The sequence below is a fragment of the Coregonus lavaretus genome (genome assembly GCF_964263955.1).
Source record: "Coregonus lavaretus genome assembly, chromosome: 3".
NCBI lineage: Eukaryota > Metazoa > Chordata > Actinopteri > Salmoniformes > Salmonidae > Coregonus > Coregonus lavaretus.
Window position 1 is genome coordinate 47,275,325 of NC_139990.1, and position 64,659 is coordinate 47,339,983.

A 64,659-nucleotide genomic window follows, 5' to 3' on the forward strand; every position below is an offset into this window, starting at 1 on the left:
GTTTCTACTAGACTAGTGTTCCTACTAGACAAGTGTTTCTACTAGACTAGTGTTTCTACTATAGTAGTGTTTCTACTAGACTCGTGTTTCTACTAGACTAGTGTTCCTACTATACTAGTGTTCCTACTAGACTAGTATTCCTACTAGACCAGTTTTTCTACTATAGTAGTGTTTCTACTATAGTAGTGTTCCTTCTAGACTATTGTTTCTACAATAGTAGTGTTCCTACTACGCTAGTGTTTGTACTATAGTGGTGTTTTTACTAGACTAGTGTATCTACTAGACTAGTGTTTCTACTATAGTAGTGTTTCTACTAGACTAGTGTTTCTACTATAGTAGTGTTTCTACTAGACTAGTGTTTTTACTATAGTAGTGTTTCTACTAGACTAGTGTTTCTACTAGACTCGTGTTTCTACTATAGTTGTGTTCCTACTCGACTAGTGTTTCTACTAGACTAGTGTTTCTACTAGACTAGTGTTTCTACTATAGTAGTGTTTCTACTATACTAGTGTTTCTACTATAGTAGTGTTTCTACTATAGTAGTGTTTCTACTAGACTAGTGTTTCTACTATAGTAGTGTTTCTACTATAGTAGTGTTTCTACTAGACTAGTGTTTCTACTAGACGAGTGTTTCTACTATAGTAGTGTTTCTACTATACTAGTGTTTATACTATAGTAGTGTTTCTCCTAGACTAGTGTTCCTACTATAGTAGTGTTTCTACTAGACTAGTGTTTCTACTATAGTAGTGTTTCTACTAGTCTAGTGTTTCTACTATAGTAGTGTTTCTACTAGTCTAGTGTTTCTACTAGACTAGTGTTTCTACTATTGTAGTTTCCTACTAGACTAGATTTTCTACTACAGTAGTGTTTCTACTAGACTAGTGTTCCTACTAGACAAGTGTTTCTACTAGACTAGTGTTTCTACTATAGTAGTGTTTCTACTAGACTCGTGTTTCTACTAGACTAGTGTTCCTACTAGACTAGTGTTCCTACTAGACTAGTATTCCTACTAGACCAGTTTTTCTACTATAGTAGTGATTCTACTATAGTAGTGTTCCTTCTAGACTAGTGTTTCTACTATAGTAGTGTTCCTACTAGGCTAGTGTTTCTACTATAGTAGTGTTTTTACTAGACTAGTGTATCTACTAGACTAGTGTTTCTACTATAGTAGTGTTTCTACTAGACTAGTGTTTCTACTATAGTAGTGTTTCTACTAGACTAGTTTTTTTCACTATAGTAGTTTTTCTACTAGACTAGTGTTTCTACTAAACTCGTTTTTCTACTATAGTTGTGTTCCTACTAGACTAGTGTTTCTACTAGACTAGTGTTTCTACTAGACTAGTGTTTCTACTATAGTAGTGTTTCTACTATACTAGTGTTTCTACTATAGTAGTGTTTCTACTATAGTAGTGTTTCTACTAGACTAGTGTTTCTACTATAGTAGTGTTTCTACTATAGTAGTGTTTCTACTAGACTAGTGTTTCTACTAGACGAGTGTTTCTACTATAGTAGTGTTTCTACTATACTAGTGTTTATACTATAGTAGTGTTTCTCCTAGACTAGTGTTCCTACTATAGTAGTGTTTCTACTAGACTAGTGTTTCTACTATAGTAGTGTTTCTACTAGTCTAGTGTTTCTACTATAGTAGTGTTTCTACTAGTCTAGTGTTTCTACTAGACTAGTGTTTCTACTATTGTAGTTTCCTACTAGACTAGATTTTCTACTACAGTAGTGTTTCTACTAGACTAGTGTTCCTACTAGACAAGTGTTTCTACTAGACTAGTGTTTCTACTATAGTAGTGTTTCTACTAGACTCGTGTTTCTACTAGACTAGTGTTCCTACTAGACTAGTGTTCCTACTAGACTAGTATTCCTACTAGACCAGTTTTTCTACTATAGTAGTGATTCTACTATAGTAGTGTTCCTTCTAGGCTAGTGTTTCTACTATAGTAGTGTTTTTACTAGACTAGTGTATCTACTAGACTAGTGTTTCTACTATAGTAGTGTTTCTACTAGACTAGTGTTTCTACTATAGTAGTGTTTCTACTAGACTAGTTTTTTTCACTATAGTAGTTTTTCTACTAGACTAGTGTTTCTACTAAACTCGTTTTCTACTATAGTTGTGTTCCTACTAGACTAGTGTTTCTACTAGACTAGTGTTTCTACTAGACTAGTGTTTCTACTATACTAGTGTTTCTACTATAGTAGTGTTTCTACTAGACTAGTCTTTCTAGTATAGTAGTGTTTCTACTAGACTAGTGTTTCTACTAGATTAGTGTTCCTACTATAGTAGTGTTTCTACTAGACTAGTATTCCTACTAGACTAGTGTTCCTTCAAGACTAGTGTTTCTACTAGACTAGTGTTTCTACTATAGTATTGTTTCTACTATACTAGTGTTTCTACTATACTAGTGTTTCTACTATATTAGTGTTTCTACTAGATTAGTGTTTCTACTATAGTAGTGTTTCTACTAGACTAGTGTTTCTACTATAGTAGTGTTTCTACTAGACTAGTGTTCCTACTAGACTAGTGTTTCTACTATAGTAATGTTTCTACTAGACTAGTGTTTCTACTATAGTAGTGTTTCTACTAGACTAGTGTTCCTACTATAGTAGTGTTTCTACTAGACTAGTGTTCTACTATAGTAGTGTTTCTACTAGACTAGTGTTTCTACTAGACTAGTGTTCCTACTATAGTAGTGTTTCTACTAGACTAGTGTTCCTACTAGACTAGTGTTTCTACTAGACTAGTGTTTCTACTAGACTAGTTTTTTTCACTATAGTAGTTTTTCTACTAGACTAGTGTTTCTACTAAACTCGTTTTTCTACTATAGTTGTGTTCCTACTAGACTAGTGTTTCTACTAGACTAGTGTTTCTACTAGACTAGTGTTTCTACTATAGTAGTGTTTCTACTATACTAGTGTTTCTACTATAGTAGTGTTTCTACTATAGTAGTGTTTCTACTAGACTAGTGTTTCTACTATAGTAGTGTTTCTACTATAGTAGTGTTTCTACTAGACTAGTGTTTCTACTAGACGAGTGTTTCTACTATAGTAGTGTTTCTACTATACTAGTGTTTATACTATAGTAGTGTTTCTCCTAGACTAGTGTTCCTACTATAGTAGTGTTTCTACTAGACTAGTGTTTCTACTATAGTAGTGTTTCTACTAGTCTAGTGTTTCTACTATAGTAGTGTTTCTACTAGTCTAGTGTTTCTACTAGACTAGTGTTTCTACTATTGTAGTTTCCTACTAGACTAGATTTTCTACTACAGTAGTGTTTCTACTAGACTAGTGTTCCTACTAGACAAGTGTTTCTACTAGACTAGTGTTTCTACTATAGTAGTGTTTCTACTAGACTCGTGTTTCTACTAGACTAGTGTTCCTACTAGACTAGTGTTCCTACTAGACTAGTATTCCTACTAGACCAGTTTTTCTACTATAGTAGTGATTCTACTATAGTAGTGTTCCTTCTAGGCTAGTGTTTCTACTATAGTAGTGTTTTTACTAGACTAGTGTATCTACTAGACTAGTGTTTCTACTATAGTAGTGTTTCTACTAGACTAGTGTTTCTACTATAGTAGTGTTTCTACTAGACTAGTTTTTTTCACTATAGTAGTTTTTCTACTAGACTAGTGTTTCTACTAAACTCGTTTTCTACTATAGTTGTGTTCCTACTAGACTAGTGTTTCTACTAGACTAGTGTTTCTACTAGACTAGTGTTTCTACTATACTAGTGTTTCTACTATAGTAGTGTTTCTACTAGACTAGTCTTTCTAGTATAGTAGTGTTTCTACTAGACTAGTGTTTCTACTAGATTAGTGTTCCTACTATAGTAGTGTTTCTACTAGACTAGTATTCCTACTAGACTAGTGTTCCTTCAAGACTAGTGTTTCTACTAGACTAGTGTTTCTACTATAGTATTGTTTCTACTATACTAGTGTTTCTACTATACTAGTGTTTCTACTATATTAGTGTTTCTACTAGATTAGTGTTTCTACTATAGTAGTGTTTCTACTAGACTAGTGTTTCTACTATAGTAGTGTTTCTACTAGACTAGTGTTCCTACTAGACTAGTGTTTCTACTATAGTAATGTTTCTACTAGACTAGTGTTTCTACTATAGTAGTGTTTCTACTAGACTAGTGTTCCTACTATAGTAGTGTTTCTACTAGACTAGTGTTCTACTATAGTAGTGTTTCTACTAGACTAGTGTTTCTACTAGACTAGTGTTCCTACTATAGTAGTGTTTCTACTAGACTAGTGTTCCTACTAGACTAGTGTTTCTACTAGACTAGTGTTTCTACTATAGTAGTTTTTCTACTAGACTAGTGTTCCTACTATAGTAGTGTTTCTACTAGACTAGTGTTTCTACTATAGTAGTGTTTTTGCTAGACTATTGTTTCTACTATAGTAGTGTTTCTACTAGACTAGTGTTCCTACTAGACTAGTGTTTCTACTATAGTAGTGTTTCTACTAGACTAGTGTTTCTACTATAGTAGTGTTTCTACTAGACTAGTGTTCCTACTATAGTAGTGTTTCTTCTAGACTAGTGTTCTACTATAGTAGTGTTTCTACTAGACTAGTGTTTCTACTAGACTAGTGTTCCTACTGTAGTAGTGTTTCTACTAGACTAGTGTTTCTACTCGACTAGTGTTTCTACTAGACTAGTGTTTCTACTAGACTAGTGTTTATACTATAGTAGTGTTCCTACTAGACTAGTGTTCCTACTATAGTAGTGTTTCTACAAGACTAGTGTTCCTACTATAGTAGTGTTCCTACTAGACTAGTGTTTCTACTATAGTAGTGTTCCTACTAGACTAGTGTTCCTACTATAGTAGTGTTTCTACAAGTCTAGCGTTTCTACTATAGTAGTGTTCCTACTAGACTAGTGTTTCTACTAGACTAGTGTTTCTACTATAGTAGTGTTTCTACTAGACTAGTTTTTCTGCTATAGTAGTGTTTCTACTAGAGTAGTGTTTCTACTAGAAAAGTGTTTCTACTATAGTAGTGTGCCTACTAGACCAGTGTTTCTACTAGACAAGTGTTTCTACTATAGTAGTGTTTCTACTATACTAGTGTTTCTACTATAGTAGTGTTTCTACTAGACTAATGTTCCTACTATAGTAGTGTTTCTACTAGACTAGTGTTTATACTAGACTAGTGTTTCTAATAGACTAGTGTTCCTACTAGGCTAGTGTTTCTACTATAGTAGTGTTTCTACTAAACTAGTGTTCCTACTAGACTCGTGTATCTACTAGAATAGTGTTTCTACTATAGTAGTGTTTCTACTAGACTAGTGTTTCTACTATAGTAGTGTTTCTATTAGACTAGTGTTCCTTCTAGGCTAGTGTTTCTACTATAGTAGTGTACCTACTAGGCTAGTGTTTCTACTAGACTAGTTATTCTACTAGACTAGTTTTTCTACTATAGTAGTGTTTCTACTATACTAGTGTTTCTACTAGACTAGTGTTTCTACTATAGTAGTGTTTCTACTAGACTAGTGTTTCTACTATAGTAGTGTTTCTACTATACTAGTGTTTCTACTATAGTAGTGTTTCTACTAGACTAGTGTTTCTACTATAGTAGTGTTTCTACTATACTAGTGTTTCTACTAGACTAGTGTTTCTACTATAGTAGTATTTCTACTAGACTAGTGTTTCTACTAGACTAGTGTTCCTACTAGACTAGTGATTCTACTATAGTAGTGTTTCTACTAGACTAGTGTTTCTACTAGACTAGTGTTTCTACTATAGTAGTGTTTCTACTATACTAGTGTTTCTACTATAGTAGTGTTTCTACTATAGTAGTGTTTCTACTAGACTAGTGTTTCTACTATAGTAGTGTTTTCACTATAGTAGTGTTTCTACTAGACTAGTGTTTCTACTAGACGAGTGTTTCTACTATAGTAGTGTTTCTACTATACTAGTGTTTATACTATAGTAGTGTTTCTCCTAGACTAGTGTTCCTACTATAGTAGTGTTTCTACTAGACTAGTGTTTCTACTATAGTAGTGTTTCTACTAGTCTAGTGTTTCTACTATAGTAGTGTTTCTACTAGTCTAGTGTTTCTACTAGACTAGTGTTTCTACTATTGTAGTTTCCTACTAGACTAGATTTTCTACTACAGTAGTGTTTCTACTAGACTAGTGTTCCTACTAGACAAGTGTTTCTACTAGACTAGTGTTTCTACTATAGTAGTGTTTCTACTAGACTCGTGTTTCTACTAGACTAGTGTTCCTACTAGACTAGTGTTCCTACTAGACTAGTGTTCCTTCTAGACTAGTGTTTCTACTATAGTAGTGTTCCTACTAGGCTAGTGTTTCTACTATAGTAGTGTTTTTACTAGACTAGTGTATCTACTAGACTAGTGTTTCTACTATAGTAGTGTTTCTACTAGACTAGTGTTTCTACTATAGTAGTGTTTTTACTAGACTAGTGTTTTTCACTATAGTAGTTTTTCTACTAGACTAGTGTTTCTACTAAACTCGTTTTTCTACTATAGTTGTGTTCCTACTAGACTAGTGTTTCTACTAGACTAGTGTTTCTACTAGACTAGTGTTTCTACTATAGTAGTGTTTCTACTATACTAGTGTTTCTACTATACTAGTGTTTCTACTATAGTAGTGTTTCTACTAGACTAGTCTTTCTAGTATAGTAGTGTTTCTACTAGACTAGTGTTTCTACTAGACTAGTGTTCCTACTATAGTAGTGTTTCTACTAGACTAGTATTCCTACTAGACTAGTGTTCCTTCAAGACTAGTGTTTCTACTAGACTAGTGTTTCTACTATAGTATTGTTTCTACTATACTAGTGTTTCTACTATACTAGTGTTTCTACTATATTAGTGTTTCTACTAGATTAGTGTTTCTACTATAGTAGTGTTTCTACTAGACTAGTGTTTCTACTATAGTAGTGTTTCTACTAGACTAGTGTTCCTACTAGACTATTGTTTCTACTATAGTAATGTTTCTACTAGACTAGTGTTTCTACTATAGTAGTGTTTCTACTAGACTAGTGTTCCTACTATAGTAGTGTTTCTACTAGACTAGTGTTCTACTATAGTAGTGTTTCTACTAGACTAGTGTTTCTACTAGACTAGTGTTCCTACTATAGTAGTGTTTCTACTAGACTAGTGTTCCTACTAGACTAGTGTTTCTACTAGACTAGTGTTTCTACTATAGTAGTTTTTCTACTAGACTAGTGTTCCTACTATAGTAGTGTTTCTACTAGACTAGTGTTTCTACTATAGTAGTGTTTCTGCTAGTCTATTGTTTCTACTATAGTAGTGTTTCTACTAGACTAGTGTTTCTACTAGACTAGTGTTCCTACTGTAGTAGTATTTCTACTAGACTAGTGTTTCTACTCGACTAGTGTTTCTACTAGACTAGTGTTTCTACTAGACTAGTGTTTCTACTATAGTAGTGTTTCATCTAGACTAGTGTTCCTACTATAGTAGTGTTTCTACTAGACTAGTGTTTATATTATAGTAGTGTTTCTTCTAGACTAGTGTTTATACTATAGTAGTGTTCCTACTAGACTAGTGTTCTTACTATAGTATTGTTTCTACAAGGCTAGCGTTTCTACTATAGTAGTGTTCCTACTCGAATAGTGTTTCTACTAGACTAGTGTTTCTACTAGACTAGTGTTTCTACTATAGTGGTGTTTCTACTAGACTAGTGTTCCTACTATAGTAGTGTTTCTACTAGACTAGTGTTCCTACTAGAGTAGTGTTTCTACAAGACTAGTGTTTCTACTATAGTAGTGTTCCTACTAGACTATTGTTCCTTCTAGACTAGTGTTTATACTATAGTAGTGTTTCTACTATAGTAGTGTTTCTACTAGACTAGTGTTTCTACTATAGTAGTGTTTTTACTAGACTATTGTTTCTACTATAGTAGTGTTTCTACTAGACTAGTGTTCCTACTAGACTAGTGTTTCTACTATAGTAGTGTTCTTACTAGACTAGTGTTTCTACTATTGTAGTGTTTCTACTAGACTAGTGTCCCTACTATAGTAGTGTTTCTACTAGACTAGTGCTCCTACAAGACTAGTGTTTCTTCTAGACTACTGTTCCTACTATAGTAGTGTTTCTATTAGACTACTGTTTCTACTATAGTAGTGTTTCTTCTAGACTAGTGTTTATACTATAGTAGTGTTCCTACTAGACTAGTGTTCCTACTATAGTAGTGTTTCTACAAGACTAGTGTTCCTACTATAGTAGTGTTCCTACTAGACTAGTGTTTCTACTATAGTAGTGTTCCTACTAGACTAGTGTTCCTACTATAGTAGTGTTTCTACAAGGCTAGCGTTTCTACTATAGTAGTGTTCCTACTAGACTAGTGTTTCTACTAGACTAGTGTTTCTACTATAGTAGTGTTTCTACTAGACTAGTTTTTCTGCTATAGTAGTGTTTCTACTAGAGTAGTGTTTCTACTAGAAAAGTGTTTCTATTATAGTAGTGTGCCTACTAGACCAGTGTTTCTACTAGACAAGTGTTTCTACTATAGTAGTGTTTCTACTATACTAGTGTTTCTACTATAGTAGTGTTTCTACTAGACTAATGTTCCTACTATAGTAGTGTTTCTACTAGACTAGTGTTTATACTAGACTAGTGTTCCTACTAGACTAGTGTTTCTAATAGACTAGTGTTCCTACTAGGCTAGTGTTTCTACTATAGTAGTGTTTCTACTAAACTAGTGTTCCTACTAGACTCGTGTATCTACTAGAATAGTGTTTCTACTATAGTAGTGTTTCTACTAGACTAGTGTTTCTACTATAGTAGTGTTTCTATTAGACTAGTGTTCCTTCTAGGCTAGTGTTTCTACTATAGTAGTGTACCTACTAGGCTAGTGTTTCTACTAGACTAGTTATTCTACTAGACTAGTGTTTCTACTATAGTAGTGTTTCTACTATACTAGTGTTTCTACTAGACTAGTGTTTCTACTATAGTAGTGTTTCTACTAGACTAGTGTTTCTACTATAGTAGTGTTTCTACTATACTAGTGTTTCTACTATAGTAGTGTTTCTACTAGACTAGTGTTTCTACTATAGTAGTGTTTCTACTATACTAGTGTTTCTACTAGACTAGTGTTTCTACTATTGTAGTATTTCTACTAGACTAGTGTTTCTACTAGACTAGTGTTCCTACTAGACTAGTGATTCTACTATAGTAGTGTTTCTACTAGACTAGTGTTTCTACTATACGAGTGTTTCTACTATAGTAGTGTTCCTTCTAGACTAGTGTTTCTACTAGACTAGTGTTTCTACTATAGTAGTGTTTCTACTATAGTAGTGTTTCTACTAGACTAGTGTTCCTACTATAGTAGTGTTTCTACTAGACTAGTGTTTCTACTATAGTAGTGTTTCTACTAGTCTAGTGTTTCTACTAGACTAGTGTTTCTACTATTGTAGTGTTCCTACTAGACTAGTTTCTACTACAGTAGTGTTTCTACTAGACTAGTGTTCCTACTAGACAAGTGTTTCTACTAGACTAGTGTGTCTACTATAGTAGTGTTCCTACTAGACTAGTGTTCCTACTAGACTAATATTCCTACTAGACCAGTTTTTCTACTATAGTAGTGTTTCTACTATAGTAGTGTTCCTTCTAGACTAGTGTTTCTACTATATTAGTGTTTCTACTAGACTAGTGTTTCTACTATAGTAGTGTTTCTACTAGACTAGTGTTTTTACTATAGTAGTGTTTCTACTAGACTAGTGTTTCTACTAGACTTGTGTTTCTACTATAGTTGTGTTCCTACTAGACTAGTCTTTCTACTAGACTAGTGTTTCTACTATAGTAGTTTTTCTACTATACTAGTGTTTCTACTATAGTAGTGTTTCTACTAGACTAGTGTTTCTACTATAGTTGTGTTTCTACTAGACTAGTGTTTCTACTAGACTAGTGTTCCTACTATAGTAGTGTTTCTACTAGACTAGTGTTCCTACTAGACTAGTGTTCCTACTAGACTAGTGTTTCTACTATACTAGTGTTTCTACTGTAGTAGTGTTTCTACTATACTAGTGTTCCTACTATAGTAGTGTTTATACTAGACTAGTGTTTCTACTGTAGTAGTGTTTCTACTGGACTAGTTTTCCTACTATAGTAGTGTTCCTACTAGACTTGTGTTTCTACTAGACTAGTGTTTCTACTATAGTAGTGTTCCTACTAGACTAGTGTATATTAGTGTTTCTACTAGACTAGTGTTCCTACTAGACTAGTATTCCTACTAGACCAATTTTTCTACTATAGTAGTGTTTCTACTATAGTAGTGTTCCTTCTAGACTAGTGTTTCTACTATATTAGTGTTTCTACTAGACTAGTGTTTTTACTATAGTAGTGTTTCTACTAGACTAGTGTTTTTACTATAGTAGTGTTTCTACTAGACTAGTGTTTCTACTAGACTCGTGTTTCTACTATAGTTGTGTTCCTACTAGACTAGTGTTTCTACTAGACTAGTGTTTCTACTATAGTAGTGTTTCTACTAGACTAGTGTTTCTACTATAGTAGTGTTTCTACTAGACTAGTGTTTCGACTATAGTTGTGTTTCTACTAGACTAGTGTTTCTACTAGACTAGTGTTCCTACTACAGTAGTGTTTCTACTAGACTAGTGTTCCTACTAGACTAGTGTTCCTACTAGACTAGTGTTTCTACTATACTAGTGTTTCTACTATAGTAGTGTTTCTACTATACTAGTGTTCCTACTATAGTAGTGTTTATACTAGACAAGTGTTTCTACTATAGTAGTGTTTCTTCTAGACTAGTGTTTCTACAATAGTATTGTAGTGTTCCTACTAGACTAGTGTTACTACTATAGTAGTATTTCTACAAGACTAGATTTTCTACTATAGTAGTGTTCCTACTAGACTAATGTTTCTACTAGACTAGTGTTCCTACTATAGTAGTGTTCCTACTAAACTAGTGTTTCTACTAGACTAGTGTTTCTACTATAGTAGTGTTTCTACTAGACTAGTGTTCCTACTATAGTAGTGTTCCTAATAGACTAGTGTTTCTACTAGACTAGTGTTTCTACTAGACTAGTGTTTCTACTATAGTAGTGTTTCTACTATACTAGTGTTTCTACTATAGTAGTGTTTCTACTAGACTAGTCTTTCTAGTATAGTAGTGTTTCTACTAGACTAGTCTTTCTAGTATAGTAGTGTTTCTACTAGACTAGTGTTTCTACTAGACTAGTGTTCCTACTATAGTAGTGTTTCTACTAGACTAGTATTCCTACTAGACTAGTGTTCCTTCAAGACTAGTGTTTCTACTAGACTAGTGTTTCTACTATAGTATTGTTTCTAATATACTAGTGTTTCTACTATACTAGTGTTTCTACTATATTAGTGTTTCTACTAGATTAGTGTTTCTACTATAGTAGTGTTTCTACTAGACTAGTGTTTCTACTATAGTAGTGTTTCTACTAGACTAGTGTTCCTACTAGACTAGTGTTCCTTCAAGACTAGTGTTTCTACTAGACTAGTGTTTCTACTATAGTATTGTTTCTAATATACTAGTGTTTCTACTATACTAGTGTTTCTACTATATTAGTGTTTCTACTAGATTAGTGTTTCTACTATAGTAGTGTTTCTACTAGACTAGTGTTTCTACTATAGTAGTTTTTCTACTAGACTAGTGTTCCTACTATAGTAGTGTTTCTACTAGACTAGTGTTTCTACTATAGTAGTGTTTCTGCTAGACTATTGTTTCTACTATAGTAGTGTTTCTACTAGACTAGTGTTCCTACTAGACTAGTGTTTCTACTATAGTAGTGTTTCTACTAGACTAGTGTTTCTACTATAGTAGTGTTTCTACTAGACTAGTGTTCCTACTATAGTAGTTTTTCTTCTAGACTAGTGTTCTACTATAGTAGTGTTTTTACTAGACTAGTGTTTCTACTAGACTAGTGTTCCTACTGTAGTAGTGTTTCTACTAGACTAGTGTTTCTACTCGACTAGTGTTTCTACTAGACTAGTGTTTCTACTAGACTAGTGTTTCTACTATAGTAGTGTTTCATCTAGACTAGTGTTCCTACTATAGTAGTGTTTCTACTAGACTAGTGTTTATATTATAGTAGTGTTTCTTCTAGACTAGTGTTTATACTATAGTAGTGTTCCTACTAGACTAGTGTTCTTACTATAGTAGTGTTTTTACAAGACTAGTGTTTCTACTATAGTAGTGTTCCTACTAGACTAGTGTTTCTACTATAGTAGTGTTCCTACTAGAATAGTGTTCCTACTATAGTAGTGTTTCTACAAGGCTAGCGTTTCTACTATAGTAGTGTTCCTACTCGAATAGTGTTTCTACTAGATTAGTGTTTCTACTAGACATGTGTTTCTACTATAGTGGTGTTTCTACTAGACTAGTGTTCCTACTATAGTAGTGTTTCTACTAGACTAGTGTTCCTACTAGAGTAGTGTTTCTACAAGACTAGTGTTTCTACTATAGTAGTGTTCCTACTAGACTAGTGTTCCTTCTAGACTAGTGTTTATACTATAGTAGTGTTTCTACTATAGTAGTGTTTCTACTAGACTAGTGTTTCTACTATAGTAGTGTTTCTACTAGACTATTGTTTCTACTATAGTAGTGTTTCTACTAGACTAGTGTTCCTACTAGACTAGTGTTTCTACTATAGTAGTGTTCTTACTAGACTAGTGTTTCTACTATTGTAGTGTTTCTACTAGACTAGTGTCCCTACTGTAGTAGTGTTTCTACTTGACTAGTGCTCCTACTAGACTAGTGTTTCTTCTAGACTACTGTTCCTACTATAGTAGTGTTTCTATTAGACTACTGTTTCTACTATAGTAGTGTTTCTTCTAGACTAGTGTTTATACTATAGTAGTGTTCCTACTAGACTAGTGTTCCTACTATAGTAGTGTTTCTACAAGACTAGTGTTCCTACTATAGTAGTGTTCCTACTAGACTAGTGTTTCTACTATAGTAGTGTTCCTACTAGACTAGTGTTCCTACTATAGTAGTGTTTCTACAAGGCTAGCGTTTCTACTATAGTAGTGTTCCTACTAGACTAGTGTTTCTACTAGACTAGTGTTTCTACTATAGTAGTGTTTCTACTAGACTAGTTTTTCTGCTATAGTAGTGTTTCTACTAGAGTAGTGTTTCTACTAGAAAAGTGTTTCTACTATAGTAGTGTGCCTACTAGACCAGTGTTTCTACTAGACAAGTGTTTCTACTATAGTAGTGTTTCTTCTATACTAGTGTTTCTACTATAGTAGTGTTTCTACTAGACTAATGTTCCTACTATAGTAGTGTTTCTACTAGACTAGTGTTTGTACTAGACTAGTGTTCCTACTAGACTAGTGTTTCTAATAGACTAGTGTTCCTAATAGGCTAGTGTTTCTACTATAGTAGTGTTTCTACTAGACTAGTGTTCCTACTAGACTTGTGTATCTACTAGAATAGTGTTTCTACTATAGTAGTGTTTCTACTAGACTAGTGTTTCTACTATAGTAGTGTTTCTATTAGACTAGTGTTCCTTCTAGGCTAGTGTTTCTACTATAGTAGTGTACCTACTAGGCTAGTGTTTCTACTAGACTAGTTATTCTACTAGACTAGTGTTTCTACTATAGTAGTGTTTCTACTATACTAGTGTTTCTACTAGACTAGTGTTTCTACTAAAGTAGTGTTTCTACTAGACTAGTGTTTCTACTATAGTAGTGTTTCTACTATACTAGTGTTTCTACTATAGTAGTGTTTCTATCTAGACTAGTGTTTCTACTATAGTAGTGTTTCTACTATACTAGTGTTTCTACTAGACTAGTGTTTCTACTAGACTAGTGTTCCTACTAGACTAGTGATTCTACTATAGTAGTGTTTCTACTAGACTAGTGTTTCTACTAGACGAGTGTTTCTACTATAGTAGTGTTCCTTCTAGACTAGTGTTTCTACTAGACTAGTGTTTCTACTATAGTAGTGTTTCTACTATAGTAGTGTTTCTACTATAGTAGTGTTTCTACTATAGTAGTGTTTCTACTAGACTAGTGTTCCTACTATAGTAGTGTTTCTACTAGAATAGTGTTTCTACTATAGTAGTGTTTCTACTAGTCTAGTGTTTCTACTAGACTAGTGTTTCTACTATAGTAGTGTTTCTACTGTCTAGTGTTTCTACTAGACTAGTGTTTCTACTATTGTAGTGTTCCTACTAGACTAGTTTCTACTACAGTAGTGTTTATACTAGACTAGTGTTCCTACTAGACAAGTGTTTCTACTAGACTAGTGTTTCTACTATAGTAGTGTTCCTACTAGGCTAGTGTTTCTACTATAGTAGTGTTTCTACTAGACTAGTGTTCCTACTAGACTCGTGTATCTACTAGAATAGTGTTTCTACTATAGTAGTGTTTCTACTAGACTAGTGTTTCTACTATAGTAGTGTTTCTATTAGACTAGTGTTCCTTCTAGGCTAGTGTTTCTACTATAGTAGTGTACCTACTAGGCTAGTGTTTCTACTAGACTAGTTATTCTACTAGACTAGTGTTTCTACTATAGTAGTGTTTCTACTATACTAGTGTTTCTACTAGACTAGTGTTTCTACTATAGTAGTGTTTCTACTAGACTAGTGTTTCTACTATAGTAGTGTTTCTACTATACTAGTGTTTCTACTATAGTAGTGTTTCTACTAGACTAGTGTTTCTACTATAGTAGTGTTTCTACTATACTAGTGTTTCTACTAGACTAGTGTTTTTACTATAGTAGTGTTTCTACTAGACTAGTGTTCCTACTATAGTAGTGTTCCTAATAGACTAGTGTTTCTACTAGACTAGTGTTTCTACTAGACTAGTGTTTCTACTATAGTAGTGTTTCTACTAGACTAGTGTTCCTACTAGACTAGTGATTCTACTATAGTAGTGTTTCTACTAGACTAGTGTTTCTACTAGACAAGTGTTTCTACTATAGTAGTGTTCCTTCTAGACTAGTGTTTCTACTAGACTAGTGTTTCTACTATAGTAGTGTTTCTACTATAGTAGTGTTTCTACTAGACTAGTGTTCCTACTATAGTAGTGTTTCTATTAGACTAGTGTTTCTACTATAGTAGTGTTTCTACTAGTCTAGTGTTTCTATTAGACTAGTGTTTCTACTATAGTAGTGTTTCTACTGTCTAGTGTTTCTACTAGACTAGTTTTTCTACTATTGTAGTGTTCCTACTAGACTAGTTTCTACTACAGTAGTGTTTCTACTAGACTAGTGTTCCTACTAGACAAGTGTTTCTACTAGACTAGTGTTTCTACTATAGTAGTGTTCCTACTAGACTAGTGTTCCTACTAGACTAGTATTCCTACTAGACCAGTTTTTCTACTATAGTAGTGTTTCTACTATAGTAGTGTTCCTTCTAGACTAGTGTTTCTACTATATTAGTGTTTCTACTAGACTAGTGTTTCTACTATAGTAGTGTTTCTACTAGACTAGTGTTTTTACTATAGTAGTGTTTCTACTAGACTAGTGTTTCTACTAGACTCGTGTTTCTACTATAGTTGTGTTCCTACTAGACTAGTCTTTCTACTAGACTAGTGTTTCTACTATAGTAGTGTTTCTACTATACTAGTGTTTCTACTATAGTAGTGTTTCTACTAGACTAGTGTTTCTACTATAGTTGTGTTTCTACTAGACTAGTGTTTCTACTAGACTAGTGTTCCTACTATAGTAGTGTTTCTACTAGACTAGTGTTCCTACTAGACTAGTGTTCCTACTAGACTAGTGTTTCTACTATACTAATGTTTCTACTATAGTAGTGTTTCTACTATACTAGTGTTCCTACTATAGTAGTGTTTATACTAGACTAGTGTTTCTACTGTAGTAGTGTTTCTACTGGACTAGTTTTCCTACTATAGTAGTGTTCCTACTAGACTTGTGTTTCTACTAGACTAGTGTTTCTACTAGACTAGTGTTTCTACTATAGTAGTGTTCCTACTAGACTAGTGTATAGTAGTGTTTCTACTAGACTAGTGTTCCTACTAGACTAGTATTCCTACTAGACCAGTTGTTCTACTATAGTAGTGTTTCTACTATAGTAGTGTTCCTTCTAGACTAGTGTTTCTACTATATTAGTGTTTCTACTAGACTAGTGTTTCTACTATAGTAGTGTTTCTACTAGACTAGTGTTTTTACTATAGTAGTGTTTCTACTAGACTAGTGTTTCTACTAGACTCGTGTTTCTACTATAGTTGTGTTCCTACTAGACTAGTGTTTCTACTAGACTAGTGTTTCTACTATAGTAGTGTTTCTACTAGACTAGTGTTTCTACTATAGTAGTGTTTCTACTATAGTAGTGTTTCTACTAGACTAGTGTTTCGACTATAGTTGTGTTTCTACTAGACTAGTGTTTCTACTAGACTAGTGTTTCTACTATAGTAGTGTTTCTACTAGACTAGTGTTCCTACTAGACTAGTGTTCCTTCAAGACTAGTGTTTCTACTAGACTAGTGTTTCTACTATAGTATTGTTTCTAATATACTAGTGTTTCTACTATACTAGTGTTTCTACTATATTAGTGTTTCTACTAGATTAGTGTTTCTACTATAGTAGTGTTTCTACTAGACTAGTGTTTCTACTATAGTAGTTTTTCTACTAGACTAGTGTTCCTACTATAGTAGTGTTTCTACTAGACTAGTGTTTCTACTATAGTAGTGTTTCTGCTAGACTATTGTTTCTACTATAGTAGTGTTTCTACTAGACTAGTGTTCCTACTAGACTAGTGTTTCTACTATAGTAGTGTTTCTACTAGACTAGTGTTTCTACTATAGTAGTGTTTCTACTAGACTAGTGTTCCTACTATAGTAGTTTTTCTTCTAGACTAGTGTTCTACTATAGTAGTGTTTTTACTAGACTAGTGTTTCTACTAGACTAGTGTTCCTACTGTAGTAGTGTTTCTACTAGACTAGTGTTTCTACTCGACTAGTGTTTCTACTAGACTAGTGTTTCTACTAGACTAGTGTTTCTACTATAGTAGTGTTTCATCTAGACTAGTGTTCCTACTATAGTAGTGTTTCTACTAGACTAGTGTTTATATTATAGTAGTGTTTCTTCTAGACTAGTGTTTATACTATAGTAGTGTTCCTACTAGACTAGTGTTCTTACTATAGTAGTGTTTTTACAAGACTAGTGTTTCTACTATAGTAGTGTTCCTACTAGACTAGTGTTTCTACTATAGTAGTGTTCCTACTAGAATAGTGTTCCTACTATAGTAGTGTTTCTACAAGGCTAGCGTTTCTACTATAGTAGTGTTCCTACTCGAATAGTGTTTCTACTAGATTAGTGTTTCTACTAGACATGTGTTTCTACTATAGTGGTGTTTCTACTAGACTAGTGTTCCTACTATAGTAGTGTTTCTACTAGACTAGTGTTCCTACTAGAGTAGTGTTTCTACAAGACTAGTGTTTCTACTATAGTAGTGTTCCTACTAGACTAGTGTTCCTTCTAGACTAGTGTTTATACTATAGTAGTGTTTCTACTATAGTAGTGTTTCTACTAGACTAGTGTTTCTACTATAGTAGTGTTTCTACTAGACTATTGTTTCTACTATAGTAGTGTTTCTACTAGACTAGTGTTCCTACTAGACTAGTGTTTCTACTATAGTAGTGTTCTTACTAGACTAGTGTTTCTACTATTGTAGTGTTTCTACTAGACTAGTGTCCCTACTGTAGTAGTGTTTCTACTAGACTAGTGCTCCTACTAGACTAGTGTTTCTTCTAGACTACTGTTCCTACTATAGTAGTGTTTCTATTAGACTACTGTTTCTACTATAGTAGTGTTTCTTCTAGACTAGTGTTTATACTATAGTAGTGTTCCTACTAGACTAGTGTTCCTACTATAGTAGTGTTTCTACAAGACTAGTGTTCCTACTATAGTAGTGTTCCTACTAGACTAGTGTTTCTACTATAGTAGTGTTCCTACTAGACTAGTGTTCCTACTATAGTAGTGTTTCTACAAGGCTAGCGTTTCTACTATAGTAGTGTTCCTACTAGACTAGTGTTTCTACTAGACTAGTGTTTCTACTATAGTAGTGTTTCTACTAGACTAGTTTTTCTGCTATAGTAGTGTTTCTACTAGAGTAGTGTTTCTACTAGAAAAGTGTTTCTACTATAGTAGTGTGCCTACTAGACCAGTGTTTCTACTAGACAAGTGTTTCTACTATAGTAGTGTTTCTTCTATACTAGTGTTTCTACTATAGTAGTGTTTCTACTAGACTAATGTTCCTACTATAGTAGTGTTTCTACTAGACTAGTGTTTATACTAGACTAGTGTTCCTACTAGACTAGTGTTTCTAATAGACTAGTGTTCCTAATAGGCTAGTGTTTCTACTATAGTAGTGTTTCTACTAGACTAGTGTTCCTACTAGACTTGTGTATCTACTAGAATAGTGTTTCTACTATAGTAGTGTTTCTACTAGACTAGTGTTTCTACTATAGTAGTGTTTCTATTAGACTAGTGTTCCTTCTAGGCTAGTGTTTCTACTATAGTAGTGTACCTACTAGGCTAGTGTTTCTACTAGACTAGTTATTCTACTAGACTAGTGTTTCTACTATAGTAGTGTTTCTACTATACTAGTGTTTCTACTAGACTAGTGTTTCTACTAAAGTAGTGTTTCTACTAGACTAGTGTTTCTACTATAGTAGTGTTTCTACTATACTAGTGTTTCTACTATAGTAGTGTTTCTATCTAGACTAGTGTTTCTACTATAGTAGTGTTTCTACTATACTAGTGTTTCTACTAGACTAGTGTTTCTACTAGACTAGTGTTCCTACTAGACTAGTGATTCTACTATAGTAGTGTTTCTACTAGACTAGTGTTTCTACTAGACGAGTGTTTCTACTATAGTAGTGTTCCTTCTAGACTAGTGTTTCTACTAGACTAGTGTTTCTACTATAGTAGTGTTTCTACTATAGTAGTGTTTCTACTATAGTAGTGTTTCTACTATAGTAGTGTTTCTACTAGACTAGTGTTCCTACTATAGTAGTGTTTCTACTAGAATAGTGTTTCTACTATAGTAGTGTTTCTACTAGTCTAGTGTTTCTACTAGACTAGTGTTTCTACTATAGTAGTGTTTCTACTGTCTAGTGTTTCTACTAGACTAGTGTTTCTACTATTGTAGTGTTCCTACTAGACTAGTTTCTACTACAGTAGTGTTTATACTAGACTAGTGTTCCTACTAGACAAGTGTTTCTACTAGACTAGTGTTTCTACTATAGTAGTGTTCCTACTAGGCTAGTGTTTCTACTATAGTAGTGTTTCTACTAGACTAGTGTTCCTACTAGACTCGTGTATCTACTAGAATAGTGTTTCTACTATAGTAGTGTTTCTACTAGACTAGTGTTTCTACTATAGTAGTGTTTCTATTAGACTAGTGTTCCTTCTAGGCTAGTGTTTCTACTATAGTAGTGTACCTACTAGGCTAGTGTTTCTACTAGACTAGTTATTCTACTAGACTAGTGTTTCTACTATAGTAGTGTTTCTACTATACTAGTGTTTCTACTAGACTAGTGTTTCTACTATAGTAGTGTTTCTACTAGACTAGTGTTTCTACTATAGTAGTGTTTCTACTATACTAGTGTTTCTACTATAGTAGTGTTTCTACTAGACTAGTGTTTCTACTATAGTAGTGTTTCTACTATACTAGTGTTTCTACTAGACTAGTGTTTTTACTATAGTAGTGTTTCTACTAGACTAGTGTTCCTACTATAGTAGTGTTCCTAATAGACTAGTGTTTCTACTAGACTAGTGTTTCTACTAGACTAGTGTTTCTACTATAGTAGTGTTTCTACTAGACTAGTGTTCCTACTAGACTAGTGATTCTACTATAGTAGTGTTTCTACTAGACTAGTGTTTCTACTAGACAAGTGTTTCTACTATAGTAGTGTTCCTTCTAGACTAGTGTTTCTACTAGACTAGTGTTTCTACTATAGTAGTGTTTCTACTATAGTAGTGTTTCTACTAGACTAGTGTTCCTACTATAGTAGTGTTTCTATTAGACTAGTGTTTCTACTATAGTAGTGTTTCTACTAGTCTAGTGTTTCTATTAGACTAGTGTTTCTACTATAGTAGTGTTTCTACTGTCTAGTGTTTCTACTAGACTAGTTTTTCTACTATTGTAGTGTTCCTACTAGACTAGTTTCTACTACAGTAGTGTTTCTACTAGACTAGTGTTCCTACTAGACAAGTGTTTCTACTAGACTAGTGTTTCTACTATAGTAGTGTTCCTACTAGACTAGTGTTCCTACTAGACTAGTATTCCTACTAGACCAGTTTTTCTACTATAGTAGTGTTTCTACTATAGTAGTGTTCCTTCTAGACTAGTGTTTCTACTATATTAGTGTTTCTACTAGACTAGTGTTTCTACTATAGTAGTGTTTCTACTAGACTAGTGTTTTTACTATAGTAGTGTTTCTACTAGACTAGTGTTTCTACTAGACTCGTGTTTCTACTATAGTTGTGTTCCTACTAGACTAGTCTTTCTACTAGACTAGTGTTTCTACTATAGTAGTGTTTCTACTATACTAGTGTTTCTACTATAGTAGTGTTTCTACTAGACTAGTGTTTCTACTATAGTTGTGTTTCTACTAGACTAGTGTTTCTACTAGACTAGTGTTCCTACTATAGTAGTGTTTCTACTAGACTAGTGTTCCTACTAGACTAGTGTTCCTACTAGACTAGTGTTTCTACTATACTAATGTTTCTACTATAGTAGTGTTTCTACTATACTAGTGTTCCTACTATAGTAGTGTTTATACTAGACTAGTGTTTCTACTGTAGTAGTGTTTCTACTGGACTAGTTTTCCTACTATAGTAGTGTTCCTACTAGACTTGTGTTTCTACTAGACTAGTGTTTCTACTAGACTAGTGTTTCTACTATAGTAGTGTTCCTACTAGACTAGTGTATAGTAGTGTTTCTACTAGACTAGTGTTCCTACTAGACTAGTATTCCTACTAGACCAGTTGTTCTACTATAGTAGTGTTTCTACTATAGTAGTGTTCCTTCTAGACTAGTGTTTCTACTATATTAGTGTTTCTACTAGACTAGTGTTTCTACTATAGTAGTGTTTCTACTAGACTAGTGTTTTTACTATAGTAGTGTTTCTACTAGACTAGTGTTTCTACTAGACTCGTGTTTCTACTATAGTTGTGTTCCTACTAGACTAGTGTTTCTACTAGACTAGTGTTTCTACTATAGTAGTGTTTCTACTAGACTAGTGTTTCTACTATAGTAGTGTTTCTACTATAGTAGTGTTTCTACTAGACTAGTGTTTCGACTATAGTTGTGTTTCTACTAGACTAGTGTTTCTACTAGACTAGTGTTCCTACTATAGTAGTGTTTCTACTAGACTAGTGTTCCTACTAGACTAGTGTTCCTACTAGACTAGTGTTTCTACTATAGTAGTGTTTCTACTATACTAGTGTTCCTACTATAGTAGTGTTTATACTAGACTAGTGTTTCTACTATAGTAGTGTTTCTTCTAGACTAGTGTTTCTACAATAGTATTGTAGTGTTCCTACTAGACTAGTGTTACTACTATAGTAGTATTTCTACAAGACTAGATTTTCTACTATAGTAGTATTCCTACTAGACTAATGTTTCTACTAGACTAGTGTTCCTACTATAGTAGTGTTCCTACTAAACTAGTGTTTCTACTAGACTAGTGTTTCTACTATAGTAGTGTTTCTACTAGACTAGTGTTCCTACTATAGTAGTGTTCCTAATAGACTAGTGTTTCTACTAGACTAGTGTTTCTACTAGACTAGTGTTTCTACTATAGTAGTGTTTCTACTAGACTAGTGTTCCTACTAGACTAGTGTTTCTACTAGACTAGTTTTTCTACTATAGTAGTGTTTCTACTAGACTAGTGTTTCTACTATAATAGTGTTTCTACTAGACAAGTATTTATACTATAGTAGTGTTTCTACTAGACTAGTGTTCCTACTATAGTAGTGTTCCTACTAGACTAGTGTTTCTTCTAGACTAGTGTTCCTACTATAGTTGTGTTCCTACTAGACTAGTGTTTCTTCTAGACTAGTGTTTTTAATATAGTAGTGTTTCTACTAGACTAGTGTTCCTACTAAAGTAGTGTTCCTACTAGACTAGTATTTCTACTAGACTAGTGTTTCTACTTGACTAGTGTTCCTACTATAGTAGTGTTTCTACTAGACTAGTGTTCCTACTAGACTAGTGATTCTACTAGACTAGTGTTTCTACTATAGTAGTGTTCCTACTATAGTAGTGTTTCTAATAGACTAGTGTTCCTACTGGACTAGTGTTCCTACTAGACTAGTGTTTCTACTAGACTAGTGTTCCTACTAGACTAGTGTTCCTACTAGACCAGTGTTTCTACTAGACTAGTGTTCCTACTAGACTAGTGTTCCTACTAGACTAGTGTTCCTATTATAGTAGTGTTTCTACTAGACTAGTGTTTCTACTATAGTAGTGTTCCTACTAGACTAGTGTTTCTACTAGACTAGTGTTTCTACTATTGTAGTGTTTCTACTAGACTAGTGTTTCTACTATAGTAGTGTTTCTACTAGACTAGTATTTCTACTATAGTAGTGTTTCTACTAGAATAGTGTTTCTGCTAGACTAGTATTTCTACTATAGTAGTGTTTCTACTAGACTAGTGTTCTTACTATAGTAGTGTTCCTACTAGACTATTGTTCCTACTAGACTAGTGTTTCTACTAGACTAGTGTTTCTACTATACTAGTGTTTCTACTATAGTAGTGTTCCTACTAGACTAGTGTTCCTACTATAGTAGTGTTTCTACTAGACTAGTGTTTCTACTATAGTAGTGTTTCTACTAGACTAGTGTTCCTACTATAGTAGTGTTTCTACTATAGTAGTGTTTCTACTAGACTAGTGTTTCGACTATAGTTGTGTTTCTACTAGACTAGTGTTTCTACTAGACTAGTGTTCCTACTATAGTAGTGTTTCTACTAGACTAGTGTTCCTACTAGACTAGTGTTTCTACTATAGTAGTGTTTCTACTATACTAGTGTTCCTACTATAGTAGTGTTTATACTAGACTAGTGTTTCTACTATAGTAGTGTTTCTTCTAGACTAGTGTTTCTACAATAGTATTGTAGTGTTCCTACTAGACTAGTGTTACTACTATAGTAGTATTTCTACAAGACTAGATTTTCTACTATAGTAGTATTCCTACTAGACTAATGTTTCTACTAGACTAGTGTTCCTACTATAGTAGTGTTCCTACTAAACTAGTGTTTCTACTAGACTACTGTTTCTACTATAGTGGTGTTTCTACTAGACTAGTGTTCCTACTATAGTAGTTTTCCTAATAGACTAGTGTTTCTACTAGACTAGTGTTTCTACTAGACTAGTGTTTCTACTATAGTAGTGTTTCTACTAGACTAGTGTTCCTACTAGACTAGTGTTTCTACTAGACTAGTTTTTCTACTATAGTAGTGTTTCTACTAGACTAGTGTTTCTACTATAATAGTGTTTCTACTAGACAAGTATTTATACTATAGTAGTGTTTCTACTAGACTAGTGTTCCTACTATAGTAGTGTTCCTACTAGACTAGTGTTTCTTCTAGACTAGTGTTCCTACTATAGTTGTGTTCCTACTAGACTAGTGTTTCTTCTAGACTAGTGTTTTTAATATAGTAGTGTTTCTACTAGACTAGTGTTCCTACTAAAGTAGTGTTCCTACTAGACTAGTATTTCTACTAGACTAGTGTTTCTACTTGACTAGTGTTCCTACTATAGTAGTGTTTCTACTAGACTAGTGTTCCTACTAGACTAGTGATTCTACTAGACTAGTGTTTCTACTATAGTAGTGTTCCTACTATAGTAGTGTTTCTAATAGACTAGTGTTCCTACTGGACTAGTGTTCCTACTAGACTAGTGTTTCTACTAGACTAGTGTTCCTACTAGACTAGTGTTCCTACTAGACCAGTGTTTCTACTAGACTAGTGTTCCTACTAGACTAGTGTTCCTACTAGACTAGTGTTCCTATTATAGTAGTGTTTCTACTAGACTAGTGTTTCTACTATAGTAGTGTTCCTACTAGACTAGTGTTTCTACTATAGTAGTGTTCCTACTAGACTAGTGTTTCTACTAGACTAGTGTTTCTACTATAGTAGTGTTTCTACTAGACTAGTGTTTCTACTATAGTAGTGTTTCTACTGGACTAGTATTTCTACTATAGTAGTGTTTCTACTAGACTAGTGTTCCTACTAGACTAGTGTTCCTACTAGACCAGTGTTTCTACTAGACTAGTGTTCCTACTAGACTAGTGTTCCTACTAGACTAGTGTTCCTATTATAGTAGTGTTTCTACTAGACTAGTGTTTCTACTATAGTAGTGTTCCTACTAGACTAGTGTTTCTACTATAGTAGTGTTCCTACTAGACTAGTGTTTCTACTAGACTAGTGTTTCTACTATAGTAGTGTTTCTACTAGACTGGTGTTTCTACTATAGTAGTGTTTCTACTAGACTAGTATTTCTACTATAGTAGTGTTTCTACTAGAATAGTGTTTCTGCTAGACTAGTATTTCTACTACAGTAGTGTTTCTACTAGACTAGTGTTCTTACTATAGTAGTGTTCCTACTAGACTATTGTTCCTACTAGACTAGTGTTTCTACTAGACTAGTGTTTCTACTATACTAGTGTTTCTACTATAGTAGTGTTCCTACTAGACTAGTGTTCCTAATATAGTAGTGTTTCTACTAGAGTAGTGTTTCTACTATAGTAGTGTTTCTACTAGACTAGTGTTCCTACTATAGTAGGGTTTCTACTAGACTATTGTTCCTACTAGACTAGTGTTTCTACTAGACTAGTGTTTCTACTAGACTAGTGTTTCTATTATAGTAGTTTTTCTATTAGACTAGTGTTTCTACTACAGTAGTGTTTCTACTGGACTAGTGTTTCTACTATAGTAGTGTTTCTACTAGACTAGTGTTCCTACTAGACAAGTGTTTCTACTATAGTAGTGTTCCTACTAGACTAGTTTTCCTACTAGACTAGTGTTTCTACTAGACTAGTGTTTCTTCTAGACTAGTGTTCCTATTAGACTAGTGTTCCTACTATAGTAGTGTTCCTCCTATAGTAGTGTTTCTACTAGACTAGTGTTCCTACTATAGTAGTGTTTCTACTAGACTAGTGTTTCTACTATAGTAGTGTTTCTACTAGACTAGTGTTCCTACTATAGTAGTGTTTCTACTAGACTATTGTTCCTACTAGACTAGTGTTTCTACTAGACTAGTGTTTCTACTAGTCTAGTGTTTCTATTATAATAGTTTTTCTACTAGACTAGTGTTTCTACTACAGTAGTGTTTCTACTGGACTAGTGTTTCTACTATAGTAGTGTTTCTACTAGACTAGTGTTCCTACTAGACAAGTGTTTCTACTATAGTAGTGTTCCTACTAGACTAGTTTTCCTACTAGACTAGTGTTTCTACTAGACTAGTGTTTCTTCTAGACTAGTGTTCCTATTAGACTAGTGTTCCTACTATAGTAGTGTTCCTCCTATAGTAGTGTTTCTACTAGACTAGTGTTCCTTCTATAGTAGTGTTTCTACTAGACTAGTGTTCCTACTAGACTAGTGTTCCTTCTAGACTAGTGTTTCTACTAGACTAGTGTTCCTACTATAGTAGTCTTTCTACTAGACTTGTGTTCTTACTATAGAAGTGTTTCTACTAGACTAGTGTTCCTACTATAGTAGTTTTTCTACTAGACTAGAGTTCCTACTATAGTAGTGTTTCTACTAGACTAGTGTTCCTACTATAGTAGTGTTTCTACTAGACTAGAGTTCCTACTATAGTAGTGTTTCTACTAGACTAGTGTTCCTACTATAGTAGTGTTCCTACTATAGAAGTGTTTCTACTAGACTAGTGTTCCTACTATAGTAGTCTTTCTACTAGACTTGTGTTCTTACTATAGAAGTGTTTCTACTAGACTAGTGTTCCTACTATAGTAGTGTTTCTACTAGACTAGAGTTCCTACTATAGTAGTGTTTCTACTAGACTAGTGTTCCTACTATAGTAGTGTTCCTACTATAGTAGTGTTCCTACTAGACTAGTGTTCCTACTATAGTAGTGTTTCTACTAGACTAGTGTTCCTACTATAGTAGTGTTTCTACTAGACTAGTGTTCCTACTAGACTAGTGTTTCTACCATAGTAGTGTTCCTACTAGACTAGTGTTCCTACCATTGAAGTGTTTCTACTAGACTAGTGTTCCTACTAGACTAGTGTTGATACTAGACTAGTGTTCCTAATAGACTAGTGTTCCTACTATAGTAGTGTTTCTACTAGACTAGTGTTCCTAATAGACTAGTGTTCCTACTATAGTAGTGTTTATACTAGACTAGTGTTCCTACTATAGTAGTGTTTCTACTAGACTAGTGTATCTACTATAGTAGTGTTCCTACTAGACTAGTGTTTCTACTAGACTAGTGTTTCTACAATAGTAGTGTTTCTACTAGACTAGTGTTCCTACTATAGTAGTGTTCCTAATATACTAGTGTTTCTACTAGACTAGTGTTTCTACTAGACTAGTGTTTCTACTAGACTAGTGTTCCTACTAGACTAGTGTTTCTACTAGACAGGTGTTTCTACTATAGTAGTGTTTCTTCTAGACTAGTGTTCCTACTATAGGAGTGTTTCTACTAGACTAGTGTTTCTACTATAGTAGTGTTTCTACTAGACTTGTGCTCCTACTATAGTGGAGTTTTACTAGACTAGTGTTCCTACTAGACTAGTGTTTCTACTAGACTAGTGTTCCTACTATAGTAATATTTCTACTAGACTAGTGTTTCTACTATAGTAGTGTTTCTACTAGACTTGTGTTCCTACTACAGTAGTGTTTCTACTAGACTAGTGTTCCTTTTAGACTAGTGTTTCTACTAGACTAGTGTTTCTACTATAGTAGTGTTTCTACTAGACTAGTGTTTCTACTATAGTAGTGTTTCTACTAGACTAGTATTTCTACTATAGTAGTGTTTCTACTAGACTAGTGTTCTTACTATAGTAGTGTTCCTACTAGACTATTGTTCCTACTAGACTAGTGTTTCTACTAGACTAGTGTTTCTACTATACTAGTGTTTCTACTATAGTAGTGTTCCTACTAGACTAGTGTTCCTACTATAGAAGTGTTTCTACTAGACTAGTGTTTCTACTATAGTAGTGTTTCTACTAGACTAGTGTTCCTACTATAGTAGTGTTTCTACTAGACTATTGTTCCTACTAGACTAGTGTTTCTACTAGACTAGTGTTTCTACTAGACTAGTGTTTCTATTATAGTAGTTTTTCTACTAGACTAGTGTTTCTACTACAGTAGTGTTTCTACTGGACTAGTGTTTCTACTATAGTAGTGTTTCTACTAGACTAGTGTTCCTACTAGACAAGTGTTTCTACTATAGTAGTGTTCCTACTAGACTAGTTTTCCTACTAGACTAGTGTTTCTACTAGACTAGTGTTTCTTCTAGACTAATGTTCCTATTAGACTAGTGTTCCTACTATAGTAGTGTTCCTCCTATAGTAGTGTTTCTACTAGACTAGTGTTCCTTCTATAGTAGTGTTTCTACTAGACTAGTGTTCCTACTAGACTAGTGTTCCTTCTAGACTAGTGTTTCTACTAGACTAGTGTTTCTACTATAATAGTTTTTCTACTAGACTAGTATTTCTACTATAGTAGTGTTTCTACTAGACTAGTGTTCCTACTATAGTAGTGTTCCTACTAGACTAGTGTTTCTTCTAGACTAGTGTTCCTACTATAGTAGTGTTCCTACTAGACTAGTTTTTCTTCTAGACTAGTGTTTTTACTATAGTAGTGTTTCTACTAGACTAGTGTTCCTACTAAAGTAGTGTTCCTACTAGACTACTATTTCTACTAGACTAGTGTTTCTACTTGACTAGTGTTCCTACTATAGTAGTGTTTCTACTAGACTAGTGTTCCTACTAGACTAGTGATTCTACTAGACTAGTGTTTCTACTATAGCAGTGTTCCTACTATAGTAGTGTTTCTAATAGACTAGTGTTCCTACTGGACTAGTGTTCCTACTAGACTAGTGTTTCTACTAGACTAGTGTTCCTACTAGACTAGTGTTCCTACTAGACCAGTGTTTCTACTAGACTAGTGTTCCTACTAGACTAGTGTTCCTACTAGACTAGTGTTCCTATTATAGTAGTGTTTCTACTAGACTAGTGTTTCTACTATAGTAGTGTTCCTACTAGACTAGTGTTTCTACTATAGTAGTGTTCCTACTAGACTAGTGTTTCTACTATACTAGTGTTTCTACTATAGTAGTGTTTCTACTAGACTAGTGTTTCTACTATAGTAGTGTTTCTACTGGACTAGTATTTCTACTATAGTAGTGTTTCTACTAGACTAGTGTTCCTACTAGACTAGTGTTCCTACTAGACCAGTGTTTCTACTAGACTAGTGTTCCTACTAGACTAGTGTTCCTACTAGACTAGTGTTCCTATTATAGTAGTGTTTCTACTAGACTAGTGTTTCTACTATAGTAGTGTTCCTACTAGACTAGTGTTTCTACTATAGTAGTTTTCCTACTAGACTAGTGTTTCTACTAGACTAGTGTTTCTGCTATAGTAGTGTTTCTACTAGACTAGTGTTTCTACTATAGTAGTGTTTCTACTAGACTAGTATTTCTACTATAGTAGTGTTTCTACTAGAATAGTGTTTCTGCTAGACTAGTATTTCTACTACAGTAGTGTTTCTACTAGACTAGTGTTCTTACTATAGTAGTGTTCCTACTAGACTATTGTTCCTACTAGACTAGTGTTTCTACTAGACTAGTGTTTCTACTATACTAGTGTTTCTACTATAGTAGTGTTCCTACTAGACTAGTGTTCCTAATATAGTAGTGTTTCTACTAGACTAGTGTTTCTACTATAGTAGTGTTTCTACTAGACTAGTGTTCCTACTATAGTAGTGTTTCTACTAGACTATTGTTCCTACTAGACTAGTGTTTCTACTAGACTAGTGTTTCTACTAGACTAGTGTTTCTATTATAGTAGTTTTTCTACTAGACTAGTGTTTCTACTACAGTAGTGTTTCTACTGGACTAGTGTTTCTACTATAGTAGTGTTTCTACTAGACTAGTGTTCCTACTAGACAAGTGTTTCTACTATAGTAGTGTTCCTACTAGACTAGTTTTCCTACTAGACTAGTGTTTCTACTAGACTAGTGTTTCTTCTAGACTAGTGTTCCTATTAGACTAGTGTTCCTACTATAGTAGTGTTCCTCCTATAGTAGTGTTTCTACTAGACTAGTGTTCCTTCTATAGTAGTGTTTCTACTAGACTAGTGTTCCTACTAGACTAGTGTTCCTTCTAGACTAGTGTTTCTACTAGACTAGTGTTCCTACTATAGTAGTCTTTCTACTAGACTTGTGTTCTTACTATAGAAGTGTTTCTACTAGACTAGTGTTCCTACTATAGTAGTGTTTCTACTAGACTAGAGTTCCTACTATAGTAGTGTTTCTACTAGACTAGTGTTCCTACTATAGTAGTGTTCCTACTAGACTATTGTTCCTACTAGACTAGTGTTCCTACTATAGTAGTGTTCCTACTAGACTAGTGTTCCTACTATAGTAGTGTTTCTACTAGACTAGTGTTCCTACTATAGTAGTGTTTCTACTAGACTAGTGTTCCTACTAGACTAGTGTTTCTACCATAGTAGTGTTCCTACTAGACTAGTGTTCCTACCATTGAAGTGTTTCTACTAGACTAGTGTTCCTACTAGACTAGTGTTCCTACTAGACTAGTGTTCCTAATAGACTAGTGTTCCTACTATAGTAGTGTTTCTACTAGACTAGTGTTCCTAATAGACTAGTGTTCCTACTATAGTAGTGTTTATACTAGACTAGTGTTCCTACTATAGTAGTGTTTCTACTAGACTAGTGTATCTACTATAGTAGTGTTCCTACTAGACTAGTGTTTCTACTAGACTAGTGTTTCTACAATAGTAGTGTTTCTACTAGACTAGTGTTCCTACTATAGTAGTGTTCCTAATATACTAGTGTTTCTACTAGACTAGTGTTTCTACTAGACTAGTGTTTCTACTATAGTAGTGTTTCTACTAGACTAGTGTTCCTACTAGACTAGTGTTTCTACTAGACAGGTGTTTCTACTATAGTAGTGTTTCTTCTAGACTAGTGTTCCTACTATAGGAGTGTTTCTACTAGACTAGTGTTTCTACTATAGTAGTGTTTCTACTAGACTTGTGCTCCTACTATAGTGGAGTTTTACTAGACTAGTGTTCCTACTAGACTAGTGTTTCTACTAGACTAGTGTTCCTACTACAGTAGTATTTCTACTAGACTAGTGTTTCTACTATAGTAGTGTTTCTACTAGACTTGTGTTCCTACTACAGTAGTGTTTCTACTAGACTAGTGTTCCTTTTAGACTAGTGTTTCTACTAGACTAGTGTTTCTACTATAGTAGTGTTTCTACTAGACTAGTGTTTCTACTATAGTAGTGTTTCTACTAGACTAGTATTTCTACTATAGTAGTGTTTCTACTAGACTAGTGTTCTTACTATAGTAGTGTTCCTACTAGACTATTGTTCCTACTAGACTAGTGTTTCTACTAGACTAGTGTTTCTACTATACTAGTGTTTCTACTATAGTAGTGTTCCTACTAGACTAGTGTTCCTACTATAGTAGTGTTTCTACTAGACTAGTGTTTCTACTATAGTAGTGTTTCTACTAGACTAGTGTTCCTACTATAGTAGTGTTTCTACTAGACTATTGTTCCTACTAGACTAGTGTTTCTACTAGACTAGTGTTTCTACTAGACTAGTGTTTCTATTATAGAAGTTTTTCTACTAGACTAGTGTTTCTACTACAGTAGTGTTTCTACTGGACTAGTGTTTCTACTATAGTAGTGTTTCTACTAGACTAGTGTTCCTACTAGACAAGTGTTTCTACTATAGTAGTGTTCCTACTAGACTAGTTTTCCTACTAGACTAGTGTTTCTACTAGACTAGTGTTTCTTCTAGACTAGTGTTCCTATTAGACTAGTGTTCCTACTATAGTAGTGTTCCTCCTATAGTAGTGTTTCTACTAGACTAGTGTTCCTTTTAGACTAGTGTTTCTACTAGACTAGTGTTTCTACTATAGTAGTGTTTCTACTAGACTAGTGTTTCTACTATAGTAGTGTTTCTACTAGACTAGTGTTCCTACTATAGTAGTGTTTCTACTAGACTAGTGTTCCTTTTAGACTAGTGTTTCTACTAGACTAGTGTTTCTACTATAGTAGTGTTTCTACTAGACTAGTGTTTCTACTATAGTAGTGTTTCTACTAGACTAGTATTTCTACTATAGTAGTGTTTCTACTAGACTAGTGTTTCTACTAGACTAGTGTTTCTACTATAGTAGTGTTTCTACTAGACTAGTGTTCTTACTTAGTAGTGTTCCTACTAGACTAGTGTTCCTACTAGACTAGTGTTTCTACTAGACTAGTGTTTCTACTACACTAGTTTTCCTACTATAGTAGTGTACCTACTAGACTAGTGTTTCTACTAGACTAGTGTTTCTACTAGACTAGTGTTTCTACTATAGTAGTGTTCCTACTAGACTAGTGTTCCTACTATAGTAGTGTTTCTACTAGACTAGTGTTTCTACTATAGTAGTGTTTCTACTAGACTAGTGTTCCTACTATAGTAGTGTTTCTACTAGACTAGTGTTTCTACTATAGTAGTGTTTCTACTAGACTATTGTTCCTACTAGACTAGTGTTCCTACTAAGTAGTTTTCCTACTAGACTAGTGTTCATACTAGACTAGTGTTTCTACTAGACTAGTGTTTCTACTAGACTAGTGTTTCTATTATAGTAGTTTTTCTACTAGACTAGTGTTCATACTATAGTAGCGTTTCTACTGGACTAGTGTTTCTACTATAGTAGTGTTACTACTAGACTAGGGTTCCTATTAGACAATTGTTTCTACTATAGTAGTGTTCCTACTAGACTAGTGTTCCTACTAGACTAGTGTTTCTACTACACTAGTGTTTCTTCTAGACTAGTGTTCCTATTAGACTAGTGTTCCTACTATAGTAGTGTTCCTCCTATAGTAGTGTTTCTACTAGACTAGTGTTTCTACTATAGTAGTGTTTCTACTAGACTAGTGTTCCTACTAGACTAGTGTTCCTACTAGACTAGTGTTTCTACTAGATTAGTGTTCCTACTATAGTAGTCTTTATACTAGACTTGTGTTCCTACTATAGAAGTGTTTCTACTAGACTAGTGTTCCTACTATAGTAGTGTTTCTACTAGACTAGTGTTCCTACTATAGTAGTGTTTCTACTAGACTAGTGTTCCTACTAGACTAGTGTTCCTACTAAGTAGTTTTCCTACTAGACTAGTGTTCCTACTAGACTAGTGTTTCTACTAGACTAGTGTTCCTACTATAGTAGTCTTTCTACTAGACTTGTGTTCTTACTATAGAAGTGTTTCTACTAGACTAGTGTTCCTACTATAGTAGTTTTTCTACTAGACTAGTGTTCCTACAATAGTAGTGTTCCTACTAGACTAGTGTTCCTACTAGACTAGTGTTCCTACTATAGTAGTGTTCCTACAATAGTAGTGTTCCTACTAGACTAGTGTTCCTACTATAGTAGTGTTTCTTCTAGACTAGTGTTCCTACTAGACTAGTGTTCCTCCTATAGTAGTGTTTCTACTAGACTAGTGTTTCTACTATAGTAGTGTTTCTACTAGTCTAGTGTTCCTACTAGACTAGTGTTCCTACTAGACTAGTGTTCCTACTATAGCAGTGTTTCTACTAGACTAGTGTTCCTACTATAGTAGTGTTTCTACTAGACTAGTGTTCCTACTAGACTAGTGTTCCTACTATAGTAGTGTTTCTACTAGACTAGTGTTCCTATTATAGTAGTGTTTCTACTAGACTAGTGTTTCTACTATAGTAGTGTTTCTACTAGACTAGTGTTCCTACTATATTTGTGTTTCTACTAGACTAGTGTTCATACTAGACTAGTTTCTACTAGACTAGTGTTCTTACTATAATAGTGTTTCTACTAGACTAGTGTTCCTACTAGACTATTATTTCTACTAGACTAGTGTTTCTACTATAGTAGTGTTCCTACTAGACTAGTGTTTCTACTATAGTAGTGTTTCTACTAGACTGGTGTTCCTACTAGACTAGTGTTTCTGCTAGACTATTGTTTCTACTATAGTAGTGTTTCTACTAGACTAGTGTTCCTACTATATTAGTGTTTCTACTAGACTAGTGTTCCTACTAGACTAGTTTCTACTAGACTAGTGTTCCTACTATAGTAGTGTTCCTACTATAGTAGTGTTCCTAGTAGACTAGTGTTTCTACTATAGTAGTGTTTCTACTATAGTAGTGTTCCTACTAGACTAGTGTTCCTACTATATTAGTGTTCCTACTATAGTAGTGTTCCTACTAGACTAGTGTTTCTACTATAGTAGTGTTCCTACGAGACTAGTGTTTCTACTATAGTAGTGTTCCTCCTATAGTAGTGTTTCTACTAGACTAGTGTTTCCACTATAGTAGTGTTTGTACTAGACTAGTGTTCCTACGAGACTAGTGTTTCTATTAGATTAGTTTTTCTACTATAGTAGTGTTTCTACTTTTACTCAAGTATAGGTACTTTTTCCACCACTGCCCTCTACCCCTGTGCAGGCCCAGCCCCATCCCTCTACCCCTGTGCAGGCCCAGTCCCATCCCTCTACCCCTGTGCAGGCCCAGCCCCATCCCTCTACTGCTGTGCATGCCCAGCCCAATCCCTCTACCCCTGTGCAGGCCCATCCCATCCCTCTACCCCTGTGCAGGCCCAGCCCTATCCCTCTACCCCTGTGTAGGCCCCATCCCAGAATGCATTAATACAGTCATCTCATCCTCACCACTTCTTGACTGTTGTTCAGAAAGAACAATACTGTCTCTGAGATCATGTCAGAATACAAAAGGAACTCAAATAAACAGATCATGGCTATAAAGCCTCCTTACACCTCATTGGGGATTTCTCTGTTTTATTGTTAACGTATAATTCTCTCAAATGCTTTTCTAGGGCAGGGAAGATAATTAGAACCCTATTACTAATACATGGGTTGTCGTATTTCACATCTGCAGATCTTTAAACCATAGTCCATAAACCATTGACCATAGAGAATAGAAAAAGCTACCATGGTTATAGAAAGAATATCGAACAGAAACAACAAATACTTGGAAAATATGTATTAAAAGATAAAAACTGCATGTATAATATACATATTTAGTTTGTATAAAGTCAAAACAAGATGGAATATGTGGTGTATACTTGCTTTGTGCTATTATTACTCTAAGGGACACATCTTACAACTTGAGACGTGCATACAACTCAAATATTCTTGTGGGAGATTTTTATTAATTTAAATTATGGGCTTATTTCACATGTTAGGATTCAGGATATACTATGAGTTTTTCCAACTATAGCATAGAAAGTCAGTGGTGGAGTATCTCATGCTGTGTCCATTTGATCCTTAGAAATGTCAAATTCCAGAATATTGGGTCAGTTTTCTGCTCAGTCCAGTTCCAGAATATTGGGTCACTCTGCTCAATTCAGGGTCCTGAGTATCTGTGAGAATTGAGAAACACATATTAGTGGAGAAAATAAACAAGAGGTGTATGACCCTATCTCCAAATCATTAAAAAAAGCTTTTTCACAGGAAATTGTCAGCAATTAACTTTGTTTATTTTCAAGACCCTTAAATTCTAGACGGGGTGAAAAATTATGGTTACTTAGGTGCCCTTCGGCGTTCGTCCAATTTGGGGCCTTCACATGAATGTCTTGAGAGAGATATCTTTATGGCTATGAGCCTGTGAATGATGGGAGTCGCCAATAAAGTGGTCAGGGTACTTGACCTTTGACCTGAAGGTCCTGGGTTAACTTCCTAGTGTGTACTTGTGTACCACTGTGTACTATCAATGCACGACACTTTTCCACGTTCGTTATGTCCTGCAACCTGCACAGTATTGAGGAGAAGAGAGAAAGGAAGACAAAGACATTTTAAAGAACGTTTAGATCAGAAAATAGATGTGTACCTGTGTATGTTCTGCAGTGCTCGGTCTCATTCACAGTAATCGATGGAGTTGGTGAGCAGCCAATCCAAGGAGGAGCGCTGGGCATGGGGAGCCAATCGTTAAAGCCTGATAGGGGTCAGTAAAAGGTCATTAGAACATGATAAGCTGCAGAATGGAAACCAAGTGTTATAAGAACATTCTTCACTGGGGTTAGTGTTTGCATGTTTCATCGCTGTCTTGGCAAGTTTGCTCCTCATGCAGAGACCTCTCTGTGAATGCTGGAACTATGTGACAGTTCAGCATTATTTACCTCTTGTGTTTACTGAAATACATTTTTCCTGCTCAAACGTGACAAATCTAAAATATTACAATGATCATGGTATTTTTTGTATTTTATTAGGATCCCCAGTAGCCGCAGCTACTCTTCCTGTGGTCCACACAGAACATGAAACGTGACATAATACAGAACATTAATAGACAAGAACAGCTCAAGGACAGAACTACACACATTTAAAAACAGCACACCAAGTCTACATATCAATACATACACACAAAATATCTAGGTCAAATAGGGGAGAGGCGTTGTGCCGTGAGGAGTTGCTTTATCTGTTTTTTGAAAAAAGATTTGCTGTTCATTTGAGCAATATGAGATGGAAGGGAGTTCCATGCAATAATGGCTCTATATAATACTATACGCTTTCTTGAATTTGTTCTGGATTTGGGGACTATGAAAATACCCCTGGTGGCATGTCTGATGGGATAAGTGTGTGTGTCAGAGCTGTGCGTAAGTTGACTATGCAAACAATTTGGAATTTTCAGCACATTAATGTTTCTTATAAAAACAAGAAGTGACGTAGTCAGTCTCTCCTCAACTCTTAGCCAAGAGAGACAGGCATGCATAGTATTAATATTAGCCCTCTGATTACAATGAAGAGCAAGACGTGCCGCTCTGTTCTGGGCCAGCTGCAGCTTAACTAGGTCTTTCTTTGCAGCGCTTGACCATATGACTGGACAATAATCAAGATAAGATAAAACTAGAGTCTACATGACTTGCTTTGTGGAGTGTGGTGTCACAAAAGCAGAACGACTCTTTATTACGGACAGACCTCTCCCCATCTTTACAATCATTGTTTTGACCATGACAGTTTACAATCTAAGGTAACACCAAGTCATTTAGTCTCCTCAACGTATTCAACAGCCACACCATTCATTAACAGATTTAGCTGATGTCTAGAGCTTAGGGAATGATTTGTAGAGATGTTCAGGACCAGTTTATTACTCGCCACCAATTCCAAAACTGACTGCAACTCTTTGTTTCAGTGACTTCATTATTTGTGGTTGCTGACACGTATATGGTTGAATCATCAACATACATGGACACACAGGCTTTGTTTAATGCCAGTGGCATGTCATTGGTAAAAATATAAAAAAGTACAGGGCCTAGAGAACTGCCCTGCGGTACACCACACCATACATGTTTGACATTAGAGAAGCTTCCGTTAAAGAAAACCCTCTGAGTTCTATTAGATAGATAGCTCTGAATACACGATATGGCAGAGGTTGAAAAGCCATAAAAAAGTTCTCAACAACAGGTTATGGTCAATAATATCAAAGGCTGCACTGAAATCTAACAGTACAGCTCCCACAATCTTCTTATTATCAATTTATTTCAACCAATCATCAGTAATTTGTGTCAGTGTAGTACATGTTGAGTGCCCTTCTCTATAAGCATGCTGAAAGTCTGTTGTCAATTTGTTTACAGAGAAATAGCATTGTATTTGGTAGAAAACGTTTTTTTTTCCAACAGTTTGCTTTGTGGTCATATCATGGAGGCATGGACATGACCCAAAACTGATCCAGGATGTGTATAGGATGTATAGGGTGTGATACAGGACGAGGGAGTCATAACGTGTACATTTGGTTATACATCATCACGTTTACAATACAGTAATACACCACTGTATGACATGGAGAAGCTGCCATATTAGATGAGAAGCATTAGGGACATTAAACAGAATCAGACATACTGACAAATGGAAACAAAATAGATTTGCTTTCAGTCTGCAGACCTTATCCAAAACAATGGGTTTTCCTTCATTTTATACATTGATGGGGATGTCAATTAGTTGTGTGTGCTGAGATAGGAAGCAGCCATAATGCCAAACATACTGTACCTTATTCTCAAGATCTTTCTCCTCCACATTCTTCTTTCCTCCTAGAATTACATACAAATTATAGTCCTCCTCATGGCCGGTGGTATTACCTTCAAAGATGACAGACATCAACGATGTTGGTGAGGATAATCACAAAGTGAGGCCACATTAACACATTTACATTTACATCATTTAGCAGATGCTCTTATCCAGAGCGACTTACAAATTGGTGCATTCAACTTATCATTTGAACTAGCATATCTGGTTAACTGGCTTACTGAATATTTCGTAATCAAAGGTGGCGTTGTAGTCGTAGTCTGGTGTTTGGGTAGAATAGTCGTAATTTTCCTCCTCAAAGTCCTCTTGGTTTGCTGTGGAAGAAGAGAGTGAAATGCTATTACCAAACACCTGGTCAGCCCTGAAACTAAAAGCCATCTATATCACACCTCATATCCCATCATGTCTTTCACTGAACTACATTCCATGTCATTGATCTCCTCAACATCTCCTATTACAAACATATCAGATACACCCAACATGTGGATTACGTGGTGTGTTATTTGCACGCAAACAAAAGCCCTTGTTCCGTTAAAGGTGGATTCTGAGTCTGGAGAGCCCCACCTCGTTTGTTTGGTGTGCCTCAGGGGAGAAATAAACTCTCAGGTGTTGCACCTCATCTTCCCTGCCCAGGACAAACAGAGACATCTCCTGTGAGTTATGGAGCAGAGACACAGCAGAGGAGAAGAATGAAACCGAATGGAGGCAGGAGGGAGGTCTGGCCCCCAGGGGGATACATCCTGGAGCTGGCAGCAGGACAATACACAGAGGATCTGGAACTCCATCCATCAGAGTCTATACCAGTAGAGGACAGCCAAGGGTAAACTGCAGAGCAGTGAACTACACTGTGACACCATGCAGAGCAGACTGGTGTGAAACAATGAGCATCAGGTTTCCCTGGTGGAATCTCCTCGGCTAGTGAAACGAGCCGTCGCATGTCTTGTGAAATCCTTGGTTGAGCAAGGCCACATGTGAATGGCCGTATGTCCAATTTGTAAGTCGCTCTGGATAAGAGCGTCTGCTAAATGATGTAAATGTAAATGTAATGAACGTTTGGATACGTTCTAGAGACAGCGATTTCCTGTCCTATGATTTAGGGCCACATATTGAGCTTGAGATATATCAAACAATTTCTCAATAATTGCAGAGGAATAAAATGCTCTTGGGGAGTTGGTTGACAAACATGCTCAAGAAATGAGAATTCGACCGCACTGTATGGCTTTACCACCATCTTATTCAACCACATGGCCTGTATGATAGACTAAACTTCATGAAAAAAGCTTAAATGAACGTAAAAGAGGAAATGTCTGCCCTTCAGAGCTAAAGATCTAATGGTGGGTCATGTGGGGATAGTCCTGATGGGGAATTGAAGGGGAGAAAGGGGGATCTGGCTGCTGCTACTGTACCAATGCCAGACACACACAAAATGGACGTAGCAAAGAGGGGGGTTTGGCTGAAAGTTAGGGATGGGAACTCTCACAAAGTCATATTTGAGGTGTGTGAGGGGGGAATATTCCTGACCTCTCTCTCTCTCTCTCTTGATCCCAGGTCTCAATCACAATGGCAGGAAGGAACCTTAGTGGGATAAAATAATCATCTTACATTAGACTTTCCAAGTGAGTAACATAAAGACAACCAGCTCTTTCCAGAAATCTGGAAGTCCCTACACAAATGGGAAGTTCCAGCACTTGCAATGCTATTGATGAGAGTTTCTACACCAGGTTTCCGGGAAAAGTCCCAAACATTCATTTACATTACATTTTAGTCATTTAGCAGACGCTCTTATCCAGAGCGACTTACATGAGCAATTAGGGTTAAGTGCCCAGATTTTTCACCTAGTCGGCTCGGGGATTAGAACCAGAGACCTTTCGGTTACTGGCACAACGCTCTTAACCACTAAGCTACCTCCCGCCCCCATTCCTCTGGTGTGCTGCAAGAATGCAAGTATGGATCCATGTCAGTGGAGGCTGCTGAGGGGAGGACAGCTCATAATAATGTCTGGAACGGAGCAAATGGAATGGCATTAAACACATGGAAACCATGGAAACCATGTGTTTGATACCATTCCACCTATTCCGCTCCAGTCCTCCCCAATTAAGGTGCCACCAACCTCCTTTGATCCATGTACTATTAAACAGTTTTTGCAATTTGAGCGTTGGACGTTACCCTGTATTGGAATTATTTTGTCGGGCGAAAGAGAACCCGTTCAGTAACAATACAAAAGAAAAGGAACCACAACCTGAACTGCCTCTGGTCTGTTAATATCATGCCTGACGCTGGTGTTCGGGTGCTTCGGACAAGCTGATCCGTTCACTAGTTTTGGTTTTACCAATATCTGAGTCGACCATTTTTCTTTGTAACTAAGGGTTAACTTGTGTTTGATCATGTTGACATTGCATCATTACTTACGGTATTTATAAATATGTGTTGTACATCAGCTTCCTTAAATATGGCATTGAGATCCTTTGTCCAAGGGTAATTGTGTGTTTTATCCCAATTGAAAACCTTTTTTGTTATTCAGTCTTCTGGCATATTGATAAGGTGGTTCCATAACCTAATCATTTCACCCTCAGTCTTATTTCACAGGGCTCCTATCCCATGTCTCCTTGAATAGCAAGGCTTGGGGCAGCACATTTATACTCCCAGAAAACATCTTATGGCTCTATTCTGAGTGCGGTGGACCTTTGAATGACCCCTGTCTATGTACAGTATCTCTCTCTCTCTGAGGACTTGCATCTCCTGCACTCAGGTTCACTTTGTTTAATTTCCTTTCATGCTCCATGAGCCGGTTTCTTAGATATGATACAGAATGGCGAGACTAGCAGGTGGACTTCCTCATGATAAATCATATCGCAGTAGAGATGTTTTCATTGACTTAAATTAAGTGTCATGTCTACAATGCTTTTTAATATCAAGCGATACAACTTGTAAGACCTTGACAGACTATAAAACATGCATCACTGCTAAAAGCTATGGTAAGCTATAGCTAGCAAATTGAATAATTTATCTGCGCTGTCGTCTGGTCTGTTTCTTACAGCAGTATGAATCACCCAACAGAACAGTTAACGACCAGCATGGAACGAAACTCTCACAGCGCTAGAAGCGTGCTTCTCGCAAACTCCACAAACCAATAAAGACAAATGTCTGCATCTGACCGACTCCCAGAGACAGCAGCCAAAACAAGACTAACAACAAGAAAGAGTAAGACTAAACAAAGAAAAGGTGGTTTGTTGGAGGCCTTCCCCAGCATTGTAAGTGTATACTCTGGCTGGATGGGAAAAAAAAGTACATCCAGAGTAAAAGCAGCCGGGTGGAGTCCATAGGGGATCCACAGAGCTCCTTGATTATTTTCTCTCTAGAAAAACTTATCCGCTGGTGCCTGAGAAAAGTCATCACTGCCCGCAGTAGGGTTACAACAACACTGTACGTGGCTATTTAAAACTGCTCCACAGTGCACTAGATATTGTTTCTAGGAATGCCCAGGGCATAATGCCTCCTCCAAACCATACCCTAACCCTCATCCTGACCCTGTCTAACAGTTCAGCCATCCTCACTTTGGGCACCGGCTTCAGATGATAGCAAACATTCCCTCTTGGTGTCCTGTTTAAACACACCTGCATGGGGTAAGTGGTGCCCTCTTTGATCCACTGTTGATAAATTACCCCGAGGTCCAGCAGTGCTCTAGCCAGTACAAAGGTCAGCGAATACTCACCCCAGCACAAGGGTAGCAGCAGCGCCCCGGTCACCCAGAGAGAGAGCAGTCGCCTGTGCATACTGGAAGGGAGACAGAGGCAGAGTGGGAAGGGAGAGCCGAACGCAGACACTGTGGTTTGTGAGTAGGGGTGTGTCTGATTGTGAGTGTGAGCACGCTGGTGTGGCAGGGAGGGCGGGCTAAAAGAAAGCCAAGAGGGAAGAACTCCATATAGGATACTTTCAGTCTTCATTTCTTCTTTTTATAGAGGTAAGAGGGAACTAACTAAGAAACTAAACTCCAGCCGACAGATCCTGACATGTGGCTGTTGTGTAATCTACAGTTTGATCTTGACAGGGGACAGTTGATTTGTGCTGTTTGTGTTCTCATCTTTATTAGGGGCCCTCATTGTCTGAAAGCAATGACAGGATTTTGTCAACTTGACTCACATATCATAAGACAAATTATTACAATTACTGTATTACTAAACTGAAAACTGGAAGTTGATTATCTTGTTTCTTGATTTGTTATGCTGTACGATCACTGTTACAGGCACAGTCAGAAGAGGACTGGCCCACCCTCAGAGCCTGGTTCCTCTCTAGGTGTCATCCTAGGTTCCTGCCTTTCTAGGGAGTTTTCCCTAGCCACTGTGCTTCTGCATCTGCATTGCTTGCTGTTTGGGGTTTTAGGCTGGGTTTCTGTATAGCACTTTGTGTCAACTGCTGATGTAAAAAGGGCTTTATAAATACATTTGATTGATTACAGAACAACGTAGCCAAGGGCGACATAAGAACTTTGTCTTACATTTTTGTCTAGAATCTATTCTCTACTGTGTGTGTGTGTTTGTTTGTCTGGCAGCCTTGCTTTGACGATCCCTTCTGTGCTGACGAATGGTCAGAGGAGATGGAGAGAACGGTAAAGAGAGATGAGAGGAGGAGATGGAGAGAACGGTAAAGAGAGACGAGAGGAGGAGATGGAGAGAACGGTAAAGAGAGACGAGAGGAGGAGATGGAGAGAACGGTAAAGAGAGATGAGAGGAGGAGATGGAGAGAACGGTAAAGAGAGATGAGAGGAGGAGATGGAGAGAACGGTAAAGAGAGATGAGAGGAGGAGATGGAGAGAACGGTAAAGAGAGATGAGAGGAGGAGATGGAGAGAACGATAAAGAGAGATGAGAGGAGGAGATGGAGAGAACGGTAAAGAGAGGAGGAGATGGAGAGAACAGTAAAGAAAAAAGCTTTAGGGGGTCGGATCACACTCCTCCCTCTTCCTCCCCCGCGCTACTCCCTCTTCCTCCCCCGTGCTACTCCCTCTTCCTGGGATTCTGAATAAACAAGGGCAGATATATGGGACAGTACTGTATCCCTAGCTCCCCTAACCTCCCTCTCTACGTCCTAACTAGTCCCAGCTGTTTGCTGGGGGTGTGAGAGCTGGACCGTGGGTGTGGGGAGATGGTCAGGGAGGATGTGCCGGACACATACACAAACACGCACACACTCACACGCACACACACGCACTCACACACACTCACACACAATCAGAATATCCCTCATACGTCATTCCAGGAGAGTCAATGTTCCTAGAAGGGTGAGTGTTTCTTCTCTTTTCTTCCCTTTACCTCAAAGCTATAAAAAGTCCATTATTTCACCTGCCTTTACAAGTGGAAACCTGCTTCTCATTATGCCGCCTGTCAATCATCATAACCATAGACTGTAAACCATGTACCTATATTTACCAGCTTAACAGATTCAATATGAAGGTATTATTCAATCAGGTGTTCATGTGTACCCAAGGGAAAACAGGACAAGGCTTCACATGAGCACATTAATCCCTACCTGATGCTGGTTCACTCTGTGGTCTTTAAGGGTGTGTGAGTGTCTACTGAAGCCTGTCTGGACATGTTCATATGCCTATTGCCTGCCAGTATTGCCTGGGCCAAAAGAGATGCCTTTGAGGAGTAAACTATACTTCATCCTCCTTGAATATTCATTTTTTTTGAAGGGCCCTAATGCATTTAGGTAGGTTATAATGCCTTTTCAAGCATTCATTTTTAAATGGTAATATCAGCTTCTGTCAATCATAGGTCATAATAAGATATGCAGTCACTGACACACCAACCTGCAATTACTGTTCATAATGTCATATGCCAAGTCCTGTAGGGCCCTGAAATGTTTCCTGGTGTTTTACTGTACAGACAGGCTGGAAGTACTTCCTACTTGGCCCTGTAAGCCCTCTGCTCTGACCCGAAGCAGGCATTGATCTTATGTGGCCCCCCTCTTCTCTCCCTGTCCTCACTGTCCCCATCTGCAGTTGGTCGCTCAGCAGGGACGCATTCCTGGCAAACTTCTCTATCTATCAAGGACTAACTCTCCACAGGGAGGTGGTGGTATGGTTTATCTCTCCACAGGGAGGTGACGGTATGGTTTATCTCTCCACAGGGAGGTGGCGGTATGGTTTATCACTTGATTTGAAAGAATATCTTATTTCCTCTCTCTGCCCTCTACAGCACAGGATGATGAATAAAATATATTTTTGTACCAATCTATGTTTTTATAACTGGTAAATCCAAGGCCCCAGGGAGACAATCCTTCTAATGCAGTTAGACCATGAACAGATAAGACCACCGGCCGACAACAGTACAAACCAAACAGTGGGGACCCTCATCATGGGAGAAAGATCATGTAGAATGGCATGGTATGACATGAGAGGCTGGTAACCTGAATCCTCACTGTGCCAGCCTAACAGCTAAACAGCAGGCTTAAACCACCAGCATCACCTGCAGCTCTAGCTGGCCATGCTCCAACTGGGCTGGCCATGCTCCAACTCTACGAGCCACGCTGAAATTTCATCCCCCCAGAAATCCCCACCTACCACTAAAATAATAAGCCACCGAGATGTCATCTCTGCTTATGGACAATTACCATGGGAAAGCTGCCTCACCCAAGACGCTGCCAGTCCTGATGTTTTCACCACACAGACACGTGGTGAAGAAGGCACAACAGCCACTCTTCAACCTCAGGAGGCTGAAGAAATGTGTCCTATCCCCAAGGGCCCTCACCGTGTTCTACAGGAGCACAATTAAGAGCGTACTGCCGGGCTGCATCACAGCCTGGTACGGCAACTCCATCGCCACTGACCGCAAGGCGCTACAGAGGGTGGTACGCTCAGCCGAACTCACCATTGGGTGCACACTGCCTGCCCTCCAGGACACCTACAACACCAGGTGTCGCAGGAAGGCCAAGAAGATCATCTGGGACCTCAGCCACCCTAGCCACGGCCTGTTCTTCCCGCTTCCATCACTCAGACGCGGGCAGTATAGGAGCATCATGGCAAAAACTGTCAGACTGGCCAATAGCTTCTACCCCCAGACCATCAGGCTGCTGAACAGCCATCACTAGGCAGCTACCTATTTACATTTTAGTCATTTAGCAGACGCTCTTATCCAGAGCGACTTACAGTTAGTGCATACATTATTTATTTTTCATACCCCCTGTGGGAATCGAACCCACAACCCTGGCGTTGCAAACGCCATGCTCTATCAACTGAGCTACATCCCTAAGACTACTAAATGTATCTAATCTAACATCTCTGTGTAGCTGCTGAGGGAAAAGCCTCATGGGTGCTATGTCTATCAGCACCGGTGACACTGCTGCCATCGTGGAAGGTATAAAGGGTAGTTGAGGAGATTTCGGTGACCAGGGGATGTCAAAACTGGGTTGCAAAACTGGGTTGCAAAACTGGGGCCAACCGTTTCCAGTAAGGAGTGATGACACCAGAGTTACTGTCTCAACATGTCTGTGTTTTTCTGCATTTTCTTGTTGTGTTTTTAACACAAGGCACATTGATAACAAAAAGAAAACTGTACAGAATGTATCCATTTGAAGCCCTGGGTTTAACTGAATATACTGTATATGGTTCTTATTATTTGCAACATTCATTCCACCCTCAAAATGTGCAGGTTGGCATTTATTGTCATGAATCTTGCCCTGGAGGCAGCTCTGCAGAGTGGTCCCTAGCTGGCACAGCCACAAAGTCATAAAGTACACTGCTCAAAAAAATAAAGGGAACACTTAAACAACACAATGTAACTCCAAGTCAATCACACTTCTGTGAAATCAAACTGTCCACTTAGGAAGCAACACTGACAATACATTTCACATGCTGTTGTGCAAATGGAATAGACAACAGGTGGAAATTATAGGCAATTAGCAAGACACCCCCAATAAAGGACTGGCTTTGCAGGTGGTGACCACAGACCACTTCTCAGTTCCTATGCTTCCTGGCTGATGTTTTGGTCACTTTTGAATGCTGGCGGTGCTTTCACTCTAGTGGTAGCATGAGACGGAGTCTACAACCCACACAAGTGGCTCAGGTAGTGCAGCTCATCCAGGATGGCACATCAATGCGAGCTGTGACAAGAAGGTTTGCTGTGTCTGTCAGCGTAGTGTCCAGAGCATGGAGGCGCTACCAGGAGACAGGCCAGTACATCAGGAGACGTGGAGGAGGCCGTAGGAGGGCAACAACCCAGCAGCAGGACTGCTACCTCCGCCTTTGTGCAAGGAGGAGCAGGAGGAGCACTGCCAGAGCCCTGCAAAATGACCTCCAGCAGGCCACAAATGTGCATGTGTCTGCTCAAACGGTCAGAAACAGACTCCATGGGGGTGGTATGAGGGCCCGACCTCCACTGGTGAGGGTTCTGCTTACAGCCCAACACCGTGCAGGACGTTTGGCATTTGCCAGAGAACACCAAGATTGGCAAATTCGCCACTGGCGCCCTGTGCTCTTCACAGATGAAAGCAGGTTCACACTGAGCACATGTGACAGACGTGACAGAGTCTGGAGACGCCGTGGAGAACGTTCTGCTGCCTGCAACATCCTCCAGCATGACCGGTTTGGCGGTGGGTCAGTCATGGTGTGGGGTGGCATTTCTTTGGGTGGCTGCACAGCCCTCCATGTGCTCGCCAGAGGTAGCCTGACTGCCATTAGGTACGGAGATGAGATCCTCAGACCCCTTGTGAGACCATATGCTGGTGCGGTTGGCCCTGGGTTCCTCCTAATGCAAGACAATGCTAGACCTCATGTGGCTGGAGTGTGTCAGCAGTTCCTGCAAGAGGAAGGCATTGATGCTATGGACTGGCCCGCCCGTTCCTATGACCTGAATCCAATTGAGCACATCTGGGACATCATGTCTCGCTCCATCCACCAACGCCACGTTGCACCACAGACTGTCCAGGAGTTGGCGGATGCTTTAGTCCAGGTCTGGGAGGAGATCCCTCAGGAGACCATCCGCCACCTCATCAGGAGCATGCCCAGGCGTTGTAGGGAGGTCATACAGGCACGTGGAGGCCACACACATTCATTTTGACTTGTTTTAAGGACATTACATCAAAGTTGGATCAGCCTGTAGTGTGGTTTTCCACTTTAATTTTGAGGGTGACTCCAAATCCAGACCTCCATGGGTTGATACATTTGATTTCCATTGATAATTTTTGTGTGATTTTGTTGTCAGCACATTCAACTATGTAAAGAAAAAAGTATTTAATAAGATTATTTCATTCATTCAGATCTAGGATGTGTTATTTTAGTGTTCCCTTTATTTTTTTTGAGCAGTGTATTTTTAACCTAACCTTAACCACACTTCTAACACTAACGCCTAACCCTAATCTTAAATTCATTTTTACAATATAGCCAATGTTTGACTTGGCAGCTGGCCCATCTATCGGAAATTGCTCAGTTCTGCCCCCAGGGCAAGATTAACCTGCTCAAAATGTATTCTTGCAGGCTGAGGCAAATTTGGTATGATCTCATTCAAATAATGTGGACAGTTGGTATTTCATGGGTTTGGTTATAAAGTCTCTAACCAAGTCATAACAGAGAGAAATACAGTATGACCAGATATGAGTCATTCACTTGCTGAGTGGAAAACTGCTCATCAAGCCAAAGTAACATTTAAAGGTTAATTTCTGAACTGTTCCCTCTTTCTCTTTCTCACACTCTCTTTCTTTTGTTATCTCCAAGACAACCTTACTATTGTGATGAAGATCTGTCACGAGATCGTTGAAGCAGGAACGGTGAACGATGGCATGAAGGGAAACTCCAGCCAGCCAAGCGATCATTGGGTAAACTACATCACAGGTAAGTTGAGGACACATCATCTCTCCTCTTTCTCTATGTCTCAAAAACAATTGATAGATATTGATACACAGAACACAAATGGGTACATTTAAAGACAAAACGACTTTCCTTTTGTTACACATGTGGACAGGGTCTGGATTATGTTATTACTTCAGTGCCCCTCCTGCCACTCCCGTCTCATTCCATGCCATGTTCTGTGTCACTGGATTATTGGTAGGCTTTTTGTGATAAGGGTCTTAACCGCTTGACCAGAGACATTCTTTGGTTGTTATCAGACCCATCACTGACTGTAGAGTTCTCTCTGGTTTATCATTGGATCTCTATTTGACAAGCCTCAGCCAAACAGGCAACATGGTTTTGTTCTTCAAACTGGGCTCTGTCTCGACAAGTCTTTGAAGTCACTATCTACAAAGAGGGCCAGTACTGGCATTACGGGGCTAGTTGTTGGGGAATATGAGTAATTGAAGGCAGATTAATCTATGCCAACACAGTGTTAGCTAGGCCTGCGGCTATGGTGAGGAATCGGTCATGCCATGCAATATGAAAGACCTTATTGACAAACTGATGGGGGGGGGGGACTGATATGGTAGACTAAATCATTTAGAATCTGTCATATGGAATTTTCCCAACTTGAGCCCGTTCATTGACAACCCTATGAAACAGTATTTCTGTAGTGCTTTCTGACTTGGCAGAGGGACAATAGTGCATTAATGATTATTTGTATATCCATACGGGACATCTCTTAGTGCAGTATAGAATCTAAAATATAACAGGAAGTACAAAACTGCTCCATCCCAAACCACCTTATGATGGAATTTTTTTATTTAACAAGGCAAGTCAGTTAAGAACAAATTCTTATTTACAATGACGGCCTACACCGGCCAAACCCGGACGACGCTGGGCCAATTGTGTGCCGCCCTATGGGACTCCCAATCACGGCCGGTTGTGATACAGCCTGGAATCGAACCAAGGGGTCTGTAGTGATGCCTCAAGCACTGAGATGCAGTGCCTCAGACCGCTGCGCCTCTCGGGAGCCCAATGTTGGTCTTCATATTTGTATGAACCTTTTCATATTTTTATTATGTTTGCTTCTTAAATTACTCATAGTATTGTATGTTTTTATGACGTATTTCATTTTTTATTTATTTATTTAACCTTTATTTAACTAGGCAAGTCAGTTAAGAACAAATTCTTATTTACAATGACGGCCAACCAAAAGGCCTCCTGCGGGGACTGGGGCTGGGATTAAAAATAAAAATATAGGACAAAACACACATCACGACAAGAGAGACCTAAGACAACAACACAACATGGCAGCAACACAACATGGCAGCAGCACAACATGGTAGCAGCACAAAACATGGTACAAACATTATTGGGCTCAGACAACAGCACAAAGGGCAAGAAGGTAAAGACAACAATACATCACGCACAATACATCACGTTGTATGTTTGAATGTTGTACATTTTATAAATTGTATTCATGCAGGGCTCCCTTGAAAAAGAGGCCTTGGTCTCGATAATATAAAGGTTAAATAAAATCTACAGCATTTTTACTACTTGGATTTGCACTTTTGAGAGAATTATGGACTTCCCCGTTTCAAACACCTGCGAGCCAACATACTCCCACATTACCGCTAATATCCAACCCCCTAAATCCCCACCCTACTAAACACACACATCCCTGGACAAGGAGTGCCCTAAATGCTTGAATCAAAGAGAGCTAACCTGGCAGCAGAAACATTCACACCAGTCCCCCAATGAGACATCTATTAGTATGATTTACTTGAGGCAGACTTGTTCCACAGTCCTGGAAATCTTTCTGTCCCAGGGCCTTTGCTTTTCATCTCTCTCTCTCTCTCTGTCTCGCTCTCTCTCTCGCTCTCTCTCTCGCTCTCTGTCTCTTGCTCGCTCTCGCTCTCTCTCTCTCTCTTCACTGTCTCTGTTCAGCATCAAGCAAATGAATAATGATAATGCAGCCTAATGAATAATGATAATGCCGCCTAATGGGAACAGGGGAAGCATTACTGAGGTCAAAGAACATACAGTATGTTGCTATGGACACCATTAGAGTTCCAATCTCCTGGCATGTAAGTGGCTTACATATGCTCCTACTTACTCACATATACCGTACCAAACACTGTCCAGAATATTGCTCAAATGAAAATGACAAGTGCATACAGTATGATGAAGGAGCGAGATGATCAACCCAGAAGGTGTATTATTACTGGCTCCATGTTGATAAATGAACACACATCACACTAAAATACACAGCATTAACTACCACATCCCATAGCTTTATTATCTCAATCACAGTGGAGGCTGCTGAGGGGAGGACGGCTCATAACAATGGCTGGAACGGAGCAAATGGAATGGTATCAAACATGGTTCATGTGTTTGATACCATTCCATTCACTCCCTTCTACTCCATTCCAGCCATTATTATGAGCCGTCCTCCCCTCAGCAGCCTCCACTGGTATTGGATGATATCGCTAGGGTCAGTTGCCGTCTTCAGCAGCTCCTGTGGACAGCTCTATGATTAGGGGGCTCTTGACAATATACACTGAGTGTACAAAACATTAGGAACATGTTGACTCCAATGCTTCCCACAGATGTGTCAAGTTGGCTGTATGTCCTTTGGGTGGTGGACCATTCTTGATACACAAGGGAAACTATTGAGCGTGAAAAACCCTGCAGCGTTGCAGTTCTTGACACACTCAAACCGGTGCGCCTGGCACCTACTACCGTACCCCGTTCAAAAACTTGTTTTGTACACAGTGTAGATAGTCTTATTCCCTTAGCCTCAGCCCTTGCTTGAAGCATGGCTGGGTTTTGTTACCTTCACTCCCTAATAGACCAGTTGATGTGGGAAATGTTGACCCATCTGGTCCGGCGTCTGAGCCCTGAGTATGCCTCCCCTCAGATGCATGTCTATATTCATGCACAGTGACGTGAGTATTTATTTTCCCATTAACTGCAGTTCCAAAGACACGTGCCTTTGAAAATGTAGCTCTTTCTATGTAATATTTTTATACTGTGGACTCTGAGCCCAAGATTTGGGGTAAAACACTCAAAGCCACGCAAGGCTTTGTAGGTTTCAGAATCTGCCGTCTATAGCAAGTATGCACACAAATGGTGCTCAAACATGCACTGTGTGTTCAATGTTTATCTTGGGCTCAGAGTCCACAGTACAAAAATAATAATATTATCTGCGATCACATAGGAGGAGTTCAATTTTCAAAGGCATTTGTCTTTGGAATTGCAGTGCAATGTCTCTCCTTCTGTTGTCTTTCTGTTGACAAAGCTGTTTGTTCCGCCAGTAAACCATGAGCAGTGTGTTCAGCACCCTCTAAACGAGACGGTCCATGAAAGCCCCTGCAGACACTGTAATACACATCTGGAAGGAGTCACACTGATGGAAATTAGCTGGGGGTCAAAGGGCAGGGGTCATGGCATAAATGACTGACACCCAGGTGCTGGGAAACAGTCTCTATTGGAGGAGTAAAACAAGCCATCAATTGAGTAGGAAAATGTGTGTGTGTGCGTGTGCTTATTGCATTACTCTGATGGGGTTAACAAACATTTCCTAATGGCTGCTATGTGTTACAAAGGAAGGGTGATAAAGTATATTCCAGAAGTGATCTGGATACAGCACTTTATTCACTGTGGCATTAACCAGGGCTCTGGCACTCTAATCTCTCTGTGTGATACAAGACAGAGCAATTTATGGACAGATTCATTATCTTCAGGAAAAAAAGTGTTGAAAAAGCTCTACGCTGTAAAATAACCCCCAACCCCCTCCCTTGCTTGGTATTAACAGGCAAAGCCAGGTCATGAGAAGCTCGCTTCATGTGCCTGACATGTTTCAAGACTGGCTTGGCTTGGTGCTGTCTAAAATGTTACATACAGTGCCTCCCACTCCAGCCCAAAGACAGTGAGATTCCCCTTTCTAATGTGATTCAACGGCCTATCATTACATCGTCAGGCGACGCCATAGGAAGTGAGGTTCCCATGACCTGTCGTTGACCCTTTGTGGAGAATTATGACTAAGGCAGAGTCATAAATGGGAGATGGTGTCCCAGTCTGTCAGCTATTTTAAAGTGCTGTGAACACAAGGCCGTAAATGTATATAGAAATAGTTCAAAACGCAAAGCATGTCAAAAGTGAGACGTCTGAAAAAAAAACGAAAAAACCTGCACACTGCTCTTGCTAGTATCACTGCTCTTTATTAAGCTTTACGTATCAGAGCTCTGACGAAGGCCTTGAGGCCGATATGTAAAGCTTAATAAAGAGCAGTGATACTAGTAAGAGCAGTGTGAGGGATTCTTCTTTTTTCTCATCTTATTCAACTGTTACCATGCACCTGCCACAAAGATAGCTCAGATGTGCGAGTGCCTTTTTGAATTTTGAAAAGTGAGACATCTAAACTCACCAACAGCTGTAGCCCCAAACCGATTTTTGGGAGATGAATCAAATGTTAGGCCGTCTGAGCTTCCATCTGATTCATCCGATTAATATAACCTTTTCAGCAAGTTCGTCTGAGTGGAAAAAAGAGTAAGCAGAGGCCTCTAGAGGCAAGCCGTTGAGCTCAAGGTCGGCAGACCGTGACCCTCCGGCAGTTTAGTCCATCAGCCCATTACATTTTGTTGCCTGACATCTAGTGAGCATCACTGGTACTACAACACAAACACAGTACAACACATCATCAAATAGAGATTAATGGAGTAAAATGGAGTAAAATGGAATTCATATTATCTTCACACAAAGTATACGGTAGCAGTATTGATATAATGAAGAGATGACATACCTCATCTAGTAAATTGTGTAGCTATAATCTATATGCATAGGTTCCTACTGGGAACTAGGCTAGTGTTGAAATGGGGCGGAGGCGTCACAGAGAACTATGAAGGAAGATAGTGAAGCACAATAGACACTTTTGCCACACTGGTGGGAAATCAGATCTTCAGCATAATAAGCCTAGTTTTAGCCTGGGTTCCTGTCTGTTTGTGCCAACATGCCACACCTTTCAGTTGCCACTCGTTGTCATACATGACAGAATGGAGTAGGCAATAGCCCACACAGATCTGGGACCAGGCTGCTAAATGACTAAAATGTAAAAGTATATGTTTGGTTCCGGGAATCGAACCACCATGCTCTACCAACTGAGCCACAGAGGACCACATTTTTTAAAAATGAAATACTTGAAAATACTTGTCTATTCTTACTAGCACTGACTTTGCTGATAGCTGCTTTATCAAGAAAAGTTTTACTTGCAATGACTTTGATGTGTGGTTGTCTTACCTGCCTTGACCTGACTGTAAAGTTGCTCTGGATAAGAGTGTCTGCTAACTTAACAAAATGCAAATGTATTTTATATTGAACATTACATAGTGTCAGAATGTGGATTATACATTACATTTATTATAGTATATAACCAATTGGGAAGGTGCTATTTACCACATACGACTGGGAAAAATCTATACTGAACAAAAATATGGTTCATGAGCTGAAATAAAAGATCCCAGAATTTTCCCTTACGCACAAAAAGCTTATTTCTCTCAAATTTGTGCACAAATTTGTTTACATCCCTGTTAGTGAACATTTCTCCTTTGCCAAGATAATCAATCCACCTGACAGGTGTGGCATATCAAGAAGTTGATTAAACAGCATGATCATTACACAGGTCTAAAATGTGCAGTTTTGTCACACAACACAATGCCACAGATGTCTCAAGTTTTGAGGGAGCGTGCAATCGGCATGCTGACTGCAGGAATGTCCACCAGATCTGTTGCCAGATAATTTAATGTTCAATTCTCTAAAAAACATATTCCCCATTGTCTGGGCCTGGCTCCCCAGTGGGTGGGCCCATGTCCTCCCAGGCCCACCCATGGCTGCACCCCTGCCCAGTCATGTGAAGTCCATAGATTAGTGCCTAATTTATTTATTTAAATTGACTGATTTCCTTATATGAACTGTAACTCAGTAAAATCGTTGAAATTATTGCATGTTGTGTTTATATTTTCGTTCAGTATACTTGAACACCCCTCCAACTGGTAATTAGTGAAAACTCCTATATCATCCATGAGAGCCAACTTCTCCCACATGCTGACCTTTGACATCACCAGCATTTTCGGCAGTTTAATGCAACATCAAAAAATATTATTTATAAAAAGCAATCTATTAATATGGTTTTTGAACACAATCATTTGTTTGCGAGCATGATAGCTGTACTTTTAGTTTATGGTTGACGCAGCTTGTTTGCTATTAGCCAATCGGCGTTTCTCAACAAGTTAATATCACATTAATGCATCCAACTAGTATTTACTACTTCTCAACTAGAAATACCACCTTCCTCACTTGGTTATGAACACAGCATTATATCAACTGTCGATCCTTGATAATGGCGCCAATGAGAACAAAGAGGGGGAGTATCCTAAGTTTAAAAGTGGGGTATTAATCATCTCATTGGTTGACCTGTATTTAATGACCACGCAATCCTGACCAATTACAACTACCACCAAGCCATATTATGTAAATTGAGGTTGTCCCTGTTGAATGGCGTAATAGCTGGCCAATAGTATGATTAAAAACAGAGAGACTTAATATTTATGTTGAAGAAGGCGTATCTTAGAAAGGGGGTTGGGTGCGAAGTAACATGGTGGTTTAGTTATCGCCTATCAGCCATAGACAGAACAAGGTTGGAGTGACTGAGAGCTTGAGTGTTCGGCTTTTTATTTTCAGTTTTCCTTTGTTTTTGAGCTTTCGTTTGTCTTCAAAATGGAGATGGAGAAGAGGATCAGTTTGGAGTTGAGGAATAAGACCCCAGCCGAGGTATAGTATTATGTATTTATTTATTTATTTCCGAATGCATTTTGTGAAGGATGACGACTCAACCATGGATGCGAAATGACGATGCTCGATACTCTTTAGCTAGCTACGTTATAGTATATAACTGGCGTGCCAACAAAATATCTGATAATAAATCACATATGGGTGGTTACTACGAATAGGATGCGGTAGAAATCGATTCGGACTAAAATGGGATCAGAACATTGATGGTGGCGCGACTTGTTCTGGCTGAGTTAGCGATACCAAGGGCATCAGCTAGCTAGCTACATGTAGCTAGCGCCAATGCTGGCTAGCTAGACTCCTAACCAGTAGTTAGTTAATGGAGTTCATTTTTTCCCAACCCAAATAATGGCGATGTTAAGAATGAGCGAACACTATTGGTAGCCAACATGGACTGTAGTAGCCTAGCTAGTTAGCCAGCAATAACCTATCATAAATTATCCCGGACCCTGGACTTGCTAGCGTAGAGCCGACCAGCTCCACGATTTGTTTTGAAGAACACAATGGAGTTGTTTGCGCATACTGAATCAAATTGGCTTGTGTGAAAGTAGTGTTTACTTGGTATTTTGAACAGCGAACTAACTGAATGTGCCTTCTCCGCAAATACAAGGTTATAAATCACATAGCTAATTAAAATATGTACATATCTCTGGAATGCATTTCATGCAACCTATGCGCCCGCGTGGCGTTTTGCAAGATAAAGTTGTGCCGAATGCCGCCCATCGTTGTGCGGATAATAACTTTATAGCCTGGTGTTATTCAACACTTATTCGTGAATCAAATGTTGCATCGGTCGATATGAAGTGCTATGAACGTGTTGGCCAATTGCTGTACGCTGAGCCGTTGACTTTGTAAGGGATATGAATAGCACATGATACATTTAAACCTCACCAAGAAATGTTACTTTATGGCTAGCCAACTAGGTCCGCTAGTAGTTAGTGTTACTTTGTAGTTAGATATCGTTGCTTGCCATAGTTCGCGCTACAGTAACAGTTAATGACTCTTCTCTGACTGGGGATAGTGACCTCGCGCACTCTATGATCATGAGCTAACTTTAGTATAATGAGGTGGAGTTGCAGGCAGGAAGGATGTTGACATTCTCAAGCGTAATTGAAAACGAATACTAGTATGCTACGTTCTAAACGGGCATTTATTCATATATCTATTTCTTGCACAATATAGCAACAAGTTCATAAAAACAAACTCAATGATTCTGTATCATTTACAAGTAATTCAAATTGTTCCACAGGTGGCTGAGCTGGTGGTGGACAACTGTAGGTCCAGTGATGGAGAGGTGGAAGGGCTGTCAGATGACTACAAGGAGCTGGAGTTTCTCAGCATGGTCAATGTGGGGCTCACCTCCCTGGCTAAGCTGCCCTCGCTGCCCAAACTGCTCAAGGTGAGCAACATCTTCGGTCCATGGCCATATTTTGCCACGGGTCATGGAGAGGTTCAAATGGTTCACCCACAGTTTTGAATATTTAATACAAGTAAAATGTATTAATCAGTGTGTAGCTACATACTATAGTAGTCAGTTGGAGAACGTGTAAGATTTTAAGCCACATTTATTTGTTGACTATATACTTGTGAAAATAGTATTTTTTTAGATGAATCACTGTCTGTCCTCTTCAGCTGGAGATCAGTGATAACATGATCGTTGGAGGTCTGGACCAGCTGTCTGAGAAGTGTCCCAACCTGACCTACCTCAACCTGAGTGGGAACAAGATTAAGGAGCTCAGCACTGTGAAGCCTCTGGTAAGGGAACCCCCATAAACACCTGGTAGACCCAACAAAGTACTGTCCCCTTAATGGATTCCAACCATAATCATTATTACAGCATCACGTTGTGATTGCAGCAAAACCTGAAGAACCTGAAGAGTCTGGACCTGTACAGCTGTGAGATCACCACTCTGGAGGACTACAGGGAGAGTGTCTTTGAGCTGCTGCCACAGGTCACCTTCCTGGACGGGTACGACCACGAAGACAACGAGGTGCCAGACTCAGAGGCTGACGATGGTGAGCAACGACAGGGCTGGGAGGGGACGGACTGGGGGCTGGGAGGGGACGGACTGGGGAAAGGCTGAGGGCTGGGTGGTAAGACTTGAGACGTGTTCCCTTATCCTAGAGCATTACAAAGAATTAACCCATTGTTGTCCTCCCCACAGATGACAACGAGGGTCTAGACTCAGAGGCTGACGATGGTGAGCAACACAGGGCTGGGAGGGGCCGGACTGAGGAAAGACTTAAGACGTGTGCCCTCGTCCTAGAGCATTACAAAGAATGAACCCAATGTTGTCCTCCCCACAGATGATGATGACGACCACACAGCCGGCCCCACCAGAGATGGGGAAGATGATGAGGATGAGGATGATGAGTGTTCAGAGGGTGAAGAGGTGGGACTGTCCTACCTGATGAAGGATGGCATTCAGGTAATCATTCATCCAAACCCATGTGCAGCTAACAATCCCAGTCTCTTAGATAATACACACCAGACAGTGTATAGTCCCTTAGAGGATACACACCGGACAGTCCCTTAGAGGATGCACACCGGACAGTCCCTTAGAGGATGCACACCGGACAGTCCCTTAGAGGATGCACACCGGACAGTCCCTTAGAGGATGCACACCAGATGTCAATTTACATTTATTTCCTGATTCTACACGTTGAAAAGGCGCAGTTCGTTGAAGTTCAGTAAGTGATTACCACCCTTGGCGGTGTTGACAGAAAGCGGATGTTTCAGATTTTCAGGGATAGAGTATTTAACCTAACTTCCCCTTAAAAGGAAGTAGGGACTCCGCTTAGGTGTCTTTCTACACCTGCTACATTAGGTTAGGGGATTACCGCAGCCAACCGCTGCTTTCTAGCCATTGGCATGTTGGGTCTAAAAGGCCTACAGGAAAATAACTCCTAATCATGTTGATTGAAATGTTCTCTGGCCCTTAGGATGAGGAAGATGATGATGACTATGTTGAAGAGGAGGAGGAAGAGGATGGAGTAGGAGACCAGGGAGAGAAACGGAAGAGGGACACAGAGGACGAGGGAGACGACAGCGATGGTGATGCCGACTAGCCCCTCCCCCCTTCTGCCACAGCGCATGGGATCAGAACTAAGCTAGAAGAACAGGAAATCGTTTTTTGGATTCTTTATTTTTTATTTTTGTATACCATAGATATTACTGTAGAAGCTAAGTGTTTCATTTATTTTATTTTTTATTTTATACATGTTCCATACAAAAAGGAAAGCGGTTTTGAATTCCATACAAAAAGTGCTTTTGTAACATCACAAATGTGGATGTGGGGTGGGCTATAGCGTCCAGACAAGGTGATTTTTAACTCTTGGCGAAATTTTCTGGTTGCATGTAGCGGCACGTTTGGCCCATTTCAAGTCAGTCTGGTTGTGATTGTCTGCTATGCTATGTTCACCCGTTAAAATCCCCTATTGTAAAGTCTTGCACCCGTCCCATTAGGGGAAAGCGTAGACCCTGTCTAGATTCTTGCCAACCTCGTTATTCTCCCAATACTTTAGTTGTCAAGTGAAAAGCTCAATGTGCTGTCTGGTTGACTCGTAGTAGGGTTTATATAAGAGGAGGCTGGTGGGAGGAGCTATAGGGAGACATGCTCTTTGGAATGGAATCAATGGAACGGTATCAGCCACATCAAACATATTGAAACCACACGTTTGACTCCGTTCCATTCTAGCCATTACAATGAGCCTGTCCTCCCACCAGCCTCCACTGGTTTATATGTAGATGTGTGGCCAACGAGTAATGTTTAACAGTGACCTGGGCAGAATGGAACCATAGTGCGTCGTTAGCCCTTCCTATTTGTTCACCTACACCACCCACAACCCCATATGTAACTTACCCGTGCTGTATTGTAGGGATTGCTGACTGTTTCCTCAGTACTTTGTTTAGGACCTGGGATTTGATACCTTAATAGTTTGTCAGATCATGTTGTCATCAATTCACTTTTTATTCCACAGTCAAACAGCCGATTTGTAAGGGTATTTTTAAAAATGTATTGTGTTAGGGCTTCAGATGACTCTGGGTGATGTAGTTTTCAGGTCTCTCTGGGTAATGTAGTTTTCAGGTCTCTTACTATAGTGCTGATCTTCATCAAGGAAGCACAAGAGGTGGGTTTAAAGAGCTCATTCATAATCAGGCTACACTGAGTTAATTTTGGACCAGTTTAGTGATATTCTAAAGCTCAGGTGGACCCAATCTCAGAAAGACGATAAACGGGAACGCAGTTAATCATCTCAAATCTGTCCAGAATCCAACTTGGTACCCTAAACTTCTGTCATCCCAATGAAAACCCCTTTTTTTCTGTTGTCTCCTTTTTGTTTGTTTGGAGTTTAATGGTTTTACTGAGCAAGAATTGTAAACTTGTTTGTATGACGATATGTAAATAGACCTTTGTTTTATCGTACTTTTCTGTGTAGTATTTGCTTATTTTTTTTAAACATGCAATATCTCTGTCCTTGTTAAGCGCAGGTCAGGGTGTAAAGCTTCAGACCCCGACGCTCAACATGGTTTATTTTTTGGCCTCCGCTTTTGACAAAGTCATGGTTTGGAATTTATGTTAATTAATCTTCTGAAGTGTTTTTAAATAAAATTAATTCTGTTAATTCTTACAATATTATTCAACTTTTTTCCTTCGTTATTTAGCAGGTTTAGTATTAAAACATTACCCTCCAGATTAATAACACTGTTTCTGGTCATGGGTCAGTTTTATTCTTATGTCTAATGGATTTGTAACCCATCCGTAGGTCTGAACTCTGAAGAGAGGCCAGTTGAAGACCTTAACCAGATGGTGGTGCTATAGACCATAGTTTAACAAAGAAAGCCCAGTAAACCTCAATCCCATGGCAACATTCAGCTCTCCTACAGTTCATTATGTATTGTGCTGGATTTGGTAGCTGAAAACTGAAAAGCCCCAGAAAAAACTGACACTAGCCCTAATATTAATCAGGTCATTATAAATGTTTTTGAACTGTCTAAATTTTAGAATTAAAGCGGCAATCAGCATATGAAACTAACAAAGCATTTTCCCGCCCCTGTTTTGTTAAAAAGCTGATTGATAGGGCTGGAGAAATGTCACCACTAAAATTCATAGCGCTATGGATGCAAGGACCATCCATAATATCTAAATTATAGTTCAGGCTATATAGTATATATTTACTTTGTTTATAAACATTGTAAAACTAGCTATTTTGGGTTCTGCTGTGGTACCACAGTTGATCTAAGCTCATGAGGCTTTTATAAGTTATATTCTTCAAGAATCAATGGGTACATATACATTTATTTAACAAATATGTATCAGCTACAGATTGCCCCTTTTTAAATAAAAAATGACCTGAAATTAATATACGTTATGACTTAGAACATTAAGAAACGTTTTATTTGAGATGATAATTGGGCTCTTATTGGTTTGATATTCCAGACATCTCACTCTTCTGCTCTGTACATTCCAGAATAGGGTGTTTCATCTTTTTACCACACCTCAGGAAGATTGTTCAATTGTTTTCATGTGGCACAGCAAAGACATGTTTTTGTTTTGATAAAACCCGATTTTGTGTTGTTTTAGACAATCATGGGGGGTCAAACGGCAGGAGGGCCAGCGCGGAACTGCTGAAACTGGATTTTAAAGTACTGATTCGAGATTCCAAAAAGCAGCCGATTATTTCAGGCCCTGAGCCATCGCTGGGCTGCGGCAGCGAAAGATTCAGCAGGCTACTGGCATTACACATCTGGATAAAAGACTACTGTAGATCTGTTGGCATAACTTTTATAGATAACTTCAACAACTTTGGAAACAGAAGTTCTATAGGAATGACGGAGTCCATCCAATTCATCTTGGTGCCTGGGCCCTATCCTTGCATTTCAAGGCTGTGTTGAGACAATGATTTATCAGTGACCCAAGCCCTGCTCAGATAATCCCTACCATTGTGTTGCTGAGCTGTCGTAGTGCTGCTGCGAATACATTTTCCCAGGGGTGTTGACAATCACAGTCTAAGTAACCTAATTTATGTTACTCTAAATGCCTCTGTCAATCCGACAGCAATTGTCAGCAGAAGTCATGTGCCTATGAACCTGAGTTATGCTGTTAGCACTGAGACGTTTTGCCCTAGTAGGAAGCCAACTGTGAGCAGTTCACCCGGCACTATCAGATCTAATATAAATATTGCTGTCATGTCTACCTCTGATAAGCCTCCCTGTAAAGCAATAAAAACAATCAAGAATCCCAGAAAATCGCAAAAAATAGCCCACATTAACATATGTATCCTAAGAAACAAGGTTAATGAAATCGATAACTTGCTAGCAACAGAAAGCATTCATATACTGGCTATATCTGAAACTCACTTAGATAATTCATTTGATGACACAGCGGTAGCAATATATGGTTATATCATCTATAGAAGAGACAGGAATGCCAATGGAGGAGGTATTGCTATTTATATTCAGAGTCATATTCATGTAAAGCTTAGAGAGGATCTCATGTCAAATGCTGTTGAAGTAATATGGCTACAGGTTCACCTGCCTCACCTAAAGCCTATTGTTGTGGGAAGTTGCTATAGACCACCAAGCACTAACAGTCAGTATCTGGATAATATGTGTGAAATGCTTGATAATGTATAGTGAGGGAAAAAAGTATTTGATCCCCTGCTGATTTTGCACGTTTGCCCACTGACAAAGAAATGATCAGTCTATAATTTTAATGGTAGGTTTATTTGAACAGTGAGAGACAGAATAACAACAAAGAAATCCAGAAAAACGCATGTAAAATTTTTTATAAATTGATTTGCATTTTAATGAGGGAAATAAGTATTTGACCCCCACTCAATCAGAAAGATTTCTGGCTCCCAGGTGTCTTTTATACAGGTAACGAGCTGAGATTAGGAGCACACTCTTAAAGTGAGTGCTCCTAATCTCATCTTGTTACCTGTAGAAAAGACACCTGTTCACAGAAGCAATCAATCAATCACATTCCAAACTCTCCACCATGGCCAAGACCAAAGAGCTCTCCAAGGATGTCAGGGACAAGATTGTAGACCTACACAAGGCTGGAATGGGCTACAAGACCATCGCCAAGCAGCTTGGTGAGAAGGTGACAACAGTTGGTGCGATTATTCGCAAATGGAAGAAACACAAAATAACTGTCAATCTCCCTCGGTCTGGGGCTCCATGCAAGATCTCACCTCGTGGAGTTGTAATGATCATGAGAACGGTGAGGAATCAGCCCAGAACTACACGGGAGGATCTTGTCAATGATCTCAAGGCAGCTGGGACCATAGTCACCAAGAAAACAATTGGTAACACACTACGCCGTGAAGGACTGAAATCCTGCAGCGCCTGCAAGGTCCCCCTGCTCAAGAAAGCACATATACAGGGCCGTCTGAAGTTTGCCAATGAACATCTGAATGATTCAGAGGAGAACTGGGTGAAAGTGTTGTGGTCAGATGAGACCAAAATCGAGATCTTTGGCATCAACTCAACTCGCCGTGTTTGGAGGAGGAGGAATGCTGCCTATGACCCCAAGAACACCATCCCCACTGTCAAACATGGAGGTGGAAACATTATGCTTTGGGGGTGTTTTTCTGCTAAGGGGACAGGATAACTTCACCGCATCAAAGGGATGATGGACGGGGCCATGTACCGTCAAATCTTGGGTGAGAACCTCCTTCCCTCAGCCAGGGCATTGAAAATGGGTCGTGGATGGGTATTCCAGCATGACAATGACCCAAAACACACGGCCAAGAAGAAGCACATTAAGGTCCTGGAGTGGCCTAGCCAGTCTCCAGACCTTAATCCCATAGAAAATCTGTGGAGGGAGCTGAAGGTTCGAGTTGCCAAACGTCAGCCTCGAAACCTTAATGACTTGGAGAAGATCTGCAAAGAGGAGTGGAACAAAATCGCTCCTGAGATGTGTGCAAACCTGGTGGCTAACTACAAGAAACGTCTGACCTCTGTGATTGCCAAAAAGGGTTTTACCACCAGGTACTAAGTCATGTTTTGCAGAGGGGTCTAATACTTATTTCCCTCATTAAAATGCAAATCAATTTATAACATTTTTCACATGCGTTTTTCTGGATTTTTTGTTGTTATTCTGTCTCTCACTGTTCAAATAAACCTACCATTAAAATTATAGACTGATCATGTCTTTGTCAGTGGGCAAACGTACAAAATCAGCAGGGGATCAAATACTTTTTTCCCTCACTGTATGTGATATCAACAGAGAGGTATATTTTCTGGGTGACCTAGATATTGACTGGCTTTCATCAAGCTGTCCGTTCAAGAAAAAGCTTCAAACTGTAACCAGTGCTTGCAACCTGGTTCAGGTTATCAGTCAATCTACCAGGGTATTTACAAACGGAACAGGAACTAAATCATTCACTTGTATTGATATATATACATATATAATATCATATAGTCGCCAGGACAGCGGAGTCACTCACCACCTTCCGGAGACATTTGAAACCCCACCTCTTTAAGGAACACCTGGGATAGGATAAAGTAATCCTTCTACCCCCCCCCAAAAAAAAAAAAAAAAGTATAATTGTAAAGTGGTTATCCCACTGGCTATAGGGTGAATGCACCAATTTGTAGTCGCTCTGGATAAGAGCGTCTGCTAAATGACGTAAATGTGCCCTTGAGCAAGGCACTTAACCCTAATTGCTCCTGTAAGTCGCTCTGGATAAGAGCGTCTGCTAAATGACTAAAATGTAAATGTAATGGTCTGAGTGTACAAAACATTAAGAACACCTGTTCTTTCCATGACATAGACTGACCAGGTGAATCCAGGTGAAAGCTATGATCCCTTATTGATGTAACTTGTTAAATCCACTTCAATCAGTGTAGATGGATGGGAGTAGTGAGGTTAATGAAATATTTTAAAGTCTTGAGACAATTGAGACGTTGATTGTGTATGTGTGACATTCAGAGGGTGAAGGGGCAAGACAAAAAATGTAAGTGCCTTTGAACAGGGTATGGTAGTAGGTGTCAGGCGCACCTGTTTGTGTCAAGAACTGCAACTCTGCTGGGTTTTTCACGCTCAACAGTTTCCCATGTGTCTCAAGAGTAGTCCACCACCCAAAGGACATCCAGCCAACTTGACACAACTGTGGGAAGCATTGGAGTCAACATGGGCCAGCATCCCTGTGGAATGCTTTTGACACCTTGTAGAGTCCATGCCTCTATGAATTGAGGCTGTTCTGAGGGCAAAAGGGGGTGCAACTCAATATTAGGAAGGTGTCCTTAATGTTTTGTACACTCAGTGTATATCAGAGTATGTCACCCCAACAATTTTTGAAAGGGGAGTTTATAGTAATATAGTTGAAAACGTTATATTATGTATTTTATTTGTTGTGTTGTTTCCTGTTTTGACCCCAGGAAGAGCAGGCGCTGCCTGGGCAGCAGCTAATTGGGGATCCTAATAAATACTAAATACTAAATCAGCTGGGTTTTGTTAGTTAAAAGCATATGACTGATTAGCCCTGTTTGTGTAATGCTGTGTAGCTATCTGTTATCATTATCCCTGGCTCCTCCATAGTCTGATAATGGCTGTGTTCTGTGATCCGTCTCAACATCTCTGTTAATACCGTACATCCACCCCAGTAGAACAAAAGCTAGGCCTAATCCCCAGGCCAGAGGGATCACAGCCCAGTGTATTGAGGTGAACTGTGGCTGGCAGAGTGACAGACAGAGCAGCTTAGCGATCCGAGCAGGGCACCACACTAAAAGGTGGCAGTCCCACCACAGCTGGCTCACCCCGGGCAGCACCACTCATTAACAAGATGAGAGATTTCCCCCCTTCATCCCCTCCCTCCCTCCTCACCCACCAGCCACCTCTGCCGGCCCAGCGCCAAATAACCCAGCAGCCGCCTCTTCCTCCCGCTGCTCATCGGAGGGATTCAGCCGGCCCAGCGCCCAATCCCGCCCGGGGATCATAACTCATTGCACTTTTGAACACATTCCAGAGTCACAAAAGCGGCTGTCAAGTCTGCGTGTAACATCTGCTGGGCTATCCCTCCCTCCCACCACCACCTCCCTACCCTCTGTCTCCCTAGCCATCAGACGCATTGCATCATCAGTGGACTGGACAGAGGAAGGCACTGTAACAGCAGAGAGAAGCAGACTCCACAAGGTGACCCAGGGTGACCTCCAGGATGACTCCCCCCATGGCATGACCAATGTCAGGGTCAGTCAGTACCCCACACCGCCCCTGTCCCTGAGCCTCCATGTTCCCTGCCTGGGGCCATGCAGGGGTGGGCAGATCACCAGGGCACAAAGTGCCCCCATTTAGGGCTCCTCTGGGGCACTTCCAAGGGCAAGAGATGCCGCTTCATTTAGTGGAGGCATCCAGGGGTGTCGTTACTCAGTGATATGATGAATGACGCTCTGTGGACTGTTTGAGGGAGCTGTATTAAGTTGATACTGTGTGATGGCCACATGCACAAGAGATTAAACTCAATCAGATTGTTATTACAATACACAACAATTTATAGATTTTTATATATCAGAATATATCAGAATATGTCACCCCAACACTTTTGGAAAGGGGAGTTTATAGTAGTATAGTTGAAAACTTGATTATCTCTCAATACGAGGGGAAATTGGTTTCACAGCAGAATAATCCATAAAACACAAAACATTACACTAGCAGAAAGACAATGGATTGTGTCTTTGAGATACAGTGGGGGAAAAAGTATTTAGTCAGCCACCAATTGTGCAAGTTCTCCCACTTAAAAAGATGAGAGAGGCCTGT

General features: G+C 38.6%; 2 protein-coding genes across 2 annotated transcripts; one reads left to right on the forward strand and one right to left on the reverse strand.

The window, feature by feature from the left end:
- Positions 1–33,950: 33,950 nt before the first annotated feature.
- Positions 33,951–41,066, reverse strand: LOC311116704 (uncharacterized protein). The gene is made up of 5 exons (XM_084157442.1): positions 40,935–41,066; positions 37,444–37,536; positions 37,187–37,275; positions 35,034–35,138; positions 33,951–34,566 (listed from the first exon to the last, which is right to left on the reverse strand). The coding sequence occupies exons 1-4, from the start codon at positions 40,993–40,995 to the stop codon at positions 35,064–35,066; spliced, it is 318 nt and encodes a 105-aa protein (XP_084013568.1). The 5' UTR covers positions 40,996–41,066; the 3' UTR covers positions 33,951–34,566; positions 35,034–35,063.
- Positions 41,067–53,680: 12,614 nt separating this feature from the next.
- On the forward strand, positions 53,681–58,541 carry LOC311111973 (acidic leucine-rich nuclear phosphoprotein 32 family member E-like). The gene is made up of 7 exons (XM_084154919.1): positions 53,681–53,878; positions 55,146–55,295; positions 55,529–55,651; positions 55,753–55,912; positions 56,062–56,097; positions 56,204–56,325; positions 56,840–58,541. Exons 1-7 carry the CDS (start codon positions 53,825–53,827, stop codon positions 56,963–56,965), a joined length of 771 nt encoding a protein of 256 aa, XP_084011045.1. The 5' UTR covers positions 53,681–53,824; the 3' UTR covers positions 56,966–58,541.
- The last annotated feature ends 6,118 nt before the right edge of the window (positions 58,542–64,659 follow it).

Coding starts and splice junctions, on each gene's coding strand:
- LOC311116704 (XM_084157442.1), bottom strand. CDS start 40,995: ATGCACAGGCGACTGCTCTCTCTCTGGGTGACCGGGGCGCTGCTGCTA. Junction 37,276..37,443: donor CTTTGATTACGAAATATTCA/GTAAGCCAGTTA, acceptor TCATCTTTGAAG/GTAATACCACCGGCCATGAG. Junction 35,139..37,186: donor AGAAAGATCTTGAGAATAAG/GTACAGTATGTT, acceptor GACCCCTATCAG/GCTTTAACGATTGGCTCCCC.
- LOC311111973 (XM_084154919.1), top strand. CDS start 53,825: ATGGAGATGGAGAAGAGGATCAGTTTGGAGTTGAGGAATAAGACCCCA. Junction 55,652..55,752: donor TCAGCACTGTGAAGCCTCTG/GTAAGGGAACCC, acceptor TTGTGATTGCAG/CAAAACCTGAAGAACCTGAA. Junction 56,098..56,203: donor AGACTCAGAGGCTGACGATG/GTGAGCAACACA, acceptor TCCTCCCCACAG/ATGATGATGACGACCACACA.